Below are 72,089 nucleotides of genomic sequence, written 5' to 3' on the forward strand. Positions count from 1 at the left end.
GTTAAAACTAATATTGATGATGTTGTTAGGGGTTCTCCTGGTCTTGGTGCTTATGGTGGTATTTTTCGTGGGAGTATGAGGGAGTTTATTGGTGGTTTCTCTACTTTCCTTGATATTTAGACTACTTTGGTTGCTAAGTTTTATGGAGTTATACATGCCACTGAAGAAGCTAAAAAGATGGGTTTTACTAGTCCATGGATTGAATGCGATTCTACCTTAGTTTGTGTTGCATTTATTGTTAGGACTAATGTTCCTTGGATTCTTCGTAATAGGTGAAACACTTACCTTGATTATTGTGGGACAATTAGGTTTAGGATTTCTCACATTTTTCGTGAAGGGAATGCATGTGCTGACAAACTTGCTAACTTATGGTTTATTAATAGAGAACAATGTCATTGGTATATTAGGCTTCCATATAGTCTTTTCTCTAGAATTATTTATTAATAGGTATATATTACCTAGGTATCATTTTTCTTAGGTTTTTTATATATGGGTTTTGGTCTAGTCCCCCCATATTTGTTTGTATTTCCTTTCTTTCTTTCTTTTTCATTTTTTAATAATACTTTTTTCATGTGGTGGCAGATGATTGTTGATACTTGAGGTGTCAGCCTAGTTGAGATGTCAAGTTTCATAGTGATGTCTAACATGAGAACTTTTATAAAACAAAATGAATTATGCTTCTTGGAAAACATTATCATAACTATGATTACATTGATAGAGCTCTTAGAAGTTTGTCTAGACAATGGAGACACAAGTATCAACTTTACAAATGCAAAAAAAATAGAAAATTAAACTCTTAAGGAACACACATGAATTCTAAGGTTTACAAAATATAACTTTTCTTCTTCATTATAAGAAAACTCTATACTATGTAGAAAATAAAAAGAGGATTTAGACATGGGGAATGTAGTAAAATAAATATCACAAAGAATGGAGATTATGAGTCAAATTATTTGTTATGACTGTAAGAAAACTAAACGTTTCATATCAGAATGTCCATAATACAATAAAAACAGACAAAAGAAGCATTTTAAAAGTATACAAAAATATATTATGTCAACATGAAAAGAGCTAGATTTGAGCCAAAAAAAATAGTGATGAGGAAGAAGAAATACAACTCTATCTTATGACAAACACAATGTTTGAATCATATTCTGATGTTTGATATGAAGATGCAGACTTCACTAACGTTTACTTTCTTATACAAACATCTACTAAAGCTTATACAATTTCATAAAATAATTTAAAAGTTGTGACAAAAGAACTCAATATTTTGAAAGCCTACTCTAACAATGTAGATGATTTTGTTTCTAAAAACAAAGAGTGGAGAAACAAAAAGGAAAAATTATAAAAAAAGAATAAGAATCTAAAGAAAAGTCTCAAAAGTTTGAGTACAAATTTAGAAAATACAAAAAAAATAAAAATCAATCTTTACTTTCAAAAATGCAAATTTTAGAGAAGAATACGTCCTTAGTAGACCATACTCAATTAGTAGACAGTCTGCTGTTTGAAAATGAGACACTGATAAAGGCCACAACCCTTATAGAAATTGGGAAAAGACCTTATCTTATCAGAATATCAAGAAAACACCATCACAAAATAAGATTAGACTATATTGAAATGAAGCCTCAAACAAAATCATGCTCAGGTCTATCATGCATCGTCTAGAAGAACACCAAAAAGCGAAGCATTTAAACATATAGAATATGACACACAAAAAAAGACTCAAGGTTGTGTACCTTAAGCAAACATAATACCTCTTGCAAATATGCTTTTACCCTCGAAAAAAGATACTTGCCAAGGTACTTGAACAACTTGTCACACATGATAGAAGAAAAATTTATATTCTAAGAATTAAAAAAAAAGAAAAAAGAGGGAACAATGATTTTGGAGGAAAACGACAGATCATAGATATTAGACAAATAGGCATACATAATTTACCATCTATAAATGATGTTCTTTAATTTTTTATATCTCAAACATAACCTACTTGACATAAATAAATTATGTAATGGTAAATACAATATTATTTTTTACCGTGATTAATATATGATTAAAAATTGTGACCAACCTTAACTAAAGGGATTGAATCTAGTATCACCCAAGCAACTTCTATTATTTCTTTGTTGTGCTGATTTTGCAAATTAAATAGAACTAATACCAAGTTTTAATTCTTTTTTCCATTTTAATATTTCTAACTTTGAAATACACTGCTTTTAATTCGTCAAGCATGATCTGAACTGTAACACCCCATAATTTACTTATAACTATTACAATAAAAGTTCTACAAGTTTCTATACAAATTTGGAGTTTTTCAAAACATTCCTAATACATGATTAGGATTTATAGAAATACAAATATTTACATATTCATAGCTCAAAATATAACTCTAAGACCTTTAAGGCTCTCCTGCACCTGTATGGTTATCTGCTCGTGTACATAGTACAGTCATCGCAGTTCAAACACAACATGAAAAGCAATGGTAAGCTAGTGAAAATAGAATTTTATAATATACACACTTAAATCCAAGAGAAAACCAAATTACATGATCAATTTCTCAAATTATTCAATTTTCTTCAAATCTCAACAATAAAACAATCACATAGATCTCACAGGGATCTACACATCCAGAATATTCAACAAACAACGTCTTCCAGAAGACCCGTATTAAGTAAGTCCTACCATAGACTAACACCTGATCCAAAGATTACCAGCGAATCCAACAGAAAGGATCAGGGTAAGTTCAATACAACCCAAGCCGTGCATCTCATATGTCACGGTGTGCATGAACTCCCCCATCAACTTCTCACCACCTGATATCTTAGTCTATGTGACTTAGATCATCAGTGAAGCTCGGAGATCTCTGTTACCACATAGGCATCAATACTTAATACACAACAAACATCAGCCCATACATTATCCCAAATGTATGAATTCAATTCCATACCATTCTGTCATACAATGTCATTCAAAAAGTGATCCACAATATTCAAAAGTCTATTTGACATAAAAAAAAATAACACTTTAATACTAAATCATCAAAATATAATATTTTTAAATTTAAATAATATACAATCAAACAACATCCCTACAAGAGAAATTGAATATTGGGACCACATCCCTTCCGCATTCAAGTCTTCTATCCTAGGGTGCTATTAAAAATTAAATTTAGCTTCCCTTACCTCAATTGCTTGCTTTCCAAGCAACTTTTAGAATTTTATTCCCCACAGTCTGAATAAACATCAAGATTTACGAACCTAATGCAAATTACCCAAACATAACAAAAATTCAGTATATAGTAGAATAAGTTGAGAGGGTTAAACTTCTCAACTAACCCCACCAATATTGATGACTAAATCCTAAGGAAAAACATAGAACAAAGGATATTTAGAGTAAAAATGAAATTACTCTGTTTAAAAATATGATCGGGTAGAAATGTTCCTTAACTTCTCAGCTACAACGTGGTATGATCAGATTATAAAATAGATGAAGATTGGGAGAGAAAATTAAGAGAGAGGGAGATAAGAGAATATGGAGAGAGAGAGAGAGAGAAGAAAATGGCACGAGGGGAGGGGGTCTGTAGCTTTTTTTAAAAAAAGCACTGTTACATTATCTTCAACTACAAAAATTTTCATCCTTGAAAATGAACTTACCAAGAAAGAGATTAGGCTATGATGCTCGTATCTCCTCTTCAATTTCCCAAGTGGAGTCTCCAAATATGAGATCCCATAATACTTTCACCATGGGAATACTTCTTCCACGAAGTTGTGTCACTTGTGAATCTAAAATTCTGATTGGCTTCACTTCAAATGACAGATTTTCTTTAACCTGGATGGAATCAGACTCTAGAATGTGGCTAGGATCAGGTACATACTTTCTTAGTTGGGATACATGGAAAATATTGTGAATGTTAGCTAAAGGAGGAGGCAAAGCAATTTCATAAGCCACAGGGCCTATTCTCCTGAGAATTTGATAAGGTCCTATGAACTTAGGAGTCAATTTTCTTGGATTTGAGTGCTCTTCCTACACCAGTGAACGGTGTAACTCTCAAAAAGACATGCTCACCCGCAGAGAATTCTAAAGGCCTTCTTCTTTGATCTGCATAAGATTTTTGCCTGCTGAGAGATGTTTTCAATCTTTCTTGAATCATTTTGACTTTCTCATTGGTTTGTTGTATTAATTTTGGTCCAATTAACACACTCTCACCATCCTGAAACCAACACAGAGGTGTCCTACACTTTCTTCCATACAATGCCTCGAAAAGAGTCATTCCTATGCTAGCTTGGTAACTGTTATTGTAAGTGAACTCTACCAGTGGTAGAATTTCATCCCAACTAAGTCCTAAGCAAATGCTCTAAGGACTGGATAGTTCTCTCTGATTGTCCATCAGTCTGAGGATGGTATGCTGAACTAAATCTGAGTTTAGTCCCAAAGGCTTCTTGAAGTGTTTGCCAGAATCTTGAGGTAAATCTGGGATCTCTATATGAAACTATGCTCGAGGGTACACCATGTAATATGACTATTTCATCTATGTAAATCTGGGCCAACTTTCGCATAGAGATTCTCAAGTCTATAGGTAGGAAGTGTGCCATCTTTGTCAACTTGTCCACTATGACCCAAACAGAGTCATGCTTCCGCAAAGTACATGGTAAGTGGGTAACAAAATCTATTGAGATACTATCCCACTTCCACACTGGAATGTCTAACTGAGTTAACATGCCTCCAGGTCGTTGATGTTCAATCTTTGATTTCTGACAAGTCAAGCAAGCAGCTACAAACTTAGCTACATCATTCTTCATGCCATGCCACCAATAAGACTTCTTCAGATCTTGATACATCTTGGTCATCCCTGAATGTAAACTGAGTTTGCTTTTATGACCTTCAGATAACACTGTTTGCTTTAGTTCATTATCCTTTGGTATGCATATTCTATTTTTGAATCTCAAAATACCATCCACTCCTAAAGAGAAGTCTTTAGCTTTGTCAGTATTTAATAAGTCCATGAAGTTCTTCAATTTTGAATCTTCCAACTGCTTCTCCTTCACCTTCTCCAGAAATTCATTAGTTATAACAAGTGTATTACAACTAATGCAATTTGAAGACATGGAAACCTCCAAATTCATACTCCTGAAATCTTCAATCAATGTTAGCTCTCTAATCATAAGCGACGACATTTGTATCTTTTTACGACTCAACGCATCTGCAAACATTTGTTTTCCCAGGATGGTATATTAGCTGGAAATCATAGTCCTTTAAAAATTCAATCCACCTCCTCTGCCTCATATTAAGCTCCTTCTGATCAAACAAATACCTCAAGCTTTTATGATCACTGAACACATCAAAACTAACTCCATAAAGAAAATGTCTCCATATTTTTAAAGCAAAGACAACTGCTGCCAATTCTAGATCATGAGTTGGATAATTTCTTTCATGCACCTTTAACTGACGAGAAGCGTAGGCAACAACTTTCTTATTCTGCACCGGAACACAACACAATCCCTGATAGGAAGCATCACAGAAAACTTCAAAAGACTGATTGGTATCAGGGATTGTCAATACAGGAGCATTAGTCAACCTTCTTTTCAACTCTTCAAAGCTTCTCTCACATTGTTCAGTCCATGCAAAAGGATGATCCTTTCTAGTCAACTGGGTCAAAGGAGCCATTATTTTAGAAAAGCCTTCTATAAATCTCCTGTAATATCCTGCTAACCCGACAAAGCTTCTAATTTCTGTAACTGTTTTAGGACGTTCCCATTGAAGTACAACCTCCACTTTAGAAGGATCTACTGATATTCCCTGTGCAGAGATGACATGTCCTAAAAATTGTATTTCTGACATCCAGAAGTCACATTTTGAAAGTTTAGCATATAACTGTTTTTCTCTCAAAATGTTCAGGACAGTTCTAAGAGGTTTTGCATGTTCTTCCCTTGTACGAGAATAGATCAAGATATCATCTATGAACACTACCACAAACTTATCAAGAAAATGTCTGGATATCTGGTTCATATATCTTAGAAAAGACAACTGCCCCATGCAATTGATCCATCAAGTCATCAATTCTAGGAAGAGGATATTTATTCTTTATTGTTAACTTGTTCAATTGTCTATAATCTATGCATAGACGTGACGAACCATCCTTCTTCTTCACTAATAACACTGGAGCTCCCCATAGAGAAACACTAGGTCGAATGAATTGTTTCTTCAATAAGTCTTCTAGTTGTTTCTTCAATTCAGCTAACTTTGCTGGTGCCATTCGATATAGAGAAATTGACATAGGGCCTGCTCCAGGAATCAAGTCTATTGCAAACTCTATCTCTCTTTTAGGTGGAAGTCCAGGAATCTCATCAGGAAATACATCCATAAACTTCTGAACTACAAACATATCTTTTTGTACTTTATCAGTAACTATAGAACAAGTCAAGAACATAAAACATTTTTCACCTTCTTGTATCTCTCTTTCAAGCTGTTAAGCTGAGATAACCTGCATTCCTTCTAATCCAGGGAAAGTTAACTTCTTCCGACCACAATCTATAAGGATATGATTAGCAGACAACCAATCCATTCCCAATATAATCTCCAAATCTTTTAGAGGTATACAAATCATGTTGACTTTGTATCTTCGCCCATCTATAATTATTGGACACTCAGCACACATGGAAGAAGTTACTATAATACCTTATGTTGGTATAGATACCACCAACTCAATTTCTAACTCTCGGACTGGCAACTTAAGTTTCTTAGCACAATTAAAAAATATAAAAGAATGGGTTACCCCAGAATCAAACAATTCCAAGGATAGAACAAATACCTTTAACAAGGCTATCAGACTGTGAAGCTTCAGCTCCACTAATAGCAAAAACTCTGCCAGCAGCTTTGGGTTTTTGATTACTATTTTGTTGTACTTGTTGCACTCCGCTAGAATTTAGAGCTCCCAATTGGACACGACAGTCTTTTGTTGCATGACCATACTTGTGACATCTATCACATGTCACATTTGACACTGAATGAGGACAAAATCTAACAACATGTGGCCCACCGCATCTAAAACATTTGAAACTAGGTGGTGATTGAGAACTGGGTCTTCCGCTGCTATAAGATTGAGGTTTGAAATAAGGTTTCTTTCTATCTTCATATTTAGGAATGCTTTTAGAAGGTCCTCCCACTTGAGGCTTAGCAAGTTTGCTACTATTTTTCAAACATTCCACTACTTTTGCTTTCTCCACTAGAGCAGGGAAATCTCTAATGGACATAGGAATCACCATTTCTTTAAGTTCTTACTTCAACCCAAACTCAAATTTTCTACATCTTCAAGCCTCAGTCATGGTCTGGGTGTAGAATCTAGCTAGGTGTTTGAACCTAGTAGCATATTCAGTGACTGAAAGATTTCCTTGTTCCAGCTGCATGAATTCAATTTCTTTTGCATACCTGACACTATCAGGAAAATACTCCTCCAGGAATCTTACTTTGAAGTTCTCCCAAGTAGCATATTCTCTTTTGTCTTCCATCATTTGCTTCATGCCTATCCACCAAAACTCAGCTTCTTCAATAAGCATATAGATGGCATAAGATAACTTTCTCTCTTCAGGGCATTGAGTAGCTTCAAAGATTCTTTCTATGTCTTTCACCCACTGGTCTGCTCCATCTGGATTTACCTTGCCATTAAATTTGGGTGGATTGTTTCTCAAAAAGTCACCTAGACTAAAGGTATGGGGTTGTTGATGAAGTTGAGATGCTTCTGCTGCTAATCTAGTTGTTTCTAATTGATGAAGGGCAGCCTGATGTTGTTGTGTCATAGTAGCATTCTGTTGTTGTAAGGTTGTTGCCATCATCTCTATTGCCCGAGCTAAGTTGGGCATATCTACTGGTGGAGGAGGAGTAGGTGGTCTACGTGCCATCTTCCAAGCACATAAAGAATTGGGTTAGAAATTACTAAAAATTTCCAACAACATCTTTAAGACGAATTAACTTCAAGGAATTAATCCTACGAAACAGGTAAAAGCCAACCAAAACTTATCTCTAAAATGAATTTTAGCTACTTAGGATTAAGATAGAAAATAATCTTGATCAAGTCATGAGTGTGCACCCTTACCACTCTATCAAAATTCTTTTCATTCTTAATACTTTCATATTTATTCATAACAATTAACTTGACTCGAACACAAACAAGATTTCAAGAAAAGCAACTTTGTCAAACATCTTATTATAAACATTTAACTAAGTCTTGAGGCTAGACTTAAACAAAAATCTACACGCATGAGAAATAGAATAAACCCACTACCCTCAGGTTATCCTAAGGATGAACCGCTCTGATACCATTAAATGTAACACCCCATAATTTACTTATAACTATTACAATAAAAGTTCTACAAGTTTCTATACAAACTTGGAGTTTTTCAAAACATTCCTAATACATTATTAGGATTTATAGAAATACAAATATTTACATATTCATAGCTCAAAATAAAACTCTGAGACCTTTAAGGCTCTCCTGCACCTGTATGGTTATCTGCTCGTGTACATAGTACAGTCATCGCAATTCAAACACAACATGAAAAGCAATGGTAAGCTAGTGAAAATAGAAATTTATAATATACACACTTAAATCCAAGAGAAAACCAAATTACATGATCAATTTCTCAAATTATTCAATTTTCTTCAAATCTCTACAATAAAACAATCACATAGATCTCACAGGGATCTACACATCCAGAATATTCAACAAACAACGTCTTCTGGAAGACCCGTATTAAGTAAGTCCTACCATAGACTAACACCTGATCCAAAGATTACCAACGAATCCAACAGAAAGGATCAGGGTAAGTTCAATACAACCCAAGTTGTGCATCTCATATGTTACGGTGTGCATGAACTCCCCCATCAGCTTCTCACCACCTGATATCTTAGTCTATGTGACTTAGATCATCAGTGAAGCTCGGAGATCTCTGTTACCACATAGGCATCAATACTTAATACACAGCAAACATTAGCCCATACATTATCTCAAATGTATGAATTCAATTCCATACCATTCCGTCATACAATATCATTCAAAAAGTGATCCACAATATTCAAAAGTCTATTTGACATAAAAAAAATAACACTTTAATACTAAATCATCAAAATATAATATTTTTAAATTTAAATAATATACAATCAAACAACATCCCTACAAGAGAAATTGAATATTGGGACCACGTCCCTTCCGCATTCAGATCTTCTATCCTAGGGTGCTATTAAAAATTAAATTTAGTTTCCTTTACCTCAATTGCCTGCTTTCCAAGCAACTTTTAGAAATTTATTCCCCACAGTCTGGATAAACTTCAAGATTTACGGACCTAATGCAAATTATCTAAACAGAACAAAAATTCAGTATATAGTAGAATAAGTTGAGAGGGTCTCAACTGACCCCACCAATATTGATAACTAAATCCTAAGGAAAAACAGAAAACAAAGGATATTTAGAGTAAAAATGAACTTACTCTGTTTAAAAATCTGATCGGATAGAAATGTTCTTTAACTCCTTAGCTAGAGCATGGTGTGATCAGATTATAAAATAGATGAAGATTGGGAGAGAAAATTAAGAGAGAGGGAGAGAAAAGAATATGAAGAGAGAGAAAGGAAAATGGCACGTGGAAGAGGGGAAAGAGGGGAAAGCGCTGTTACATGAACTACTTTTCTTTCATCTATAAAACATTGTCTAAACTGTAAAATTAAAAGTAACACATTTTAAAATTAAAGATACGAATGATAAACAGTTTTTCTTTATAAAAACAAAATTCAACTTTAAAACTTTTAAAGAGATGAAAAATACATTTGATTTTAATTTTATATAAATGGGGAGTCTTGAATAGGCTAGTCCATTTTAATAGGTATAATATAAACACAGAAAAAAAAGTCCATTTTTAGTTTCTAATTCCAAGCAAGTCTGTTTCTTCCTCTACCTCCATAATTTCTTCTCACACCGCAAACCTTTTAAAATATCAAAACATCCTTTATCCTATTGATATTTTTTTTATTTTGGAATGAAGGATCTAAAAATATTTTAGATTATAGAAGCGAAAAATATTTTCGTCCTTTCTAGATTCTATAATCTAAAACGAGTTTGTTTGATGGAATTTAGAAAATATTTTGGGATTATAAGATTCAAAAGTTATTTTAGATTATAAAATTTAAAAAGGATTCCGAATCTGAGAGAATTTTGTAATCTAAAATGTATATTTTTAAATAAAAAATATTTCAAATTATAGAATATAAAATATATTTAAATTCTTTTATACAAATTTGATTTTATTTTATCCTTAATAATATTTTATTTTTTTATTTTAGATATTTTAGTTATTTTTTATTTTTTGAGTATTTACTAAATAACTAATTATTTTTATAATTAATTAAAAACTGTTTTTTTTCAATTTTATTTTTAATACTAATATATTGTGTAAAAAAATTATCAATTTTAAATTTTAAATGTAAAATAGGATATAGTTTGTCAAATGTAAATCAGAATTGTTTATAATACATGGAACAGTTTTTATAACGTGAAACAATTGTTTTTTTCATATTTTTATTTCTCTTAAAAATTATAGTTTTTATTTTTTATTATCATTTATTTTAGTTGTTATATTTTTTTATTATTTGATTTTTTTTATTTCTTTTTTTTAAAAAAAATATAAATGTAATAATAATAAAAATAAAAAATACGAATACAATGTGGCTATGTTCCTGTCGCTATTATAAATAAATAAAATATGTTTTTAAATTGTAAATTTGGAATATATTTTTTTAAGAAGAAAATGATATTTTCTTCTAACATGTTAGAAAGTGTTAGAAGAATCTATAAGATGAGAAGAAACGGCCTCGAAGCAATTGCCCCCACAAAATTCTAATTTTGGCCCATCAGTTTTGAAACAATGGATGGAAATCTGATCATCACTAAACTACATTACACTTTACGCCTTATGACTAAGAAGAACACTAATAAAAAAAATTAACTTTTGTGGGTCATTTCATTTCTGTGTGTGAAATATTATTAATTTTACTAATAATTAATTTTTATGGAGAAATTAAGTATTTATTCATTGTGAATTTATTTTTTAATAATATTTGTTTATTTATAATTTTGGAAGTGAATATATTATTTATGAGAAAGGAAATAGTCCCCAAAATCAAGAAAGAATGATGAAGCTTGTAGTGTCCAGTTAGCAACAGGGGAAAACCACGTGTGGGAAGGCTCCATTCTGATACGTAGTGCAATATGAGGGCATTCTTAAGCAATGTGGACCACCATAATAATAATTCATATAGTGCTGTCAAAATATATAAAGACTTTTCCTATTCTTTACTATGTGCCAATAAATACTATTTAAATTAATATTAATCCTATGTTTATATATTAAAATATTTAATTTCTTATTTTAGATACATATTCTACAATTTTGTCTTTTTAGTCCTTATATTTATATATAAATAATTTATTTTAATCTTTATTATTATGAAATGGACTCTCACAAGCTAGTTTTATAAGGTTGAGTTAGGTTTAAAGTTCACTTTATAATATGATATCAGAGTCATTTCAAACTTATCCTAAGTAGTGTTTGTTGGGCTTATCAGGTCTCTCGTTACTAGGTTGTTATCAAACCCCCCATCATATGTTATCCTACACATGAGTTGTCACTCTCGATGTAAGGGATGTGTTGGAGATTTTATATCAACTAAAGATTTGGGTAATTCATTGTATATAAGTTGGTGCAAAACTCAACTCATAAACCGATTTTATGAGGTTGAGTTAGAGTTAAAGTGCACTTTATAATACTTATACATATCTTTTTTAATTATGTTGTTATGAGTATAGACAAGAAAAAGATTTTGTTTTGGAACACATTAAAATTCCATAGGAGGAAAGGAAAATAATCCTTTCACAATTCCTTTAAAATATACAATTGATAACCTATTTATTATTATAATAATAATATAAGAGAATTGTTAAATGTGAATATAACAAGGAAGATATCAGATTGTTATAAACCTCTAGGTTCCAATATATTATATCTCAATAGAAAAAGTTCATAGATCATTTTGAGATTCTTGGAAATGAAAAAATAAATTACGTCCAAATAATAAAATAAACATGCTCAAAACAAAAATAGATATAAAATTAAATAGTAGGCTGAAATTCGCTTTTTTTCTCTTTATAATATGTACAAATTTAGTTACCATAAAATTTTAACTGTAGATTTAGTTTTTTTTTTTCAAATTAAGCAATTTTAGGTCATCGTTAATATGTTATTTAATTGTTTTAAAAAATATTACATTTCTGTAAATGGTAATAATGTGAATTATGTGTTAAATATTACCACTAAGTTTAACAATTAATTTTAATACACACTATTATAATATAATGTTAACAATTGAATGATTTATCAGTGTTCACAATTGAATAACTTATCAATGGTTAATTAAAATTGTTTAATTTAAAAAATAAAAAACAGATGATATGTAATAACTACAGAGATCGTATGGACATAATTTCAATGAACATTGTTAATGTTGTTGTAGGAAAAACATATCCCACGTAATATAAGCCTAAGACAAATAATTGTTAAGTATACAAACTAACAGATAAATCATGTAAAATTATAAAGATGAATGAGTAATTAAACCTATTACATAATATGATATAATATTTTTTTGGGATTTTTTTCATAAATGTACAGAAAAAAACATTTTAAAAGGAAAATTTTAATTTTTAGAAGTACATCAAATAAAATTCTACTAAAGTCATATCCTACATATATGACTTGTTTAATTCTAGAATAATTTTCTTTTCTATTTGAAGAAATAGCAATTGGAATTATAGCATTTAGGGGGGAAAAAGTGTTTTTTTTTAGTCTTAAAAGAAAGAGGGAATTAGTGTTGACTAGTACACATTTTGCATTGGGATTGGTTGATAAAGTGTTGGTGGTGGCTGCTTTAGAAATTGAGTTACCTCAAGGTAGTTGTTTTAGAAGTTTTGTTGTATTATGATGAGACCACCTTTGCTTTTTTGCTTGCTTATGGTGTGATTGCTAAATCTCAATTATAAAAAGTTGAGTAGCCCACATGACCAAGTCCTTTCAAACTAGTGCTTCACAACTGTGCCTCTGTGGTTAATGAGTTATTTTCAGTAAAGAACACAACAATTATGGACAATGGTTCACAAATATGCAACCCTAAGAGTATGTTAATTTCACCATTTTTTATAATTATTGTTATTGTTGTTTAATATGTTAAAGGGAATTGTGAAAGGATTTAAAATATATTTAAAGCATTTTCACATGTTAATTTGAAAAAAGGAGAAACATATTTAAATAACTTTTCCATGACAAATGTTACTTTTTTTTATCTCACCAAACAAATAACTCCCTTTTTTATTTTCTTTTTTATGATTTTTAGGTAAATAATTAAAAAAAAATACTTTTTCTTTTCTTTTCTTTTTACTCATCTTTTTCACACATATGAACTAAGGCATTCATTTATCATTTCAAATAATCATTTTATATTGATAGATAACATCGATCAAGAAGATTTAGTTCTCTTCGTTTCTGTTAAAATTAAGAAAGTGAGAAAAGAAAAAAGAGAAAAAAAAGAGAGGAAGAAGACTTTTTTCACTTAGAAAAAAAAATATGGAAAATTTGATTAAAACATCTATATCTATTATAGTTTATTTTACAATAATAATAAATAATTACTTCTACCTCATTTTGTATTGTATTCAATTAAATTATCTTTATTGCTATTTTTTCACTAATTTTTTCAATCAAAATAATCTATATTTTCATTCATTTATCATATTTCTATTTATTTTTTCTCTTCCGCTCCTTTTATTTCTTTTCTTTCTATTAAATAGAGACATGGTGTATGTTTTGAGTGAATTTAATAGAAATAATTTTAAAATTATCATGATTTTATAAAATCAATTTATGGTTAGATGATAAATAAATAAATAAATAAATAGGTAATATTTAGTTATCCCAATAAAAAAAAGTTATGAAAAAGCAAAAGAGAATAGTGTGTGAGGGTCTTGAATTTCGTTTCTGCTTATTAAAAAATTTGAAAGGGGAAAAATAGAGAGAGTGGTATTCCGCTATATTCAGAAAAAAAATCAATTTCTAAAAATGTCTTAACGTTTTTTATTTTGAAATATATAAATTATAAAAAATTATTAAATAACAATTAATTTTTAAAAAAATATTAGTAATTAAATAATTAAATTAGATACTATTTTATAAAATAAAAGTAAAAATTTATAAATTAGTATGTAACATATACTACAAAGATTTTAGTTAATAAATTAATCTCAATAATAATTAATTTAAAATTTAAAATAATTAGTACAGTCAATATTAAATCAATTTAAAAACTAATGTATAAAGTTTTATTAATAATAAAAATTATTTTAGATATTAATATTTTTTTAGTTTATAAAATAATTTCTAATTTAATTTAATTATTTTTTATTTTTAAAATTAATTTTTTAATAGTTTTCTTGTAATAATAATATATACACACATTTTTTATGTAATTTTTTTTTCACTTTTCCATCTTATTTTAATATAAAAGGGAAATATTTTTTTTCACATCAAATAATAATATAAACATATTTTGTATCACGATTATGGAGATGCCATTTTTTTAAAGAGAACAAATTACGAAAAATATATTAAATAATAGTAGAAGAAAAAAGAGAAAGAAATGTAAAAAAGAATGTAAAAAATTGAAAACTTAACTACAAAATTAAAATCTCTTATTAAAAGCAAGCTGTTCATTGATAGTGTTTGAATTTGGGAGATATAAATTTGAAAGAACTTCAATTATTGTATCTCTGCTTTAGAGGTGACATGTCTATTGCTCAGTCCTCATTCACAACTTATCATAATTAAATATAATACTAACCACCACAATAATCTAAAGTCAAAAGTCATTAATCCCTCCAAAACAATTTGAAAGTGTTCTTTGCTATTTATAGAAAACAACTATTTAATTTTTTCATACTTTTGTAAGCATGAATATGTCTATGTAATTAATTATTCATAATTTTAATTAATGCTTTTGTCACATTCGGGATATTATTATTATTATTATTACTTTATTACCATCATTATCAAATGTGTGGATCTAGCTTGTAGTTGCCACTTTCTCTTCCAAGTTTTATGGAGTTCATTGTTTTCATGTGATACAATCACATGTTGAGCTTAAAGTAAGCTGCAAAATGTTCACCTTCAAATTCTTTTTATAATTATATCTTTTTTAATTAAATTAAAGTCGAATAATGGATTATTGGGGAGTATAATTAAATTAATAAAGAAGACAAAAGGGATATGATATTTTTACATGAAAAATTATTTGTCTTTTTTTTTCATTTCAAATTAAACAACCTTATAATTTTTTTCATGTTATTTCCATTCACCAAAAATATCTTCTCTGTTTCTATTCTATTTTTCAGTTTTTTTTTCTCTAATTTATCTACTTTATCTTTCTTTTTATTTTTGTGTCAAACAAACGTTACTACCATTACCATAAATGGCCCCAGAAAACAAACTTCAACTCGCCCATTTTCGCCTTCAATATTTCATGAGAATGCTTCATTATATAAAAGTTTCAAATTAAAATCAGTGTATTACATAAGTTAACAAATGAATATTCCTTCCTGTTAGGTTTTAGGTTGTTGAAGATGAACAAGAAGATGACTTCTACTATAATATAAAATTGAGTTACACTCAATTAGCAAATATTAAGGAATGCACCAAATAGAAGAAAAAAAACATAAAACATTACAACTTTTTTAATGGGAGAAACACTTAATATGAAGGAAATATTAATCTTTAATAAAATCTTTCACTAATAATAGAAAAATTTATTAACCTTTAATCTTAATTAAAGACAGATAATAACAAAGTATAAAATATAATTCATCTCTGAGATGAAAGTGTTTGTTCAATAACACAGAAATATAAAAGATGTTTTGTCTTCAAACGATACAACATTGTATAGTTTTTTTATTCATATGATAAGTATAATGTTTAAACAATATAGTCTTTCTATCTTTCTATAGATCTGATAAGTATAGTATAATGTTTACTCATATGATACTTTTATAGTTTTAAATTAAGATAGTATTTCATTAATATTAAAAACTTTCAATTAGTTTTTTTACACTTATTTTTTTTATTGTAAATAAAATTTTATTTTATTATATTTTTTTAAAAAAATTCTTAAAATATATGTATTTATAAATAGTTATTTATTCAAAATTTTACTTCTCTATATTAATATATTCTATACACTTATTTTTTTAAAATACATATAATTTTTACAACTCAATCATTTTAATTATATCAAACCCCTATTTCTCTCTCTCTTTTTGTCCATAAAATTTCCCAATTTACATTTTTTGTCATTTAAATTTGCTTTAGATATATGCATTTTTTAAATAATTATTTCTTCAAAATTTTACTTCTCTAAATTATTATATTCCATGCAATTATTTTTTAAATAAATATATTCTTTACAAATCAATAATTCTAATTATATCAAACACTTTCCATTATTTTTTTCTTAAATTCTTTCTTTTCAATTTTTATTCTTTAGATATTTTTTAATTTATATTTCCTTAAAATATATGTTTTTATAAACATTTATTTATAAAAATATGTATTTTTTTTATTTTTTGAAATTTATATTTATTTATCTATACACTTGTCTTTAAAAAATAAATATATGTTTTACAAAAAATTTCAAAACAATTTCTTTTCAAAAAGAAATTCAACAACAAAATCACCCTACTATTAAATTTAAACGAAAAGCGAAACCAACTTAGCAGTTTTGACTGGTATTCTGGCCAACACTTACCCAATTATAGTTAAGAATTTGACTCATTGAGGATTGAATTCTGAGCTTGCAGAGTAGAGTGTGTTATATGTGTAAATATTTTTGTACAATATGTTATTGGGGGGAGAAAATCCCCATGTGTGCTACCTAGATCAAGAAGTCATATAAAGAAAAACATATAAGATGAAGAGTAGAAACACACTACTTGCATTTGTTTAGTCATAGAACTTGTGTCTATTAGGATAAACAAGACACTTGCGTTTGAGATGTTCATAAAAAATGTTTTACTCTTTGTTGTTTAAACACAAAATCAAACAAATATGTTGGACTTTGATCTAACAAGGTTGTTGATATTCAGAAAGTTGACTTTTCATAATGGTTGTTGACTTGGAATAACTTTAGTGCAACATTCAAAGATTTTTTTTTTAAAACAAATTACAAAAGAAACATTCTCCATAAATATAAAATAAACATTTAGTGCATTTAAATTGTACTGTAAAAATGCTTTAAAACTTATATATCTTTATTGTCTTTTATCAAACATTTTTTTTTGCATGAATCAACAAACAAACACAAACACTTGTATCTATCATAATTTGTTGTTAAAGATAAAATTTGTTTCATGTATCACACTTCATTATAAAAATATTTAATCAAATTAACTTGAAGTATGGTAAACTTTTTATCAACAATTATAAACAAAAATCTAATTAAAAATTATATATTATTATAATTTACTTAAGTAAAATAATATATAGGGAGTTATTGTTCAATTATCGTTCACTACAAGAAAATAATGAAATAGAAACTAATTTTTAGTGACAAAAAATAATTAGTTGCTATAGTAACTAAATTAGAGACCGTTTTAGAGACTAAAAAATTTTTGGTTTCTAAATTAGTTTTATTATTGTTAAATGGTTTCTAGATTGGTATCTAATTAGCAACCAATATTTTTTCTACCAAATTTAGAAACTAAATAATTGATAGTTAAAATATTTGTTATTAATTAGATATCAATTTAGAAACCATTTAACAATAATAGAAACTAATTTAGAAACTAATTAATTTTTTAGTTTATAAAATGGTCTCTAATTTAGTTATTATAACAACTAATTTTTCTGTCCCTAAAATTGGTTTCTATTTCATATTTTTCTTATAGTGATTTTTATTAAAATTTGCAGGTAGTATTCATTATATACACTTTTTTTGAATAAACAGTCATCTACTTTACCTAAAATGTCATTTATTTTACCTAAAATGTTAATTATTCACAGTTAGAGAATTTCAAATCGTATTTGAACTCAAAAATAAAGATGACAGAAGGTTTTAATACGAGTGTCTGATAATTTTTAAATTACACGAATAACATTTTTAACTGGAATCGAAGAATTATAATATGTTTATTAATTTATTTTTCATTAAAAATGATATTTAACAAAACAAAATATAAAAAAAAAACAACCAAAGTGCTATTAGTTTTAGGTGTTATAAATGACTATTGGTGCACAAAATTAGTTAATATTTTATAAAAGAAGTTTCATACACTAAGAAACTTTTTCTTTTAAACAGAAGTTAAAAATTATAAAACGTTGAGTTTTAACCATTGCTATATCGAGTAGTTGCATTTTTTTTATTTCTTGTTAATTCCATGACCTAGCTATAAATATATGTATAGTAATTTTTAGTGTGAAACTTAACATAGACTCTAAATATTCTACTATCACCACGAATGTATGTAGTAACTACTGTCACTATAATTATATTAATTCAAAATTTATAATCTAAAAATTTGGATTATTAAATAAAATTAAAGATAAATTATTAACTTTCTTAATACTTGGCTTTGAAAACTCTTGTTAAAGATTATATAATATCTTAAACCACATAAAGATATACCTTGGAAGGAAAACTTTATCAGAACCCAAGTTAATTACATGTCTAATATAATAACTGTATGGTACTCAATCTTAAGAATATTATAAGAGATTCTGATAAAAGTTTTGAAAAAAAATTCTTTTAACGACAACATAAGGGCCCCCATAAAAAGTTTTAAGGAACTAGGGACTTAGATAATGTGACATTCATTTTTTAGTGTAATAATTTGAATTCTCTTTCTCTCTCTCCCACCAGAGCAACTTTGAACTGTGACAGCTCTTCTCTGTCCCAAAGTGTTGGCCTTCTTCCAACTCCTCCTTCAGTGACACTCTCCAAACCTTTTCTACTTTTTATAACTCAAGAGAGAGAGAGTGTGTGCAAGAAAGCAACTTGTTAGAGAAAACCAGAAACACAAGCTTTGTGTTTTTTTTCTCTCTCTTTCATTCTGCATTTGGTGCAAGAAACAGACTTCAATCATAATTTATAGCTACAGATATGTCAAGTCACTGGGGTATTCTTGTTTCAGATCCATGGCTTCAGAACCAGTTCACCCAGGTGGAGCTTCGCAGCTTGAAATCACAAGTAAGTTCATCATGGTTCGTTTGGTTAGCAAGGAGGTTCATCATGGTTCTTAAGGAACTTTCTTTAGTATTTAATGCTGCTTTCCTTGAATACTGGAATTTGATGTTGTTAGTGCAATTGGGGTGGTGGGTTGTGTTTTTTTTAATGGTTGGTGCAGTTCGTGAGCATGAGGAGGGAGAGTGGAAGGCTTACGGTTGGGGACTTGGCTTCCAAGATGTCAAGGTTGAAGATTGTGGGAGAGAATCTTAATGAAGAAGAGAGAGCTTCTTATATTCGGGATTTGTATCAGAACACAGGTGAAGAGGTTGATTTTGAATTGTTTCTCAAGGTGAGCTTTATCATCAGGTTCTTTCAAGCATAAGCTTTTTAAGGATACTGGATCCTTGTACTTTTTTATATATCACCCTTTTTTTTCCTTCCTAGTAGTTATTTATTTTCTGATCTATTCTAATCTTCACATCTGTTCAATTTCAATATCTATGAAATGTGAAGAGGAGAAATGAAATTAGTGTTAACTGGTATTTTTCTTTAGAACTAAAAAGGGTAACATGATATCAGCTGAGCTGGTTGATTGAATGAGACTTTTCTTTGTATTTAATTCAAGAGGAAACAAAGAAAAGAAAGAGAAATAAGGGGATGAGAAAATAAATTCTCCATTTTCCCTATTGTTTGAACCCTTGATCCAAAAGATCTATACAAAGTTTTGGTACAGAAAGAAAAAGAGTTGTAATTAGAAAACAACATTTAATCTGCATTTCCCAGAAACTTGGAGAATTTTTTTCATGTTGCCTTTGCATATTTTGGGAGAATTTCAATTGCTTTAGTAACTAAACATCATACGGGGGATTAAATTTGGAACTGGTTCACCTTTTACAAAAGTGAAACAGTTCAGTAGTTGTGTCCAAATCAAAGTTAATTTGAGTGATTTTAATAGTGGTGCTATAATGATGTACAGGTTTACTTGAAACTGCAAACTTTTGCAAGTTCTAGGACGGGGAGTAATGCAAAAAACTCATCAGCGTTCCTCAAGGCTGCAACTACCACATTGCTTCACACAATAAGTGAATCTGAGAAGGCATCATATGTTGCACACATAAATAACTATCTTGCAGGAGATGAATTCCTCAAGAAATGCCTTCCTATTGATTCTTCAACCAATGACCTTTTTGAAATAGCAAAAGATGGTGTTCTTCTTTGGTACTATACATTTATTGTTTAATTTCTTATGTTGCTCTTTATAACTCAGTTTCTTCACCCTTTATAAGAATTACATTTGTTGCAGTAAGCTTATAAATGTGGCTGTTCCACGGACCATTGATGAAAGGGCAATCAATACAAAGAGATTACTTAATCCATGGGAAAGGAACGAAAACCACACGCTTTGCCTGAACTCTGCCAAGGCAATTGGATGTACAGTAGTCAACATTGGAACTCAAGACTTCATTGAAGGAAGGGTATGTTTGAGTGCTTTTCTAATTTTTGCACATGAAAGGGGCTTTTCATTGACATTGACATGTATTATATTTTCAAAACAATGCTATACGGTCTTACTATTTCTTGCGAAGGTTCATATAAAGAAACTTGTCCAAATCACCAGTACTAAGGTGGATTATAATTTTTTTATTAGAGTTAGATCTTTTTAATGATTTCTCTTAACATTGTTATAGGACTTGCTAGCCCATTTTTTTATCAGTTTATCTTTCTTTTAATTCAGTTTTCTCATTTAAGCCTGTATTGATCATGTTGCATCTTTCTGATATTGAGATTTTATTTTATTTTCTTTTTTCAATTTGTGGGTTGGTATCTTATTTGTTTTGTTTTAATTTCAGCGTCATCTGGTGCTTGGATTGATTTCACAGATTATTAAGGTAAATGGTAATTAATTTGAAGTCCAGATTTTGCTTAGATTGCTAACATTTATTACAACACATATGAATAAATCTTCATTTTTTTTATGTAATTATGCATTCTTGTATCAATGAAATCAGTAGAAACTGCTTGCTGCATATTAAATTTTACAAGGAAAAACTTTTGACATTCCTGATGGTGGTTGCTAAATTAGATACAACTGTTGGCGGACCTGAACCTGAAGAAAACTCCACAGCTTGTGGAGTTGGTCAGTGATAGTGAGGTAAATGCTTGTTTTCATCATCTTTTCATACTTTTCATCATTGTTGTATTTGTTACCTTCAAATTTCTGAAATAACAGGATATGGAAGAGTTGATGAGTCTGGCACCAGAAAAGATTCTGTTAAGGTGGATGAATTTCCATTTGAAGAAATCAGATTACAAGAAGATAGTCACGAACTTCTCCTCTGATGTTAGGGTAATTGAGTATTTCTGAAACATAAATGTATTTATGATGTTAACGTGTGTTTTATTCATAGGAGCAGCCTCTGGAATAGTAATTTGTTGATTAGGTTACTGTTGGAAGTTGGAACATTTAGTATTAGTATTAATGAGCTGCAGGGGTTTGAAATCTTTTTCAAATGATGGTAAATAGGAGAAAACTAACTTTAATCTTGAGGATTAATAAAGTGACTTATACATTCTTGCAAGATGTTTTGTACACTTTTTCTACTTTTCATGCTGGGAAATACAGGAAACCATTAGTCAGTATTATGAACTGTTAATTATAGCAAAACCTTTTTGAGAAATGTTCATGCAAAATAGCCTTTTTTTTTTAACATATATGGTTCTGACACTGCAGGATGCAGAGGCTTATGCTCACCTTCTAAATGTTCTTGCACCTGAATACACTAATCCATCCACATTGGCTGTAAAAAATCCTTACGAACGAGCCAAATTAGTCCTTGAACATGCTGATAAGATGGGTTGCAAGAGATACATAACGGCAAGAGATATAGTGGAAGGTTCCCCAAATCTTAACCTTGCTTTTGTTGCACATATTTTCCAACACAGGTGATAATAATCTTTCTATTGAGCACATATTATTTGTTTAATGTGTTTCATTTTTTAGTTGTTGGTGATAGATAAGACATGAAATGTAGTTTTATTTCAGGATTTGATTAAGGATTGTTTTATTGAAGTGGTTTATTTATATATCTGAGGTACTTTCTCATTTGACTTTTGTGAGACCCTAACTGATAGACTTCAGAAACAGCTTTCAGCCTTGAATAAAAGGAACAACCTTTTTTATTCTCTGTGACCGAGTATGTTCTCAATGAATCATTCCCTGTTGAATCTCATCACTGTCACCATATTTCTGGGGGCTACACACTTTTGTTTTCTTCTGTTGTTATCATTTTATTTGATGCTCTTCCTGCAAGAAATTGCCAGATTGTTTATTCTCTAATGTATGATGATTTGTGCCTGAATAAACAACGGTCATTTGAACATTCAGTTAATACTCTAAATGTTAATATGTCTATTTTAATTATGTATCACCCCATTAGCCACAATTTGAAATTTAATTACACGTGTTTAGTGAAGATTCCCTTATTCAAGTTATTTGAATAGTGTACAATTTTTTAAAAGGAAGTAGATGTACAATTTTAAACACCTAAATCTTCATCTGGCTGTTTTGTTTCCTATATTGGCTTTAAATATGAGTTGATTAACCTATATATGATTCCATTATATCACCATTAAAAAGTTGAGATATGCAAATTTATGTTTTGGGGTTTGAGAAATATATGCAAGCAAACTCAATTTCCTTCTTACAGGAATGGACTATCAACCCAAGCAAAACAGAGTTCCCTCCTTGAAAACTTGTTAGATGACACACAAGACTCTAGAGAAGAAAGAGCATTTCGCCTCTGGATTAATAGCCTTGGAAATTCAACATATATCAACAATGTCTTTGAGGATGTCAGAAACGGGTGGAGTATCTTATTTTCACTATATCTCTTACAGATGTGGAATATGAACTGGTCTTGTTAATCTTGTCTATGTAATTGAAAACTGTGAGATTGGTTCAATAATTTTATTTATTTTTCAAAATTCTAACCAGATAAGCATGTTATAATCATTCAAATAATAGCAATGTATGTTTAAATAATTCTGACAATTAGGAATTGTGTGATGATTTGACGATAGTTTACATTGTTTTCATATGAGATTTACATTTTCTAAATGTGTTGTACTTCTTTACAGGTGGGTACTCTTGGAGACTCTAGACAAAGTGTCACCAGGGATTGTTGATTGGAAGATTGCTAATAAGCCACCTATTAAGTTACCATTTAAAAAAGTAGAGAATTGCAATCAAGTTGTGAAAATAGGGAAACAACTTAAATTTTCCCTGGTAAATATTGCTGGGAATGACATTGTGCAGGGTTATAAAAAATTAATACTAGGTATGTTGTTGGCCTCAAAATTATGTTCTGTTGCTTGGTTTGAGTCAATTGATCTACTGAAAATATGCCAACCATCAATTCATTGTTCTTGTATCCCTTCTACAAAACTTTTTATCAGATGTTAGAGGATGCTAACACTATCTAACCAAATATTGTTGGTTTTATCTTCAGCATATTTGTGGCAGTTGATGCGATGCAACATCCTACAACTTCTAAAAAACTTGAGATTTCACTCTCATGGGAAGGAAATAACTGATGCTGATATTCTGCGATGGGCAAACAGCAAAGCCAGCAGTTCAGGAAGTCAATGCCAAATCAATAGTTTCAAGGTATTTTGTATATACATATATACATATATATATATATATGTATGTATGATTCATTCTGCTACAAATGACTGACTAATATCGTGTTCACTGGTGTGCTTTGCCCTATTCTTGTTTATTACTAGTTACTATTTATTAGTAATTGTGATATTTGATAGTTTTTATTGGTTTCCCCTAGTGCTTGCCGAATAAAGAGACACTGTACTTTTGCATGACAAACAGTTCATTTTGTACCCTTCTGATGTACATGTACATTATACTCCTGCCCAAGAAAGATCCCAATTTCACTATATTTTTCTGGGATATATCAATAATCAAAAAATAGATTGGCTATGCAATTATGCTTGCTTCTAAGGTGGATTCTTGTTATATGGAACATAAAAAAGTAGAAAAAATTTCCTTAGCTAATTTATCTCTTTTCTTGATACATCTTTTAGGTGTTTAAGTTAGTGTTGCATGCTGCTTTTTGGACCAATAATTTGTCTAATTTATTCAGAGAATAAACAATTAGCGAATAAGGTTCGTTAATTATTATAATTATTCAAATTGCAGGACAAGAGTGTATCAGATGGAATTTTTTTCCTTGAGCTTCTTAGTTCTGTGCAACCTAGAGCTGTAAATCGGGGTCTTGTAACAAAAGGAATAACCGGTATGTTTTCTTTCTACTCTTCAATGTTTGGCTTGCATGCATGTTTTCCGAATATCCTTCTGTGAGTCACATGAAGATGTGGACTAAAATAATTGTGTTCCATCTAGAGTTTGGGATTCGTCATGGTCATCAATGCCTTTGCTTGAAAAACTGTAACATTACTCATTTCATTGGGTTTTTCTATTCTAATTACATCATTAAAGCAAACATAGCTTTTCATTATTCCTGTAATCCTGTACTACTTTGGTTGTAGTATGCAAAAAAATAATGTATTGGGCCATTTATAATCATTAACATCTGACAACTAACAGATTCAATAATCCATTTTTATTTCGATTGTTGTGTTGATTATGTCTTTATATATTTTATATGATTTAAATTCCAAAAACTATCATGAAATTCTCTCAAGCTGAAGCTATCTTATTCCTGCTACATGAAGTGAACTACAAAAATTATGTTCTTCACTTACATAATGGTGTTGCATGAAATGGACATAAATTTGGAAACATATGTTCTGGCCGACAAGGAGAAGATTTGTGTTAAGAAAGGCTTAATGTCTGGTTTATAAATCGTGCAGATCAGGAGAAAATGATGAATGCCACTTACATTATCAGTATTGCAAGAAAACTTGGATGTTCAATATTCTTGCTTCCTGAAGACATCACTGAGGTAGTTGGAATCAATACGATATAGCATTGCTCCCATCTCATCTCTTTTCAACCTTCATATCGAGGTTTATTGTCATTGACTTCAAAACATTTAGCAAACATTCACTATTTACTCCATTGCTGAAACATCAGTTTTAGTGCATGTTTAGAAAAATATTTATTTAAGGTAAATAATCCTCAAAAGTTTTAAATTTGCAAGATTTTGACGCAATCATGGACAAATGTGTCTGCAATTGTATTTGGTGTTTTTTAAAACAACTTTTGAATGCTATTTCACATATTGGCAGGTGAATCAAAAGATGATCCTTACACTAACAGCTAGCATAATGTATTGGTTCTTGAAACACCCTCTGGAAGAAAGAACAGTAGGGAGTTCAGACAGTGAGAGTGGGAGCCAATTGGAGACTACATCAAATTCAACCCTGGATGATTCTGCTTCTGATTCATCAGCAGAAGAGAATGGAAGCATGTAAATATGAGTTGTGAAAGTTTTTGTTATGATCGATATATAAATAATTGAACCCACTCTCTATAGTTGATCAAAAAATGGCACGAGGTAAATTAATGGTTTTAATGGCAAAATTTGGCCAATTTTAAAAAACGCCGTCTGTGGGAATCGAACCCACGACCACATGGTTAAAAGCCATACGCTCTACCAGCTGAGCTAAGACGGCTAGATGTTAATTATAATACTGTATGTTTAAAATACAATATACATAATAAAGGAAAGATAAGTATTTTAAATTTATGTAAAGAATAAATTTTGAAAATTCACCGAATTCATTTGATAAGTGACTGAAAGAAGTGTTATACAAAAATATTTGTTAAATATGATATTTGAAGGAGAAAAAATTCTCAACGTAATAGGATTTTTTTTTAAAACAATTAATAACTTTAAAGCTTTTGTATATGAGAGCCGTAATGATCCTTAAAATTTTGAATCCGTTCTCGAATTAAATGGATTTATCTGCGGGTTGAGAGCCCAAATGAACCTGTTTTACAATCTAATACTAATAAATAAGATGTGTAAGCTAAATAAAAATAAGACTTTAAAAAATAGTATGAAACTTAGGTACTTTTATGGTTAAATAGTTGTTGAATGATGATATAATACTTTTATCTAGTATAAAATTATAGATTAAGTAAAAATTATATAAAAAATATTATTAGGTGGTTTAAAATACAAATTATGTTACCGTTTGGAGAAATAAGTTTTTTATTTCACAGATTTTTAAAAAAGGTGAAATTTTAGAGTTTAAAATGATATTTATAGGTTTTGATTTTATTTTATTTTAAAATGCGGATCAACATGTTAAACCTATAGAATGTTTAAGATTTGTGTGCCTCTTCAAAATTAATTCATTTTGATAATGAGTTTTGTGAGACGAGTTTTACAAGTTGCGGATTACGAACTTTATGGATGGACTTACCAATATAGATAAAATATTTATACTATTTCACCCTTAAATTTTAAGTGATATTTTATCTCCATTAGGATTTTCCATAAAAAAGAATATTATTCTTTTTCTTTCATATTATCACTCACATCAAAAAAATTCTAAAATGTTTTAATGACAACTAAGAGAGCCAAAACGTGGATAATATATATATAGATAGTGAACATTTTTTTTATACCGGTTCACCTTTAATTTAGGTAATGTCCAGTTCTCCAATCCAAACATCAAAGGGTAGCACTAATAGAACTATAAAAACTTTCATTCGGACTTTTTGCTAAAGGAGGTCGTCTAATGGTTTTACTAATAAGTCAAAAATTTCTAAAACGTTTTAATGAAAACCAATAGAGGCAAAGTGTGGATAGTATAAATAGATAGTGAACATTTTTTTATTTTATACTGATCCACCCTTAACTTAGGTAATAGTTCTCCAATGCAAACATCAAAGGGTAACACTAAACAAACAAATGTTTACAAGTATTCACCACTATGCTTCGAGCTTACAAGATTACACGGTTAGAAAATGACTTAATTAAATCAAGAGGAGGTGAATTGGTTTTAATAATTTTGTCTGGAAAACTTACTTTTTGAAAATCTTTTCAGACTTAAAAATAAAATGCACTTATATAAGTGAAATCAAAATTGATTCAAGAATTGAGTGCATTAAAACTAAAACAAGATAAGCAAGAAAAGAAAGCAAAAAGAGATTTTTATTAGTTTAGATCCTACATTCAGTTTCAACAATTCAACCTTAAAATTGTTGGTTCACTAACTTTCTCAAAGTTATACAAAGAATCAACTCCTTGACAATTTCAAGAGGATATATCACAATCCATGATACCAAAAGCATATTAGCCCTTATCAACATATAGTTTATCAACTCTTGATCACCAAGTACAACTATAGCACTCAAACAATCCAGTTTTTTTTATCAGCAAATAATTAATTAAATTAAAAAAGGGAACACTTTAAGGGGTGTCCCAATCTTTTACAAAAACCTGCATCTTTCACCTCCTACATTAACTAGCACTATACCATTTACATTCAACACTTGTGTAACCTTGCATACACAAAAACAAAGAAGTGGCTTCAAGAGACTGTTTGAAAACAACATCTAAAGCATTTAATCAATTATATTAAGTGTTTGTTGATTATTCTTTGTAAATCTCTTGAAAACAATTTCAATTTTAATCAATTTAAAAATGTGTCAACCGACTAAATCAGATTAATAATTAATATTGGAAGGTTATTTAATCAATTATGAAAAGATGTAATATATTTTCATTAAGAACTTTGAAAACATTAAAATGGTTCTCTTGTTTAATTGATTATTAATTAGATAATTGATTATCATGTTTTGATCCTCATCAAGCAAATTTTAATAGATTAAATAAGAATGTAACGGATTATTTTGTGCTAAAAACCTTTTAAAAGATTTTTTTTCTTTCAAAATACATTTTAACTCATTTTAATATCATTATGTATTGATCTTATGAGTACCTTTCTCACAAAGACTCATATAACAATTACACATGCACTACAAAAAAAATAACAATTTAGTCACTGAATTTAGCGACCAAAAAAGAGTGGTCGCAATTTGAGACCAAAATAGTCATTGGATACCTTCATTGTCAAATCTGCAATCAAAATAGCGATAAAATGAATCATTAATGATGTTAGTTAGTTTTGCGACCAAATCAATGACTGAACATAAAAGTAACAAAATCGTTGGTCACTAAAGAGTGTTTGTATTGAATAAATTGGAAAAAATATATTAGACCGAATATGTTTATTTTTTAGTTACTGATTTTTGTTCGGTCGCTAAATGAAATTGCTTATTTTTTCTGTCACCGAATTAGCCTCTGTATATGTTTATTTTTTAGCCACCGATTTTCTTTTGGTTGTTAAATGTAATTGCTTATTTTTGCCACCAAATATGTTTATTTTGTAACCAACGATTTTTCTTTGGTCGCTAAATGTAATTGTTTATTTTCTACCACTGAATTAGCCACTGAACGAAGATTTATATTTTTATTTAATTCTTCATATATTAAAATAAAATATAAAAAATTAAAAAAGAAGATAAAAATAATATTAGTATTAATATCAATAATAATATTTCATATTAATTAATAAACATATTTAAAAAACATTGTTATTATAAATAATAATTATATTTATTATTATTATTATTAACAATCATATTACTGCACAGTTAAAGTTAATCAAATTGCAGGAAGATAAGGAAAGATATATACTTAGTTCTTTTTTATGAAATAGCCATAACATTTTCGAATCTTGAACCCTAAACATAGTTGAAGATGAGGAAAGATACTTACTTTTCTTTTATGAATGCCATAACATTTTCGAATCCTGAAAAACCCTAAACCTTGCAAACACTTTAATCTTGGAGTTGAACCTTTCGAGATGTTCATCAGTGGAGAATTATTAAGTTGTTTGAGCTCTACGATTTGTTCGGGCATTGCGATTTTGTCTTGATTTTCAGGTTAGTGGTGCCTTTGGTTAATTATTGCGATCTTTGAAATGCTCACTCAAATTCCCAAGTTAATTGCGACTTGGAATGCATTAAAACTATGAGACAATATTTATCCTTGAGTTCTTTATTAGAAACCACCAACAAGTTTAATTTTTCTTTGTGTGTACCCTAAACTAAAAAATTACGAACACTTTTCATAGATTTTAATCCTTATAATTTAAAAATACAAAAAACATATAAAATCCAAACCTAATTCCAAATTTGAAATTGAATATTTCAGTAAATGATAATATTCCTTATGAATATGATAAATGTCAATTAATAATATTACATAATTATATGATTTTGTTTGATTCGCCATGCGACTAAAGTGATTCATGAAAATGACTTTATTGTTGGGAACCATTCGATATTAATACGATTTTTCAATTTTATATAGAAAGATTATAGTTCTTATATAAATTGTAAATATTGTATAAATTATTCTTGCATTTTCTTGTGTATATTTATTAAAAAAACTATTAGTTTGTGTTTTTCTTTGAGTTTGTTGTTTCATTTCATGTAGCATGTGTTTTAGAGTGTTTTACATTGTTTTCACTTAGTGTAAATCTTTAGGATTGTGTTTATCAATTCTATATAACTATTTATTTTTCTACATATCATGACTAATTCAATCAACAACTTTTGGAGTTAGCTTCCTTTATCTCAATGAAGATTTTGTTTACCCTTCTACATGTGAACAACACCTTACCAGAAGTTTCACTTGAGATTGTACAGTTGTTGGTTTCAAAATTGACCTTGTAACCCTTGTCACACAATTGGCTAATGCTTAGAAGACTATGCTTTAGTCCCTCCACATATAGGACATTTTCAATTGTGGTTGAATCTGCAGTACCAACATTTCCTCTTCCAAGAATTCTTCCTCTATTATTATCTCCATATGTGACATGTCCCTCAGCTTTAAGTTTCAGACTTGTGAATTGAGCCATATCACCAGTCATGTGCTTTGAACACCCACTATCCAAGTACCACTGATTTTTCCTGTTGTTTTTCTGCAAAACAAAACAGATTTAACACATATGGTACCCCTTTCTAGTCTAGGGTCCAACATGATTAATACCTTTCCTTAGGAAGCCATTTGGCCAATCCTTTGGGAACAAGGTACCTTCTAGCTTTACATGTTCTAGAGATATGTCCATTTTTCATACAGTAAAAGCAAGATGCAATATGCATAGTATTTGAAATGTTAAAAGAAGAAAAACCTGTTTTGGAAGGAACAAAAAAATTGGACAACTTTTTAACATTGTTCTTCATTCCAGGATTGTATCCTAGACCATTCTTATTAAAAAAAACATTTGTGAACCCAACAGTGTTTCAAGATTTTCTCTTCCTTTGGTGAAACTTGATAATATTTTTAGCAGATATTCAACCTGTTTTTCCAGTTTCTTACAATTTTCACAAGTTTTTATTAATGTATGCAAACATGTTAATTCAAGGCTAACCAAATCAGTTTTAGATTTGTGTAATTCTTCCTCAAGAGCCTTAACTTTAGGTTCCAGTACCCTATTTACCTTGTTCAGTTTGTTACATATAACAACCAATCTATTTGCTTCATCATGTGTTTCCTTAAAGGCAATTAATAGCTGATCATAATTTTCAGAATCAGTTGAATAGTCACTTACTGAATCAGATGCTAATCCTTCATCATTCACCATGAAGCACATATTTGCTTCTTCACTTCCAGTTGAAGAGTCACTTGTTGAGGATACATCATTCTCTTCCCAAGAGATATAAGCTTTTTTTCCTTTGCCTTTTTCACTCTTCTTGCTTGTTGATTTTTCTTTGTTTTGATTGTTTGGGCAATCAACCTTTATATGACCTGGCTTGCCACAACCAAAGCAAGTATAACTAGAAGAATTTGAGTCATTGGATTTAGAGTACCTTTTTCTTTGTTGAGTTCTGTCTCAGTTCTTCCTTTTAAGGAACCTACTGAATTTTCTGGTGAGCAGACTCAAGGTCTCATCATGTTCAGAATTCTTCTTTTCCTCACTTGTATAATGTTCCATGGTAGTCTTTAAGGCAATTCCTTTGGCTCTTTTCTCCACTGTTTCTTGTTCTTTCAATCTTTTGAGTTCTAGCTCATGCTCCATCAATTTTCCAAACAATGCAATAGTGGACATTTTAGATAAATCTCTGGATTCTGAGATTGCTGTTACCTTAGGCTGCCAGCTCCTATCAAAGCATTTCAATACCTTTATATTGAGCTCTTCCTTATCAAAGACCTTACCAAGACCAGTGAGATGATTTACAATATGTGTAAACCGTTTCTGCACATCTGCAATGCTTTCTTCTGATTGCGTCCTAAACAACTCATATTCTTGAATGAGTGAATGCTTCCTCGAACGTTTCACATCATATGTGCCCTCATGGGTTACTTCCAGTACTTCCCACATCTCTTTAGCTGAGTTGCATTGGGACACTCTAAAGAATTCATCCATATTCAATGCAGAGGTGATGATGTTCTTGGCTAAGGAGTCATATTGAGCCTTCTTCCTTTCAGTTTCACTCCATTCAGACCAAGGCTTCTTCACAGTTTCTTCTTTGACAACCTACATAGGTACAAAAGGTCCATTTGCCACTACATCCCAAATACCCATGTCAATAGATTCCATGAAGATCTTCATTCTAATTTTCCAGAAAGCATAATTCACACCACCAAACATAGGAGGTCTATTAATAGACACACCTTCAACAAAAGGCATTTTAAACTCAGACATAATGCATACACTTGAGTAAAATACAAGCCCTATCTCTTGATACCAATTGTTGGGTCTATTAGTGTCTAAGTTCAAGAGGGGAGGGGTGAATTGAACATATAAAATTTTCGCAAACTCAAACTGTTTTCAGTATATCAGAGGAAAAAGAACAGATTGTTTTTAAAAGAAACAAATTGATTCTTCAAAACAGTCTAACACAATTTGAACTTATTCAGATTGGAATTGCAATCAAATAGAGAGGTATAACATAATCTGATTGGTTAACTTTTACCAGCTTGAAGAATACAGATTATACCAAGAAATCAATCAAGTTCATTCAACACAAGGTTTCAAAGAGAATGAATCTTTGTCAGGATTTAATGAATAAAACTATTTGTCCTTAAACCAATTAAAACCTCATATACAAATACTTTGTTAGTGATTAGAGAACTTTAACAAATTAAGAAGAACAATTTTTATTAAACCCAGAATTAACAGATTTGATTTCAAATGAACAAATTTTGTTCTTGACAGAATTAAGCAAAAAACCAGAAACGAGTGCAGGGATGAGAAGAAAAGGACAAGCAAGCTTTTATATTGGTTCATTCATAAAGAGCTACATCCAGTTTCACCTTACTCCAAGGTGGAATCCACTAAAACCAGTTTCAATCAATTACAAACACAACGGTTCTTGAACACTACAAGAACAATACAACCAATGCTGAAAAACCCTATTTCAGCACACCTTGCACTCCAAGAAACCCTATCAAGGAGTGACTAACACTTACACCTTTTACAAGAAGGAATAAAGGAAAGATAACACCTGAAAGAAGATGCAAGAACTCAAAACCAATAGTTCAATTGTTGCAGAACTGCACCAGCACCTTCACCAAGATCAAGGTTCTCCTAGAACAAGCACACTTGAAGATCACTTTGGAAAACCTTTTAAAAACTCAATTCAATCCTTCTTCTCACACATAAAGTGTTTAATCTCTGTCAAAATCGTGATTGCTCAACAACCTTTCATGTGAGAGAAGCTTTTCTTTATATAGAAAACAGTTTCTAACTACTTTTAAAAAAACAGTTGAAAAGCTGTTATGAAAACAACAGATTCAGTTTAAAAACAAACAGATTTATTTTAGGAGAACTGCCAACTCAGCTAACTGAAATAACTGACTGAGTTGTACCTTTGGTGCCCTAACCAACTTTCGAAAAGCCTTTCAGCAAACCAAAAATAAACATATTCTTTTACAACGAAACAAATTTATTTTTGTGCATTATCCTAATTTTTTAGAAAACTCTAAAAAGCTTTTGTTGAAAAACTTTTAACCACTTCAAATGCTTGATCTAACCTTGGCTAGGCATCTAGGACAGGTCATGTAGAAAAAGACAACCTTACACATACACAAGCCTAAATACAAGATCATCTAAACTCATTACAACTTCAAAGCAAACTAGCTATTTTGAAGTGAAGTCTATCACAAGGTAGAAAATGATTTGCAACGACTATTTTCTTAACTTTATACTTAAAGAAATTTTTCAAGTTGAACACAAGAATAACTAGTGATAAGAATACTATTTTTCTATTTTTAGAATATTTATAAAACAATTTTATTTTTTAAATATTTATATTTATTAATTTTCTAATTTTATCCTTCTTTTTTTATTTAAATTTTACGTAGATTTATCCTTTGATTTTCTTTGTAGTCAAAAGGAACATTAGGTAATATTTGTAGTTATTAGTCTTGAAGATGATTAAGAAGTTTAATTTTTGAATGATTGGATGAGTTATTATTATTATTATCACTAGCAAAAATACAAACGTTATCACATATCTTAAACAAGTGTATCCATATTTTAAAATGTTATAATAAATTTATACTATAATACTTTAACATATGTAAAAACCAAAATGCATGTAAAAAGATGAAAAAATAAAAATAAAAATAATAATTTAAATTTAGTAAAAGAATAATTTTTGCAAAAATTAATTAATCAAAACATAGAAAGAGAAAAAAAAATAATACGAGAGTGTGTATTTGTAGAAAAGAGAAAAAAAAAAAAAGTGAGAATGAGAGTATGTATCTAAAGAAAATAAAATAAAATTTGTAACTTAGAATAATAGTTAAAAGATGTTGTAACTCATAATTTTAAGTATAAAAGAATTTATTAAACTGATACAAGACAATTTATTAAATTGATATCTGTTTTTTTAAGATAAAATTAGAAAAAAATTACTAAACTGATATATTAAAGTAATTGTTATTTCTTTAGGATAAAATTGAAAAAAAATTGTAAAAATATCCTCATTATATATTGTTATATATATATATATATTCATGAATATAAAAAGGATTGGATTGGATGATAAAAACTAATTATTTTTAACTTTAGAACATAAAAATACAATTTATTTATTTATAAATTTTTAAGTTTAGAACATTGGATTGTTCTCATATTTAAAATAATATAAATTTATTTATAATTTTAGTTTCTAGTGTTTTTTCTCTCAATGTTTTGATTGATCATTTCCCTCCATTTTACCATTCCAAAGTACAGACCAGTTTGTTGTATTACATTAATGTCATTAAATCTATCTGCTAACATGTTCTCCACTTCTCCCTTTTGTAATGTTTCTTTTATTCTATTAAATTTTATTTTATTTTATAGTTTTACCTGTATCCCGATATTTGTGCTATGGATAAGTATTATAATCATATTGTTACCACACTGTATTTGAATTGGGAGGTGTACTTTTGTTTTTACATAGGTGATGTAGCATATTCATTTATTCCAAATTTCAGTTTAGTTTAACTTTATTTTATACTTTAACATTTTTTTATTAAAACACATGTTTCAAATTAAATATATAATTTAGGTAAATATAACCATATTTTTTAAATATATTAATTTTTTAACATTTAACTGGAGTGCTTAATCAAATCTATTTTTTGTTCCGTCAATAGTCTAAGACTAAGAGATTATACATTTTTTTATGTAAAAATATAAAGTAATTAAAATAGTTGTCATTTAAAATGAAAGGAGGCACTTTTATAATTTTTTTTTAGATGTTTATATAAATTAATTTGAATATATAAATACTATTTTAGAAATTTTAAGGGAGAAATTACAATACCTATTTTATTTTGTAAGATTTCAATTTTAAACTTTTAATATCAAATACACTTCCTTTTCGTCAGTATGTTGTATTTGACATCAAAATGGCGCGTGGAGTTTGCGCGTGTTGGATTCAGACATATGTAGTTGGAAAAGACCGTTAGCCTCATAATGGCGTCGCTTCGTAAATTAAACTCACAACTAGGGGTAATTCCAGGTTCTCCTTTATCCAAAAACCAAATCCTTCCTTTTCTTAAATAAAAATTGGTAAAGTAATGTGCTCAACTCTCATGTTTTCTCAAATTCCCATTTTGACCTCGAACGTTTCGGCTTCCCACCTCTATATAAACACTGCCCCACCACAACTTCTTCCTTCACGCTCATACCATTTTCTTCTGCCATTACTCTTCTTTCTCTTTCCTAGGGTTAGGGTTATTCTCTCTTCACCTCCATTCCTTCTCTGTTTCCCATGGCTCAGCAAGATGCTCAGAACGGCGTGTCGGAAAATGCCACTGCTGCGGTGTCTTTTCTTGCCGTGAAGCCGCAACTCCTGGTGGAAGCTCCCAAAGCGAATGACGCCGTTTCCTTCTACAAGTCTGCGTTTGGCGCAGAGGAAGTTGCCCGTGCGCTCAACCCTAAGCGCAAAGCAGACCACGAGCTTCCTCTCATTCTCTCCGCTGAACTCAAAATCGCTGGCTCCACCATTCTCGTCGCTGACCTCGTTGATGACTCCGCTTCACCGTTAGTTTTCCCTCTGTTCATGTTCTACGCCAACATTTCATAGATCTGTGATTATTGAGCATGTTTATCTATATTTTGCGTTTTTACTTTTGTGAAGTTCTAGTTGTTATACTGTTTTTTGATAGTAGAACTTTTGTTTGTGTTTTTGAGTTTAATGTCTGTATCTTGTGTGTTTTTGCACTGTTTCATAATTTTAAACTATTTTTCACTGTTTGTACACTCGATCTGTAGGTAATAGGAATTATTTTTTTTCGAGAGTCGTGATTTCCTTTTTGTCTGATATGTTCTTCCATCGTTCACGTTTTGGACTCTAGTGTCTTATCTATTGTTATCATATCCCTAACTCCACGCTTTCGGTGTCTGTTTTATTTTAACTTTCGTTGTTTTGTAAACGTGTTCTTCAGTCATTAGTTTATAATATCTCTCGATGACTGAATGGAGTTTCATTTCATTTCGTTGTCAGAGTGAAAGCGGGTGGAAACGGTGTCGTTTTGTGCTTGGAGACCGAGGACGTGCAAGGGGCCGTAGCGAAGGCGGTGAGTGCTGGTGCTGTTGTGGAAGATGAAGTGGCTGAAGGTGAAGGCGCGTGTTGCGGTGGGCGCGTTGGGAAGGTTAAGGACCCATACGGTTTTGTCTGGCTCTTCTGCTCACCCGGGAAGAAAAGTGTTGACGTGGAAGCTTAATGGGCATTTATATTAGTTAATGTTTTTCTGACTGTTGGGATTTTCAGTTTGTTTTAGTTGTAGCAGTGCTTAGGGGAATGACCCACTTGTCTTTAGGATATGAGTGAGTTGCTATTCTAATGGTTGTGACTCTGTTTTGAGTATTTTGAAACTTTGGTGCTCCTTGATATTGGTATTGTCCTTGATCCAAGCTGACCCATAAAGTTCTTTGTCTTTTAATCTTCAATTATGTTTATATTCTCATTTTCTTTTCTTATTTATAGCCGTGTTTCACATTTTCTTTTTAATTTCTATTGGTTTTAGACTTTTTTTTGTTAATTTCTATAGGTTTTGAGACTTGAGATGCATCTTATCTGAAATAGCTGTTTCCTCTTTTAATAGTTGTTTAAATCCATTAGTAGTAATAAATGTTTTAATCAACGACGTGTTTGTTCATAAATGAAGTATTAGGTTTGAAATGCTGTTTGATTGAATCTGCTTTATGGGTATTAATAATAAATTTGTATGTTGGTTTAGTAATGTATTTATTAACATTTATTTTCATTATAAATTTTATTTCTAAATTTTATTCCAGGCTGTGTTTATGTTTAATATCAATTTCGCTTTAAGTTGTCTATTTGAGTATTGTAGAATAATTTGTTTTTAAATAATTATTTTTACAATTTAAAATTTCAAAATTATTTCGCTTTCGAAGTTTTAAGTTTGTGTATTCGTTTTTGATATTTTTCTAAATATTACTTCGTGTATTAAAAATTAATAAAATTGTACTTCGGGTATAATACTAACGTATATAACTAATTATTTTCATTAAATATTAACATCTGTTATTCCTAATGTATTAACTCTTCCTTACTAATTCATTAATACCTTTATTCTTTCTCTAGATTAACAGTCTACTAAATGTACAAAGTAATTTCAATAACAATACTATATATAATAAAAAATATATTTGTTTTTAAATAATTATTTTTACAATTTAAAATTTCAAAATTATTTCGCTTTTAAAGTTTGTTTTTATGAAGTTACTTTTAACTGTCTTTCTATTTGTCTTTTATCAAATACTCTGTATTCTTATTTATTTTAGGTAATATAAAATAGGTCTAAAATGAAATAATGAATTGTTTATTTGCATAAATATTGTGAGAAAAAATAGGTGAAAAATGAAATAATAAATTCTGTGAGAAAAGAAATATTGATAACGTATTTTATTTATTATTATTATATAATGATGTTGATTTCTATCTAAAACTAGTTTTTTCCCTCTCCTTTTCTCTTATATATGTAGAAAAATCCTTAAAAGAAGTGTAGTTGAGGTCCACTCTTTGCCAGTTCACTTTTTTGAGGTTGGGACGGTTCCATTTTGTGAAAATACTAAAAGGCAAAATAGAATCCTCGTTTGTACTTTGTGGTTTTTTTGTTTCCAATTTAGAAAAATTAAGTTATCCAAAATTTATTATCTAAATAAAATATCGAGAATTTTATAAATAAAATTAAAACTAAGAGTAGAAACTCATTAATACAGATTTATTTTTATATAATAAAATTTTATACAATACATGAATATTTTATAGTAGACTCAATGAAAAGATATTTTATTTAAATGATATATGTTACTATTTATTTGATGTCGAATTTCAAATTCACAACATAAATTGGATTTAATATGTATTTATCTACTAGAAATTAGGGGCGATAGAATAGGTGCCCGTGGCTTAACCCGTCAAAAAAAAGTGGGGGATGGAATAATTGTAACAAGTGGATTGAAAATTTTGATCGGGTTCTTCAACTCTGTTTTTTAAATATGGTTTTAATGTTATATTTTAAAATTTTGTTATATATATTTATATTAAAAGTATATTTAATTATATAATTTTTAAAATTCTTTTAATTAATTAATTAATGTCTTTAGTTAAATAAATTAAAATAATTAATTTCCACATCTTAAATTATTTGATTATAATTGATAATTTGAATTTAATTTGTAAGAGTTGATGATTTAAGTCATAATACTAGAAAAAATTAATTTTTATTTTTATCAGTCCATCTCGCTAGTTATCGGGTTAAGTAAGGCAAATGAAAAATATGAGATTGTTTCTACTTGCACATTTATATGTTCCTCTGACATCCCATATAAATGTGAAATATGGTTTTGTCCTTCAAGTAACAAGGAAATTTTTAAAATCCTAGACAACTTTTTACCTTCTTAATTTTTTATTTATTTTTCTGAGCGCTTCAGCCTCAAGCACCCCAACACCCATTTGAGCAAGTTGTAAATTTTTGGATGGTTCTTTACACATTTTATGAGGAATACACAATTCGTTTGTGGTTATGAGGATTAGACTAGTTTTCGAGTTATATTTTACTGTTCTTGTCCATTAGTTTATCAGTTTATCAGTGTGTCTTTCTCCATTTCCTTTTTCATATTTTGTAAACATTTCAGATTAAGTATATGTCAGAAGTTATGTTGTAATTCAAAATTGTCCACCAAATTTAAACAATCTGGGAGTAATTTTTTTTTTAATTACATAAACTACTGGAAGCTAATTTTTATTGGGTATCAACTTCTGGTTTATGTAATCTAATCTGTAATATTTTTTTGAAAAATTACTTCTACTTTTGATATTAGTTTCTAATTTATATAATCCAAATATTTTGTTGAAAAATTACTTCTAAATATATCATGTAATTTGAAATATATATTTATCTTATAAATTACTTAATTCATAATATTTTTACGAATCGAGTTATGAATTTGAGATTGTTCAATTAAAAAACTATTCCATCTTTTTAATTAATAAGAAATTATATAATCTGACAAGAAATACACAATCTAAAATACACCACCAAAACATCTCCATAACCATAACTTCAAATATTTAACTTACATGAGGTATTTCTAGAAATACCAAAAACATCTCCATAACCATAACTTCAAATATTTAACTTATTTACATGAGGTATTTCTAGAAATATAAAAGTTATGGGTGTGCCACAACCACAAAAATATATGCAACCTGAAGATGATTGGCGAGTTGAAATACCAACTCTACCCACGAACCATGGCCCAATTTGCTAACCATCGCCCAAATTTACTACCTTTACTTGAAATCGATTGTCGGGTTTAGAGTTTTGATTTTTATAAAATAATTTCTTACCCTTTTAATATTTAAAAGAATGTTTAAATTATTTTCATTTTATTATTATTAAATATAGATAATAAGTGAGAGTATAAAATTTATTTATTAAATACATTTAATTATACTATTTATATATATATATATAATAAATTTCATTGTTTTAAATTATTATTATTATTTATTCATTTTGTATTTTCATTTTAATTTATTTTTTTATTAAAAAACTATGACTATTATATTTTTATAATAATTAAGTTTGTTTTGCGAAATATATATTAACTTGTTACTACAATGTTATTATTATTATTATAAATATCTAAGTGGTATGAAGCTAATATTATATGTTCCTGTCGGTTGACTTGATTATCGTTGTGCGTCTATGTCGATCACACGCCCAGTTATCCCTACTTTCGTTCGTGCCTTTTTTTGATCAAACACCTGAAAATTCAGAGACAAAGGGCGTCCTAGAGGCCGTTTGCACTCTGACGCTCAAGTTAGTGTAGGGTTAGGAAACACCAAAGGTAAGTTGTAGAAAGCTCTTTGTGTATCTCTGTGTGTGTAGCATAAAGCTGCGTAAGAATTTGTGTGTGAATAGCGTACCTTATTAAGTTTAATACTACCCCTTATATACTTTAGGGTTTCCACGATTTCCGCTAACCTTAATTAGGGTTAATGGGAACGTACCTTAGCGCCGCTATCACCCACTCTTAGGACAATCTAGCGCGTAAGACTCCCTTACTGGAGTGCAACCTCTGACGGGATGACCACCTGGGTACCAACTTGTGCACTTGATCTCTGGGGCCATCCGTCCTGGGAGTGCCCTAGCTGTTCACGTGCCATGCATGCAGCTCACCCCTGGAACGTGACCCTTACGGGTTGTATCTAGTGCTGTGTTACGCCTGAACGCATCATCCACACCACACGCAAGGACCCCTCGTGATCTAGGCTTCTCCCTAACTGGTAACTAGTGCTGTCTGGTGGCACAACTCTGTTGTTTGACTTACCGATGTCCGAGGACATGTTAGCACATCCTGATGACTGATGCTTGACCACTCCCCGATCCTCTGGGCGTACTGTCTACAAGGCACTCTGGGCATACCGCTTGTGGGACCCTCCTTACCTGACTGAGGCTTAACCAATCCTTAACGCCTTAGGCGAGCTGCGTGTAAGGTGCTGGCCCTGCCGTCCGTGGGACCCAACTTTCATGGCCCCACGTCCACTAGCAGTCAACTACACCCGATGACTGGTCGATACACAAGCCCCCCAGTCTCGAGCTATTAACTTAGGGATCCAAGAATCCATAAACATCTTGATTCTCGTCATTAATAAAAAATTCAGAAATTTACCTACAAGTGATTAGTTAAAACATAATCATTAATAATTTAACATTAAGTAAATTGAAATATAGGTGAAAGGTACTCACATCATAAAAAAATTAAATGATGGTTATATTGAGCTCCTGGTTTCGAGTTGCAAATTATAATACATTTGACATGTATATGACAAGGGGATGTCAGTGCTTCTTCCAAGAAAAGTATTATTCCACGGAACCTTTGGGTTTGTACCAATAGCCTTAGCAGCTAATAATAAAGAAGCTATAAAATCGTCAATGGTAACTGAAAGCTTCTTTTGCGGACTCGGTTTCCAACGAGGTTTCTACAAAATAAAAAACAATTGTATTAAATTAGATATAATACAAAAATATAAATTAATATAATAAAATTAAATTATTATCAAGGTTTCTGGAATAACTCGAATGAGGTGTCTGGGCCAGGCTATTGCCTCGACCACAATAGTTACCTAATCTGTCGATAGAGGAACACGAGCATCACCAACTCGTACTTTATCCATCGTCACCTTCATCACATCAAGGGGAGACACACGTTGTGTAAGGTAGTGGCCACTTCAAAGACTTTTCCAGTGGCCACCACCAGAGGAATGATGGCGTCCTCTATAAGTAACTCACACTGGCTTATCTGGCCAATGACATCCCTTGATGTTGTAGCAGCTGCACAACTTCCCTTTGTGCTCCTGAGAGTGGGAGCCACAAACGGCTCAACATGTAGCTGTTGCGATAGAAAATCCTGTCACAATAGTCGATTCTTCTCCTCAAACTCTAGTCGCATTTGCTCACTCTCTGATTGCATCTTTTGACTTAAATTTGTTAGAATGGATGGCTTTAAACTAGAGGGGGGGGGGGGGTGAATGGTTTAAAGAGGGATTTCGAGAACTTTTAAGTCAAGAATGAAATTACTTTAAGAAACAAAAGATAAGGAATTCAGTTTGCCAAAACAACAAGCAAAAACAACAGCACCAGAAAAACAATCGGTTGTTTATACCAGTTTGCAAATATCAAAACTGAATTTAAAGAGATTAAGGATAGAGAGAATGCACACAGATGTTTATACTGATTCACTCTAAACCCAGAGCTACATCCAGTCTTCTCAGAAACCACTGAGGAATTTAAACCTAGATCACTTACAACACAACCAAGAAAGTGACCTTGATCCCCTCAAGACACACTTCTCTTGGCCAACACACCAACACTAAGAATGCTGATCTTGATCCCCTCAAGAACACACAACACTTCTCAGCAAACACAAAAAAGAGTCTTGTTCAATAGATACAAGGATTACACTTGTTACAGAAGCAAATCTGAAATCAATACAAGCAGAAATCCTATCTCACACTCTTTGATCAATCTCTAAGCAATCTCAACTCTTTGAAAATCAGAATCTTGTTTTTTAAAACTTCAAATCTATTTTACTGTTTTATATCAAAGATTGTTGTTTGTTATCAAATCTTAACAAACTAATAATTGCCTTTAAAGATTGGTCAAAACATTAAAAACTGGAGCGTAATCAGTTAGAAAAACATTTAATGCTCAGTCAAAGCACAAACCAATTTTTTGTTATGGTACCAAAACAAACAATCGATTGTTTCTTCGAATCAATCGGTTGTTTTGATTTTAACAGCTCAACCATTTGAAAAATAGTTTTCAACCTTTTCTCAAAACACCTAAGTATAAAACAATCGGTTGTTTCGACAAAACAATCGGTTGTTTTTCACTTAGTTTGAAAAACACTTTTCTTTTAAAAAGATTGAGAATGCCTATGCTTTGGATTCAATCAAGAGTGGATTACATAAACAATCTACCCTAGATCCTATCTAAGACAACTCAACAATAGCAAGCACAACCTAGCCTTCAACATCCTTCAAAGGGTTTGGATTCTTCAAAGCTTGAACACCACTTGGTTCAACAATCTCCCCCTATTTGATGACGACAAATCCCTGATGCTTGTGTTGTACTTGATTGAATCTGAAGTAGGTCTTGCAAAGCACAGTTTTAAGCAAAGCATAGAACTTCTGATATTTGGTTAGCACAGAAACAAGTATAGAAATTCAGAGCATAATATCAGAGTAAGCAAGAGTAAGCAACAAACAAATCTAGGAGCAAAAACCTATAAGGAAGGTTTCACTCATTCAAACTATTTTGCAGAAAATAAAAACTGAAATCAATTACAACATATATCTCCCCCTATTTGTCTTCACAAATAGACAAAGAGAAGAGATAAACAAGATAATTGTTTTGAATACATAAGAATTAAACAACAAAAGCAGCAGAAAAAAAAAAAGAAAAACTGATATAACCACTAAAAACAATCAGTTGTTTCGATACATCAACCAGTTGTTTTTCTTCATTCATCATCATCAGCATATTGAAGATCAAAGATTTGGTTCTGTACAGCCTCGATTTGTTCATCTAGAGTCATGAAGCGTGCATCCATGCTGTCAAACCTGTTATCAATCCTCTGGAAATTGCTGACACAGAGATCATGGAGATTCCTTTGATTCTCCTCAAAGTTATCAAGCCTATTAGCCATGAGTCTCTCAAAAGGAGACATGGTTTGCATGCTTTCTTCTTAATTCCCAGCACCAACACTAGGTCCAGCATCTTGATGTGCTTCAGGTAGATCTTCATGTTGAAAATCCATATCAGCAGGTTCATCTTGTTCATGATCAGCAACAGCACTAGATGAGGCTCCAAAGTCACCATCTTTGCTAATCCATTTGCCACCTACTTTGGTGAAACCCATTTTGCTGAGAGATCCATTGTTCAACTCTTGAGTTGACTTGACCAACTCAGATGTTTCATCCTCTAGGTTCACTTCAAAATAGAGTAGAAATTTAGAAACCAAAACAACATATGGATAGTGATAGTCACTTAACCTCATTGCCTTTTGCATGTGCTCTTTGATGATGTGGATCCAATTAATTCTGATCTTTTTCATAATGCAGAAGATGTACACCAGATCCTCCTTAGTAAGAACAAAATGATTGCTCACCCTTGGAGTTAGAATCCAAGTCACAATGAGGGCTAGCAACCTTTCATCAAGCTTTAAGCCTCCAACCGAGCAAGTCCTAACTTGTGCATGTTGGTTCTTCAAGCAACTCTTGTAGTATTGGATTTTGTTGAAATCCTCCATTACTCCAAGGTTTCCCTTGTTAATCCTGAGGCCTGAGTACTTTAGACCAGCAACAGCAGCCCACACCTCATGTGTAATCTCCATATCTACACCTTTTACATGAGAACCTAGGTTGTTTCCCTCAAACTTGAGATTTGTGTAGAAAACCCTTATTAAATCTGGGTAGATGTTTCACTTCATCTCCAGGAACTTTCTGAGAGATTGATCTTTGAGCAGCCTCCTTACATTATCCAGCTTTTGGCTTTTCAGCCAATCAAAGCACACAACCTTGAGGTTGTTTATCACTTTGGTGCTTGTTTCAAACCTATATCTCTCAATTAGATCATTGTCTCCAGAAAACCATCCTTCTAGCCTTCCTCCAGACCTTACAGCTCTGGTTTTGACTCTCTGATTTTCAGAGAGAGAGGACTTGACCCTGCCCTGCACAAAAAATGTCAGAAAAAGCTGAAAATCACATGGTCTTCACATGTGATCTTTGACTAGTCATTAAGGCTCTTGAATTTCCAAGATTTTGGAATATATTCCTTTATGACTGTTGTAACTTCTCTCTGAACGTGATCAACTTTCAACACAGGTTCATTAACCAAGGATTCTCTCTTTAAATTGATCTGCAACAGATAGAAATTCAAAATAGGCTCAAAACAATCGGTTGTTTTTCTGCAGCAGTGATATGAGCTGGATAGACACTTAACAAGAAACAACACTTTAAGGAAGCTTAAGGACAAATCAATGGAGGACAATGCCATCCAAATGAAGAGCCAAACTCATATACATCATGAGTGCCATGTCCTTATCACAAACACTTGGCAGAATTGAAAGGAAAGCAAGAACAAAACAAGACCACAAATAGAAGCACAATTGAAATGTGTAAACTAAAAAACTGGATAGAATTGAATCAAGAAATGAATCTACCGATTGAATTCATCAAAGGAACAAGATAAACCGAATAGAAACTTAAAACAACACCTAGAACAAGAATAAACTGTAGAAATTGAAGAACAAGCTAAACTACCGATTGGAAATGAAAATGGAGATGAAAGAAGATGAAACTTAAGTGATTGAAGACCGCTGGAATGGAATTTGGAGTTGCTCACGCCACTTGGTGATGGAGTTCCAAGATGAGTGAAGGAAGCCGCCACTTGAAGCTCTCCAAAAGCTCACAAGATGAGACTAAGCTAAGAGATCAAAATCTCACACAATTCTCTCTCCAAATGAGTAGAGTTTCTCTATATCAATTATCCAATTCTGAATTTTACAAGAGCCCACACCTCTATTTATAGTGTGAGGGTGCTGAAAAATAGGTTGGAAAATTCAAATGAAACTCATTCGAAATTCCCACAAAAAATAAGTCACATGGGAGGTGTGACCTTTTTCTACTATGACACCTCCTAAAAACTACACCTACACCTACTCTGCTAAGTCACATGGACAATGTGACTTTATTTTACATATTCACACTCCTTTATTTAATATCCACACCTCCTACAACTATACAAGAGTAATTCAAATGATGTTCTTTTATTTAATGCTTGGTCTTGGGCTTCTTGGGCTTTGGCCTTCTTGGGCTTGGGCTTTGGGCTTGGGCCTCATCCTTTGAAAAGACTAATAAGAAGAACTTTAAATGATTTGGCCCTTGTCCATTCTTCCTATTAACAACATCTTTTTGATTCTCATCAAGCAATTAAAACTGATTTTAAATTTTAACCATGAGCAGAAAGAGTTCAAAGCAGATGAAGTTAAGCATTTTAAAGAAGATATTTAAACATGAGAAAGAACTTTAAAACAGAAATTAAGAACAGAGAAAGGAAGGTCTTATCCTTTATATTGTTCTTTCAATGAGCCATGTGCTTTATGATCAAGAAGCCTCTTTTAACTGTTGAGGGCCTTTGGACAGATGCAGAGCATTGATTCAGCTTCAATGTTGGTCTTTTTCTTCCAAAAACTTGATCATATGACTTAGTCCTTCACACTTCTTTAGAATTCCTGCACAAGCATGAGTTCAAGCAACAAGATTTGGTCCCTTCACAAATGTGGGTCCAATTGATTTCTTTTTCTCATTTGGAACCTCACATCCTTTAGGAACAGAGAACTTTCTTATTTTGCAGAATCTAACCGAATGGCCCTTTTTCATGCAATAAAAGCATGTAACAACCGGTTGTTTCGATTTAACAATCGGTTGTTTTACTGGCTTTCTTAATTTTTTTTAAAACTTATCTTGTTGGTTCTGTGGATTGAAACCTAAACCAGCCTTTCCAAAAATACAACTTTGAGATGCCAAGACATTCTCAAAGTTAGATTTCCCTTTTGAAATCTTATCCACAGTACTTATAAGATAGTGCACTTTCTTTTCAAGATTTTCACAATTTTCACAAATGAGAGTGTCACACTTGCAAGAAGAGTTTTTGAAATGTGTTTCTAATTTTTCAAAATCACTTTTAGCTTTTTCCAGATCTTCTTCAAGTGATTTAACTCTCTTTTCAAGTCAACTGTTAAGATCTTTCAATCGGTTGTTTGAAAGAACCAATCTATTAGCTTCATCATGTGTTTCTTGAAAAGCTTCAAGCAATTCACTATAATTTTGTTCATTTAAAGAAGCACATGAACTTATCTCACTTGAGCTACTTGACTCATCACCTCCTTCAACAATTAAGCATAAGTTTGCCTTTTCTTCCTTACTTGATGATGAACTTTTATCATTATAAGCTCTTCTTGATTTACCTTTCTTCTCATGCCTCTTGAAGTTTCTCTTCCTTCTGTTCGGACATTTAGTTTTAACATTACCCTTCTTTTTGGATTCTGAAGAGAAAGATTCAGCAAAAGATTCTTCTTTTTCCATCAATGCACTCCTTGGATTCTTGTGATACTCTTCAAGGGTCTTCCACATTTCTTTGGCAGACCTACATTCTGAAACCTTGAGCAGTTCATTAGAATCAAGTGCAAATACAATGATGTTCATAGCTATACAATCAAGATGTTCAGTTTCAGAAGAATCATTTTCAGATATAGGCATGAGATAGTTCTTTGTAATGACATTCCAGATTTTCCTATCTAAAGATTCAATAAAGAATTTCATTCTTACGCACCACAAATCATATTTCATACCACAGAACAAAGGTGGTTTGTTTAAACATGCACCTTCCCCAAAAGAAAACTTTTCAACCATTAAAAAACAGTTTTAGGATCAACTTGAATAAGTTTCAAGAACCAAGCTCTTGATGCCAATTGTTAGAATGGATGGCTTTAAACTAGAGGGGGGGGGGGGGTGAATGGTTTAAAGAGGGATTTCGAAAAATTTTAACTCAAGAATGAAATTATCTCAAGAAACAATTGACAAGGAATCCAATTTGCCAAAACAATAGCACCAGAAAAACAATCGGTTGTTTCGCAGAAACAATCGGTTGTTTATACCAATTTGCAAATATCAAACCTGAATTTAAAGAGATTAAGGAAGAGAGAATGCACACAGATGTTTATACTGATTCACTCTAAACCCAGAGCTACATCCAGTCTTCTCAGAAACCACTGAGGAATTCCACTAAGCAATCAAACCTAGATCACTTACAACACAACCAAGAAAGTGACCTTGATCGCCTCAAGACACACACTTCTCTTGGCCAACACACCAAAACGAAGAATGCTGATCTTGATCCCCTCAAGAACACACAACACTTCTCAGCAAAACACACAAAAGAAACTTGTTCAACAGAATACAAGGATTACACTTGTTACAGAAACAAATATGAAATCAATACAAGCATAAATAGAATATCACACACTTTGATCAATCTCAATCTCTAAGCAATCCCAACTCTTTGAAAAACTCAAAAACTTGTGTTAAAAAACTTATTACTCAAATCTGTTTTTCTAAATATATTCAAAGATATTGTTTGTTATCAAATCTTAACAAACTTATTCATTGCATTTAAAAGATTGGTCAAAGCATTAAAGACTGGAGCGTAAACAGTTAAAACATTTAAAGCTCAGTCAAAGCTAAAACAGTTTTTATGTTATGGTACCAAAACAAACAATCGGTTGTTTCCTCGAATCAATTGGTTGTTTTGGTTTTAACAACTCAACCATTTGAAAAACAATTTTCAATCTTTTCTAAAAACACCTAAGTATAAAACAATCGGTTGTTTTTCACTTAGTTTGAAAAACACTTTTCTTTTAAAAAGATCGAGAATGCCTATGCTTTGGATTCAATCTAGAGTGGATTATAAAACTCAAACTACCCCAGATCCTAACTAAGACAGCTCAACAACAACAAGCACAACCAAACCTTCAACATCCTTCAAAGGGTTTGGATTCTTCAAAGCTTGAACACCACTTGGTTCAACAAAAACTGATTTTGAATTTTAACCATGAGCAGAAAGAGTTCAAAGAAGATGAAGTTAAGCACTTTAAAGAAGATATTTAAACATGAAAAATAACTTTAAAACAGAAATTAAGAACAGGGAAAAGGAAGGTCTTATCCTTTATGTTGTTCTTTCAATGAGCCATGTGCTTTGTGATCAAGAAGCCTCTGTTAACTATTGAGGGCCTTTGGACAGATGCAAAACATTGATTCAGCTTCAATGTTGGTGTTTTTCTTCCAAGAACTTGATCAGATGACTCAGTCCTTCACACTTCTTTAGAATTCCTGCACAAGCATGAGTTCAAGCAATAAGATTTGGCCCCTTCACAAATGTGGGTCCAATTGATTTCTTTTTCTCTTTTGGAACCTCACATCCTTTAGGAATCCATTTCATGAAGCCCCTGGGAACATAAAACTTTCTTATTTTGCAGAATCTAACCGAATGGCCCTTTTTCATGCAATAAAAGCATGTAACAACCGGTTGTTTCGACTTAACAATCGGTTGTTTCACTGGCTTTCTTAAAAATTTCTTTGAAAAATTATCTTGTTTATTTTGTGGATTAAAGCCTAAACCTGCCTTTCCAAAAACACAACTTTGAGATGCCAAGATATTCTCAAAGTTAGATTTTCCTTTTGAAAGCTTATCCACAATATCAACAAGATAATGCACCTTTTTCTCATGATTAATGATGTGCGTGAATCTTTTTTGCACCTCAGCAATTGTTTCACCCTTGAGCATTCTGAACATCTCATACTCTTGGATTAAAGTATGCTTCCTAACTCTCTTTACCTCATTCGTACCTTCATGAGTTACCTCCAAGGTGTCCCACATTTCTTTTCATGATTTGCATTGAGAGACCCTGAAAAACTCATCAGAATTTAAAGCAGAGGTTATTATATTTTTGGCAATGCAATCGAATTTGGCCTTCTTGCTTTCTGAATCAGTCCATTGAGACCAAGGCTTTTCAATGAAAGATCTATCTTTTTCAAACTTTGGGACAAAAGGACCATTTTCAATTGCATCCCAAATTCCTTTGTCAAGTGATTCCATAAAGATTTTCATTCTCACTTTCCAAAATTGGTAGTTCAAACCACAAAATAGAGGTGGTCTGTTGATTGAAGCACTTTCCCCAAAAGGTAGCCTATCAGCCATCAAAAACAGTTTTAGGATCACACTTGAATAAATTTCAAGAACCAAACTCTTGATGCCAATTGTTAGAATGGATGACTTTAAACTAGAGGGGGGGGTGAATGGTTTAAAGAGGGATTTCGAAAACTTCTAAGTCAAGAATGAAATTAATTTAAGAAACAGAAGATAAGGAATTCAGTTTGCCAAAACAACAAGCAAAAACAACAGCACCAGAAAAACAATCGGTTGTTTCGCAGAAACAATCGGTTGTTTATACCAGTTTGCAAATATCAAAACTGAATTTAAAGAGATTAAGGATAGAGAGAATGCACACAAATGTTTATACTGGTTCACTATAAACCCAGAGCTACATCCAGTCTTCTCAGAAACCACTGAGGAATTCCACTAAGCAATCAAACCTAGATCACTTACAACACAACCAAGAAAGTGACCTTGATCCCCTCAAGACACACACTTCTCTTGGCCAACACACCAACACTAAGAATGCTGATCTTGATCCCCTCAAGAACACACAACACTTCTTAGCAAACACACAAAAGAGTCTTGTTCAACAGATACAAGGATTACACTTGTTACAGAAGCAAATCTGAAATCAATACAAGCAGAAATCCTATCTCACACTCTTTGATCAATCTCAATCTCTAAGCAATCTCAACTCTTTGAAAATCAGAATCTTGTTTCTTAAAACTTCAAATTTGTTTTACTATTTTATATCAAAGATTGTTGTTTGTTATCAAATCTTAACAAACTATTAATTGCCTTTAAAGATTGGTCAAAGCATTAAAAACTGGAGCGTAATCAGTTAGAAAAACATTTAATGCTCAGTCAAAGCACAAACCATTTTTCTGTTATGGTACCAAAACAAACAATCGGTTGTTTCTTCGAATCAATCGATTGTTTTGGTTTTAACAGCTCAACCATTTTAAAAACAATTTTCAACCACCTAAGTATAAAACAATCAGTTGTTTCGACAAAACAATCGGTTGTTTTTCACTTAGTTTGAGAAACACTTTTCTTTTAAAAAGATTGAGAATGCCTATGCTATTCAATCAAGAGTGGATTACATAAACAATCTACCCCAGATCCTATCTAAGACAACTCAGCAACAACAAGCACAACCTAGCCTTCAACATCCTTCATAGGGTTTGGATTCTTCAAAGCTTGAACACCACTTGGTTCAACAAAATTCTCCATTAATTGTTGCCTATTTTAGTCACCAATTCCTCGTTGGTTTTTGCAACGTAGGAGGAGGATGAATTTCGTGGTGTAAGTACAAAATATCGTTGAATTTCAACCCCTTTTCCAGTTGCAGATACACGACCAGGGTGCTCAGGTCGTTCAATAACTTCATGCAATATATCTTGACCACCACGAGGTACAAAATTACCTTGGGAGCTTTGCTTAACCAAAAAATCATGCAAGAGTCCAAAATTATGTAAGTTTTTAACATAATTAATGCTTTAAAATAGATGCAAAAGTAGATGAAAGTAACTTACAATTTTTTTCTAAGACTATTCATGATTGCTCAGAATTATATGCACCCGATTTTTTCATTCGAACCATCTTCCATTTTTGGTGGCGGGTAGGTGGACATGGAGGTTCGCTGACCCCTGTATAAATTTCAGAAGTAGTTGCCTGTCTCGATTGCTCCTTCTCATTTACCAAAGATTCTTCAAGCTTTACGTTACCCCGCACGAGACATTAGGTGCGGGGTCGCATTCTTAGATGCTATGTCTTGAGCTTTCTTCCTACGACCCTGCGATAAATGAAATAAAAAAATGAATAAAATAATATTAAATAACTAGTGTTACGATCAATAAATAAAATAGTTAAGAAATTTCACTTACCATCCACTACTCAGATTCACGACTTTCAACAAAAAGACACAATGTCTCCTCCTCAATATTGGAGTACTTTGAAAAAGGATTTTGGCCTTTATAAGGTCCATAAACATATTTTGACGTTAGTTGTGACTTAAACTGATGTAATTTAATGGCCACCGAAGATAAAACCTTTGATCTTAGACTCTCCACATTAGGGATATCAAAATGCACCTGCAAAAAAATATAATAAAATTAAAATTGATCAATTAATATTAAAAAAAATATACGATAACAATAATAATGTATACATTACCAGGATATCTTTATTCATTATGATTGGTGTGAATGAACAGGGGTCACCATTTTCAATATTAGAGAAGTCATTATCAATAGGCTCCCCTTATTTTTTCCCGTGTAAAACAACATACTGATGTTCTGACGTAAAAAACCTGAGATGCTTGTTGAACCATTATAAATGGCTCACTCTGATAACTTATCTTTCGAAAGTCCACTAATGTGAATCCTGATTCATCAATTTTTAACCCACTCTTATTGTCAACCTATTTACACTTGAAAACTAGAACAAAAAACTTAGTATAGTCAACCTCCCATATCTCTTCTAGAATACCATAGTATGCCATTGATCAAACTACATGATTTGTATCTTTGAAGTGGAAAACTGCATTGAATCAACTTCAAGAGTAATACCACAATTTTGAATGTACTCTTTTCATCCTCAGACTTCGTGTAAAATATACAATTGTTCATTTTGTGACCTGTACAAGAAATGATATCAAAGTTCAATCCAGAAGCCAATTAGGTCAACATGTTTGATGCCATTGAATCCTTGAATACCTCGTCTTTAAACCAAGGCATGCAAGTTCTATTATGTTCCATCAAGACCCATTTCTCTAGTTGTCTTGGGTTATTTGCCTTCACAATGGCTTTATGAGCACATATGTTAGGTATAACCTCATCAATGTTATTCAATATATACAAATGTTCTTGCAAGAATTCTAATCGAGATTTGCTTACCACATGTACACCACATAAACATTTACTTATAGAACGCCTGTGGTGCCATGAGTTGTGTTGGGTTATTTACCTATTGGATTTGCTTTTGACATGTACCATGAACAAAATTCAATACTTTCTTCAGCTATGTAGCTTTCAATCATTGAAGTTTCTAGATGATATTGATTTTTGACATACCCTTTCAAAATTTTCATATACCGTTCAATAGGATACATCCATCTGGTCCACACAATCTAACCTCTCTTACAAGATGCACAACAAGATGAACCATAATGTCAAAAAAGGATGAATGAAAAAATCTCCAATTCACACAAGATAACGATGTTAGAATTGTAGGCCTTAAACAAGAGAGGGGGATGGGTGGGGTGGGGGGGAGGGGTGGAGTGAATTGTTTATAGAAAATTTCCACAAATTTTGAAGGTACAATGAAGGCCAAAGAGAATCACTTAATTAGAAATTTGTTAAGCTGAATTTAAAACCAGTTTTCACATAAACAACAGAAAATCAACCGGTTGTTTTTGCGAAACAATCAGATGTTTATAACAACAATTATAAACTTCAAGAAAAAACAGATTTAAAGAGATGAGGGATATAAAGATTCACACAGTAAATTTATACTGGTTCACTCTTAGCCAAGAGATACATCCAATCCCTAGAAAACCTCTGAGTATTCCACTATGCAATCAACATACCTTGATTACAACACACACCAAAGTGGTGATCTTGAACCCTTCAAAACCATACACCACCTTTGGCAATCACAACACAAAATTTAGAAGACCCTTTGAATTTGCACACCAACAGTTATTACAGAATTACAATTGTTAAGAGAAAAAGGAATGATCACACCTGATACAATCACTGATTGAAAAGAAGAAAATACAGTGCAATCCTATTCCATTCTTAGAAAGATTCCAAAGCCTTATGCAATCTTGGAAAAACTTGATTTGAAAGAAATCTTGTGAATCAATAACAACGAGGAGCGTAAAACAGATTATATATACTCCAATCAGTTGTTAAAAACATTTAATGCAAGAGTCAAATCAGTTTTAAATCAATTAAAATAGATTGAACTAACTTAACAGAATTTTGTCAAGAGAATTAAAAAAACAATCGGTTGATTTTTCGAAACAACCGATTGAATTGGTTTGACAACAAGGTCAACCAAAGTCAAACAACTTCAAATCCTTTTAAAAAACCCCTAAGAGTAAAACAACTGGTTGAAATGACAAATCAACAGGTTGGTTTTCCACTTCTCTTTGAAAACACATTTTTTTCACAAAGAATTAAAATCAAACATCTTTGGATCAAATCTATGAGTGGATTAAAAATTCAAACTCCCCAAAACCCATACACACAAGAAGTAACAAAGCCTTCAACCAATCTTCATGGATTTGGAGCAAGAAAACCAACAAAATCAGTGTGAAAACCAGTGATATAGATGCAGAATAAGAGCAAAGCAACAACAAATATGCACTGGATTTAAATCAGATAAAAAACTAGATAAATTGCAGCAGTTCAACACATAAAACCAGATAAATCTCCCCCTATTTGTCTTTTCAAGTAGAGTGAGACAAATTGCTAAGAACAAAATTAAGTAAGAATATGAGAATCAAGAATACCCAACTCATTTATTATGAAGAAAAACCTGTCCTTGGGCAGTGGCTTGGTGAAGATATTTGCAAGTTGCCTTTTATTTTCAATAAATTGAATTTCACAATCCCCATTGCTCACATGATCTCTTATAAAATGATGGCAAATCTCAATGTGCTTTGTCCTTGAATGCTGAATCTGATTTTGGTGAGATTAATAGCACTTGTGTTATCACAAAGCAAAGGCACCTTGTTAACCTTCAATCCAAAGTCCTCTAGTTGCTGTTTGATCCAGAGAATTTGAGCACAACAGCTACCAACAACTATATATTCAGCTTCTGCAATGGAAAATGCCACACTAGCTTGCTTCTTGCTATGCCAAGATATGAGACTTGAACCAAGAAGATGACAAGTCCCACTTGTTTTTTCTCTATCTAGATTACACAATACAAAATCAGAATCAGAATAGCCAACCAAATGAATAGAAGAGTGAGAGGGATACCATAAACCAACAGTGGATGTGCCCTTGAGATATTTCAGAATTTGTTTTGCAGCTTTGAAGAGAGAATCTTTTGGATTGGAATGAAATCTAGCACAAAGACAAACTACAAACATGATGTCTGGCTTGCTAGTAGTGAGATAAAGCAAATAACCAATCAATCCTCTGAATTTGGTTTGATCTACTACTGTTCCAACCAAGTTAGCATCCATATAACAACTTGTAGACATTAGTGTGGATGCTTCTTTGCAGTTTTCCATTTCAAACTTCATGATAATCTCTTTGCAATACTTGGTTTGGCTAAGGAAGATGCCATCCTTTTATTGCTTAACCTACAACTTTAAGAAGAAGGATAATTCTCCCATCATAGACATTTCAAACTCCCCCTGCATTACTGACATAAATTGTTCACATAAACTATCATTAGTAGCACCAAATATGATATCATCAACATAAATTTGAACTAAAATGATAACAGATTTGGACTTTTTAATGAAAAGAGTCTTATCAAATTTTTCGTTCTCATAGCTATGAGACAAGAGGAAATTGCTAAGCCTCTCATACCACTGTCTTGGAGCTTGTTTGAGCCCATACAAAGCCTTCTTCAACTTGTAAACATGATTGAGATGTTGATGATCCTTAAAACCGGGTGGTTGTGAGACATAAACCTCCTCATTGATAAACCCATTTAAAAAGGCACTCTTCACATCCATTTGGAACAGTTTGAAACTACTCATGTAGGCAAAGGCAAGCAGCAATCTCACAACTTTCAATCTGACCACAAATGCAAAGGTTTCATCATAGTCTATGCCTTCCTCTTGATTGTAACCTTTGGCAACCAATCTAGCTTTGTTTCTTGTAATCACTCTAGCTTCATCTAGTTTGTTTCTGAATACCCACTTGGTTCCAATTACATTCACGCTGTCAGATTGAGGAACCAGAGTCCACACTTCATTTCTGGTGAATTGATTGAGCTATTCTTGCATAGCAGCAATCCAACTCTCATCCTTGAGTGCTTCGCCTACATATTTAGGTTCAATGTGAGACACAAATGCCATATGTTTGCAGTAATTAGACACATAGGTTCTAGTAGAAACTCCTTTATTAATCTGCCCAATAATATTTTCTACAGAAAGATCTTTAGGAATCCTCCATTCTTTGGGAAAATCAATCTGTTGCAGAATTTCAACCGGTTGTTAATTAATAACCAAGAAAGATACCATCATCCGCGTTTTCATCAAACTTGCTAAGGTTTTCTTTTCCATTGTTTAAAATGTAACACTTGCAGCCAAATACTTTTAAATGACCAAAGTTGGGTTTTCTCCCATTAAACAATTCATAAGGAGTTTTCTTCAGAATTGGTCTAATCAGGACCCTATTCATCACATAACAAGTTGTGCTAACAACATCAACCCAAAAATATTTTGGCAAAGAGGACTCAATTAAAATGGTTCTAGCAAGTTCCTCAAGAGACCTATTCTTCATTTCGACCACCTCATTTTGTTGGGGAGTTCTAGGACCAGAGAAGTTATGAAAGATTCCAATTTTTTCACAAAAAGCACTGAATTTTTCATTTTGAAATTCACCTCCATGATCACTTTGAATGGCATAAATGTTACTGTTTTCACATTTTCTAATCTCTTGGCAAGCTTTTTGAATGTAGAATATGCATCACTTTTGGATTCCAAGAACAATGTCCATGTGAACCTAGAGAAATCATCAATAATGACAAGAGGAGCATAGTAGTTTCCACCAAGACTCATAGTTCTTAAAGGACCAAATAAATCCATGTGCAGTAGATCAAGGGGTTTTGAAGTAGAAACTACATTTTTCAGTTTGAAAGAATGTTTGATTTTCTTCCCCTTTTGACATGCTTCACATACATGGTTTTTCTCAAACTTGAGTTTGGGTAAACCTACCTCAAGATCTTCAGAGATTAACTTATTTAGATGATGCATGTGAATATGTGCTATCCTTCTATGCCATAACCATGATTCCTCATGTTTGGTGAGAAGGCAGGCAATAGATGCCGGATTTAAGATATCAAGAAGATAAACATTGTTGATTCTTTTACCAATCAACAGTACTTCCTGTGATTTGGGTAGCCGTATCTCACACATGTTGGGTTTGAAGGTTACTTGATAAGCTTTGTCACACAGCTGGCTTGTGCTAAGGAGATTGTGCTCTAGTCCTTCCATAAACAACACATCATGAATCAAGAAGGAGTTCTTATCACCAATGGTTCCTCTTCCAAGAATTTTCCCTTTGTTGTTGTCACCATAAGTCACATAACCTTCATGCTTGAGGAGAAGATTGAAAAATTTGGTTTTATCCCTTGTCATATGCTTAGAACAACCATTGTCCAGGTACCACATGTGCTGATTTTCCATCAAGGGGCCCTACAAGAGACAAGATCAAGTATCAAGATTTGGTCCCCTTACAAATTTGGGTCCATTGGCATTAATTGGATAACTAGAATCCTTAGAATTCTTAGGAACCCATTTTAGAATACCTTTGGGAAAAGAAAATTTCCTAACTCTACAGAATCTGATAGAGTGGCCTTTTTTCATACAATAGAAGCATGAAACAATCGATTGTTTGGACTTTTCAATTAGTTGTTTTTCAAAGAAGGTTGAAAAAGGCTTTAAAACACCACTTTTCTTGCTCTATGGATTAAAACCCAAACCAACTTTGATGGAAGAGGCCCAAACACCAACCCCACTGAAAGCCCACCAACATGTCAAATTGGGTCAATCACTAGAGCCATGGCTAGAAAACTTCAAGATGATTGGAATACTGCTACTGATGGCTGAGAAACCTATCTGTACATGCTCAAGACGCCATAGATTCTAGTGTAGAGTAGCATTTAAATTCTTGTCAAAATTAACATAGGATTTTTCTTTTGTAATTTTGATTAAAATGAAGATTGGTACCTAAAATACCAACCTAAGTTTAATTAGAGTTTTCTAAACTTTAATTAAACTTAGGTCAATCCAAGCTAGCCCAAATGGAGCGCAAGTTCTAGAACCAATTGCACATTCTAGATTCTAGAACATGCCTCCCATGTGCTCAATTCTAGGTGCCAATATTCAATTAAAATAGGTTTGAATTTCCCTCTCTTTTTACCTTGGTGTAAACCGACCTCCATTGCTATTTAAGGAGTGCCTTGGCTCATGATTTTACAAGATTAATATACATAGTGAATTGCTGCCAAATTTGAGCCAATTTCACTTCTTGCCCAAAACCTCTTAGGTTAGGCTATTGATCTTCAATTCTCACCTTACCAAAGAGAAATGGCCTCACCACTCTCATTCCCTACCTAGCATGCACCTCCAAGGTCACCACACCTCTTACGAGGACCTTGTTCACTTACAATTCATTGAGCTTTTGCCGATCATCAACAAATTCTACAAATCATGAAGGCACTTCTCCATCAAGCTTTACCAAAGCCACATTTTTTAGAAGAAAGAACAATTTCAAAGTTATATTTGCCTTTAGAAAGCTTGTCCACAATTTTCCAAGATAGTGAACCTTCTTTTTAAGAGATTCACAATTTTCACAAACACTTGACTCACATTTGCAAGAAGAGTTTTTGTAAATCAATTCCAGATTTTCAAAATCATTTTTCAAGTTATCCAACTCTTCTTCCAATGCTTTGACTCTATTTTCCAGCCAATTATTCAAGCCTTTCAACTGGTTATTTGAAAGGGCCAGCCTATTAGCTTCTCCATGAGTTTCTTTAAAAACATCAAGAAGTTGGTTGTAGTTTTCAAAATTAATTGAAGTGCTGGAACTTATACTGCTTACATCAATTTCTTCTTTTGCCATCAAGCAAAGATTTGCTTCTTCATCTCTTGAAGATGAGTTAGAGAAAGAAACTTCCTTATCTTGCCAAGCAGTGTAGGCATTCTTGGCTTTGCCTTTCCTTTTTGCTCCTCTTTCTTCATTCTCATTGTTAGGGAAATCAACTTTAATATGTCCCAGTTCACCACATCCAAAGCAGGTATATTTGTTAGAATTAAAATCATCAAGTTTCTTGCTATTATACCTATTGGAAGATTGATTCTTATTGCTATTTTTCTTCAGGAATTTATTGAATTTCCTGGTAAGCAAGTTGAGGGTCTCTCCTTTACTGTCATCACTTTAGTCTTGACAATTTTTGAGTCCAACAATCTTCAGGGCAATGTTTGATGTGATTCCACTAGCCATATAGAGAATGATTCTTGACATTCTTAGGAATCACCTTGAGCTGGACATTATAGAGGCACTTTTCTTAGAGTTGGATCATTGTTCTAAGACAAGAACTCACCAAAAACTAGTACCAAATCCCAAACTCATTTGGATGAACCAATTTTAGTCAAATTGAACCGAACAAAAGAGCAAGAAAAGCAAAGGAACAAGATGAATGGACAGAATTATAAAACTGCCGAACCAAAAACTCATAAAAACAGCAAGAACATCTAACCAAAACTCAAGAACACAAGCTAACACAAACAATAGAAAGAGGAGAAAGGAAGGAGAAAAGAAATGCTCATGAAGATGGAAGGAGGATGGATGATCTCGCCACTAGAAGTGTGGAATGCTCCTAGATGAGAGTGATGCCGCCACTTGAGGACTCCATTGATCCATCAAGATAAGACTAGAGAAGAAGGCTCAAAGCTCTCCAAAGTTCACTCAAAATTTGAGTAGAGTTTTCTTAGATTAATTCCAATCTGAAAAATACAAAGAGAGCACCTCTATTTATAGCCTAAGGTGCTGAAATATAAGCTACACAAATTCAAAAACTCCCTCCCAAAAAAGCTTCTAGAATTTGCGCCTAAAACAAAGCATGAGGAAGGTGTGACCTCTTCCTTCACTTTGGCACCTCCTTTTCTACTCCTACACCTATCTACTAACACACCCCCCTAAGACTCCTAACTAAAGACTAAAAGATGCTAAAACAAAAGAGGTTTCTAATGTTTCCCTCTAAGCACCTTCAACTAAAGAAATTACAAAAAGAGAAAATAAATGTCCTCTAGCTCCCAAAGCTTTGAACATGCTTCTTGTAATCCTTTGAGGTGGACTTTGACCTCCATGGGCGTCTTCTATTTGTGCCTCCACCTCCTCTTGATCTTGTTGATTGGCCTCCATGTCCTCTTGGGCTTGATCTCCATCATACTCCCCGAGTTGGAGAGAATTCGACCACGAATTCTGGAGACCTACAGAAAAAGGAGTTAGATCGCTGACATTAAAAGTATGACTACCTAAGAATGTATCAGGCATATCTAACTCATAAGCATTGTCATTAATCCTCTTGAGGACTTGGAAAGGTCCATCCCCTCGAGGCATTAGTTTGGACTTCCTTTGAGTAGGAAAACGATCCTTCCTCAAGTGAAGCCAAACCCAATCGCCCTCATCAAACAACAATGCTTTTCTCCTTTTATTGGCAAGTTCAGCATACTTGCCAACCTTCTTCTCAATTCTCTTCTTGATGTCTTTATGCAAAGTTTTCACAAAAGAAGCTTTTTCATCTCCATCTTTGCACAAGACATCTCCAAGAAGGGGAATAGGAAGAAGATCAAGAGGTGTTAGGGGATTAAACCCATAGACCACCTCAAAAGGAGAATGGGAGGTGGTAGAATTTACTACACGATTATATGCAAACTCAACATGGGGTAGTAAATTCTCCCACACTCTAGGATTCCCCGAAATAAAACATCTCAATAGTTGTCCTAAAGTTCTATTCACCACCTCGGTTTGACCATCAGTTTGTGGGTGGCAAGTGGTAGAAAATAAAAGCTTAGTCCCAAGCTTGCCCCACAAGGTCTTCCAAAAGTGACTCAAGAATTTAGGATCTCTATCGGACACTATAGACCTAGGAATCCCATGTAAACGAACCACTTCTTGGAAGAAGAGGTTTGCAATGTGGCATGCATCATCCACTTTGTGGCAAGGAATAAAGTGAGCCATCTTTGAAAAACGATCCACTACCACAAAAATGGAGTCCTTTCCCTTTGATGTCTTGGGTAAGCCTAAGATGAAATTCATAGATATATCTACCCAAGGCATTGAAGGGATAGGAAGATGAGTATATAGACCATGGGGATGCATCTTAGACTTAGCTTTGCGGCAAGCTATGCATTTATCACACAAACTATGAACATGTTTATGCATATGAGGCCAAAAGAAATGTTCATGCAACACATCCAAAGTTTTAGCAACCCCAAAATGTCCCATTAAACCCCCCTCATGAGCTTCTCTAACAAGAGATAATCTAATAGAGCATTGGGGAACACAAAGACGTTTTCCCTTAAAAAGAAAGCCATCTTGAATAAAAAAGTCTTTGTGTCCTCCCTTAAGACACTCTTGATAAAGGAGAGAAAAATCAAGGTCATCATGATAAAGTTCCTTAATGTGATCAAAACCAAGATATTGAGAGGTTAAAAGATTTAGCAAGGTGTATCTTCTAGAAAGAGCATCCGCCACAATATTTATTTTGCCTTGCTTGTGTTTGATCACATAAGGAAATTGCTCAATGAATTCCACCCACTTAGCATGCCTCTTGTTAAGTTTGTTTTGGCTTTTCAAATATTTAAGAGATTCATGATCACTATGTATCACAAACTCTTTGGGAAAAAGATAGTGTTGCCAAGTAAACAAAGCCCTAACAAGTGCATATAATTCCTTATCATAGGTGGAATAGTTGAGATGACTTCCCTTCAATTTCTCACTAAAATAGGCTATGGGGTGGCCCTCTTGAAGGAGAACAGCCCCAATACCTATGCTTGAAGCATCACACTCAATCTCAAATGTCTTAGTGAAATTAGGAAGGGCCAAGATGGGAGCATTAGTCAATTTTTCTTTCAAAGTGTCAAAAGCATTTTGTTGTGCTTCTCCCCAATGAAAGACCACATCCTTTTTCACTATGTCATTGAGTGGTGCGGCAATGGTACCAAAGTTTGGGACAAATCTTCTATAGAAAGAAGCAAGTCCATGAAAACTTCGGACCTCATTCAAAGATTTCGGTGTAGGCCAATTTTGAATGGCCACTACCTTTGTTTTGTCCACATGGACCCCTTTACAACTCACCACAAACCCTAGGAATTCTATATGATCAAGAGCAAACATACATTTAGCAAGGTTAGCATACAAATGTTCCTTCCTAAGGGTTTCTAAAACTTGCCTAACATGCAACCTATGGTCATTCAAAGATAAGCTATAAATGAGAATGTCATCAAAGTAAACCACAACAAACTTACCAATGAAAGGTCTAAGAACATGATGCATGAGGCGCATGAAGGTACTTGGTGCATTAGTTAAACCAAAAGGCATAACTAACCACTCATATAAACCAAAGTTGGTCTTAAAAGCCGTCTTCCATTCATCACCCGGTTTGATACGGACTTGATTGTAGCCGCTTTTAAGATCAATCTTTGAAAAAATTTTAGAACCATGTAATTCATCCAACAAATCATCTAGTCTAGGTATGGGATGCCTATACTTAATGGTTATGTTATTTATGGCCCTACAATCCGAACACATTCGCCATGTGCCATCCTTTTTTGGCACTAAGATGATAGGCATAGCACAAGGACTCATGCTATCTTGCACCCACCCTTTCTCAATCAAAGCCTCAACTTGTTGGCGAATTTCCTTGGTTTCACTTGGATTGGTCCTATATGCTGGACGGTTTGGTAAAGAAGAGCCCGGTATCAAATCAATTTGGTGCTCAATCTCTCTCAAAGGTGGAAGTCCATTTGGAGGATCTTGAAACACATCTTGGAACTCTTCTACCAAATTTTCCAAGCAATGAGGACTATCAACAAGTGATTCTACTTTAAGAGTTCTAGGGATGGCTAAGAAAAGAGGATGATGAGCCACTATTTCCCTTTCAATGTCACGCCTAGACACAAGGAGTGAAGGCTTAGAACTCTTATCTTTTTTATCTTTTTCACTCTCCCTCTTTTTCTTCATAATAACTTGGTCCTCATGAACTTCTCTTGGAGAGAGAGATTTTAAAGTAACCTTGTGACCATGGAATTCAAAAGATAGTTTGTTGGTAAATCCATCATGTAAAACTTTTCTATCAAATTGCCAAGGCCTTCCCAAAAGAACATGAGTGGCTTCCATGGGCACAACATCACATAATACCTCATCTTTGTATTTTCCAATGGAGAAATGGATGAGGACTTGTTTATTAACAATTATTTCTCCTACTTCACTAAGCCATTGTAATTTATAGGGCTTTGTATGAGAGATAGTAGGCAATCCAAGCTTATCTACTACTCTTGTACTAGCCACATTTGCACAACTACCCCCATCCACTATCAAGGAACAAATGTTGTTTTGAATAAGACATCTTGTATGGAAAATATTTTCCCTTTGACTTTCATCAAAAGGTTGTGAAACTTGTCCAAGAAGTCTTCTCACAACTAACAAGTCCCCTTCAAGTGGACATTCGCTCTCTTCCTCACTAGATGCATGAGAATGCAATGAATGCTTAGGAGAATCCGAATCATGCTCACTAACTACAATGCCCTCATGCATGTACATACTTCGTTTGGAAGGACAATTTGCAGCAATATGACCATAACCCATACATTTAAAGCATTTAGTATTAGACGTTCTAGTGGGAGATTTAGGCCTAGAAGTAGATGGCTTAGATTCCTTGGGTTTGAAAGAAGAATCTTTGGAAGGATGTTTAGAAAAAGAAGTTTTGTTTCTCCAAGACTTGGAGTAGTATCCATCATTGGAAGCATTTTTAAAAGAGTTTTTCTTAGCAAGTTGGGCTTCCACCTTCATTGCAAGATGAACTAAAGAGCCCAATGATGTATACTCTTGTAACTCAACAATGTCTTGAATATCCTTCCTAAGACCACTTACAAACCTAGCAACCATGGCTTCTTCACTTTCTTCTAATTCAATTTTAAGCACAAGCGTCTCAAGCTCCTTATAATATTCATCCACATTTAGCGTGCCTTGTTGAAACCGTTGGAGTCTCAACATGAGGTCTTTCCTAAAATGTGGGGGCACAAACCTAGCGCGCATATGATCCTTTAAAGAGTTCCAAGAGTCCACGGGAGGACCCTTGTGATAGATAATGTCCTTTACAATTCCATGCCACCATTTCATGGCATAATCACTAAACTCTAGGGTGGCTAGCTTGAGCTTATGCTCATCTTGGATCTCATGGATCTCAAAAATTTGTTCACACTTAGCCTCCCAATCTAAATATACATTTGGATCACTAGAACCATTAAAACAAGGTAGCTTGACCGAAGGAAGCTTGGACTTTGCATCATGATAGAAGCCATTGCCGTAGTGAATTCTTTCCCCTTGGTGATGATGTCTTTGTCCATGGACTTGGGGTGGAGGTCTCCTTCTCCTATGCTCATCTTCACGGCCAACATCATTTGAAGAAGCTCTTGAAGATGGTCTATGAGAATGATGTCCATCATGGATAGAAGGAGATGGTCTAGCTTGTTGGACCTCCATCTTTTGCATTTTCTCCTCCAACCGTCTAATTGTTCTTTGAGCTTCATGTAATTCACCAAGAATTGAAGCTTTGGAAGGAGAATTCTGCTTGTAGGATGCATCACTTGAAAATCCAGCCATTTGGAATTAAAAACAGCAAACACACAAAACAGCAAACAAGTTAAAAAATTAGCAAAAACAGTGAGCTTGGCAATTGAAACTGCCGAAGTGAAATGAGGTAGAAAAAGAGGTCACTCTCAAAGAAATAATGTTCTTGCACCAATCTGATCTTGAGGCCTTGGAATCCTCAAATGAAAGATGTCAAAGCAAGCACACCAATCTCAAAAGCAACCACCACAAAACCAATGAAACAATAAAGACAAACAAGAAAAGGTATAAGCAAGGAAAGGTAATTGCAAAAGGAATACTATATGTAAGACAAACTCAAAGAGTAAGAATGAAAGACAATCAAGAAAATAAAGAACTCAATGAGAAAAGTAGGCACACAAAAGAATACTTAAGGAAAAGCTCTAGAGTAGATGAAGAAAACAAAAAATTAGCTACTGGAAATTTTTTTTTTTAAAAAGCAAACTGTGCTTGATATTCACTGATTTAACTGGAATGATGTAGAGCGAACTGGATTATGAAAATTAAACCACAGAAACTTCAAGATGTTAACTCAATAATGGCACTGGAATCAATTAAAAACAGTAAGCCAATTAATTGAGATAAAGTTTTTAAAATCGCTGCCAGATTACCGTATTCTTTTCGGCAGAATTGTACACTTTTTTTATTTTATTTATCATTTTTTGTGTACTTTGAATTTTTGAATGATTCTTTTTTCTATTCTTTTCTAACACTTTGAATATCTCAAATCCAGAATATCAGAATTTTACAGTAAGTAAATCAATTGCAATAAGGAAAAACAGTAAGCACTTTTTTTCAGAAACAGAGGAATCCTAATAGGAATAAAAAACAGGATTATGAACTAGCAAAGACATAATAGAAAATGATGTATTGGAACTTGTATAGGTCTAGAATACAAGTATGAACTAAATTCTAAAAAGAAAAATGCACAAAGGATCAATATCAATTCAGAAAATAATAGACACTAAAGCAAGAAACAATCAAAACAAGAAAAGTACTACTAGAAGTAATGACAATTATGGAATAACATGACTAAGACAAAACTTGACATGATTACAAAATTAAAAGACACATCACAAATTTTAACAACAAGTGAAAGGAAGCTTAAGGTAAACTCTAGGAAGGATAATGCCATTCCAAAAGAGCAACCATACTCATAAGAAGAATGAGTGCCATAAACCTTTTCACAAGCACTTGGTGTAAAAGAAAAACAACAAGAATACTCAAGTAAAATTCTAAAACAGAAACTTAAATTGCAAGAAATTAAAGAGCTCTTGAAATAAAGTGCACACAACTCAACAATTAAACAAGAATGAACCTAAGACTCATGATACCACATGATGTGATTCCACTAGCCATATAGAGAATGATTCTTGACATTCTTAGGAATCACCTTGAGCTGGACATTATAGAGGCACTTTTCTTAGAGTTGGATCATTGTTCTAAGACAAGAACTCACCAAAAACTAGTACCAAATCCCAAACTCATTTGGATGAACCAATTTTAGTCAAATTGAACCGAACAAAAGAGCAAGAAAAGCAAAGGAACAAGATGAATGGACAGAATTATAAAACTACCGAACCAAAAACTCATAAAAACAGCAAGAACATCTAACCAAAACTCAAGAACACAAGCTAACACAAACAATAGAAAGAGGAGAAAGGAAGGAGAGAAGAAATGCTCATGAAGATGGAAGGAGGATGGATGATCTCGCCACTAGAAGTGTGGAATGCTCCTAGATGAGAGTGATGCCGCCACTTGAGGACTCCATTGATCCATCAAGATAAGACTAGAGAAGAAGGCTCAAAGCTCTCCAAAGTTCACTCAAAATTTGAGTAGAGTTTTCTTAGATTAATTCCAATCTGAAAAATACAAAGAGAGCACCTCTATTTATAGCCTAAGGTGCTGAAATATAAGCTACACAAATTCAAAAACTCCCTCCCAAAAAAGCTTCTAGAATTTGCGCCTAAAACAAAGCATGAGGAAGGTGTGACCTCTTCCTTCACTTTGGCACCTCCTTTTCTACTCCTACACCTATCTACTAACACACCCCCCCTAAGACTCCTAACTAAAGACTAAAAGATGCTAAAACAAAAGAGGTTTCTAATGTTTCCCTCTAAGCACCTTCAACTAAAGAAATTACAAAAAGAGAAAATAAATGTCCTCTAGCTCCCAAAGCTTTGAACATGCTTCTTGTAATCCTTTGAGGTGGACTTTGACCTCCATGGGCGTCTTCTATTTGTGCCTCCACCTCCTCTTGATCTTGTTAATTGGCCTCCATGTTCCTTGCTCTCTTCACGTCATTTGTTCCTTCATGAGTGACTTCTAGAGTATCCCACATTTCCTTTGCGGATTCACATTGTGATACCCTGAAAAACTCATCAAAACTTAATGCAGATGTAATAATATTCTTTGCAATACAATCATACTGTGCCTTTTTGATTTCATGCTCAGTCCATTGGGACCAAGGGTTTTCATAAAATACTTTATCATTTTCAAGCATAGGAACAAAAGGACCATTTTTAATTGCATCCCAAATTCCTTTATCAATTGATTCTACAAAGATCTTCATCCTTACCTTCCAAAACTAGTAATTCACACCACAGAACAGAGGTGATATGTTAATAGATGCACCCTCGCCAAAGGGTAGTTTATCAACCATGAAAAAAAGATTTTAGGATCAAAACTTGAATGACTTTTAAGAACCTAGCTCTAATACCAATTGTTAGAATTGTAGGCGTTAAACAAGAGGGAGGGGGGGGGTGAACTGTTTATATAAAGTTTTCGCAAGTTTTGAAGGTATAATGAAGGCCAAAGAGAATCACTTAATCAGAAATTTGTTCTGCTGAATTTAAAACCAGTTTTCACAAAAACAGCAAAAAATCAACCGGTTGTTTTTGTGAAACAATCGGCTGTTTATAGCAGCAATTATAAACTTCAAGCAAAAACAGATTTAAAGAGATGAGGGATAGAAATATTCACACAGTAAATTTCTGCTGGTTCACTCTTTGCCAAGAGCTACATCCAGTCCCCAGAAAACCTTTGAGTATTCCACTATGCAATCAACACACCTTGATTACAACACACACACACCAAAGTGGTGATCTTGAACCCTTTAAGAACAGACACCATCTTTGGCAATCACAACACATAATTCAGAACACCCTATGACTCTGCATACCAACAGTTATTGCAAAATTACAATTGTTAAGAGAAAAGGATTGATCACACCTGATTCAATCACAAATTGAAAAGAAAAGAAAATGCAGTGCAATCCCTTTCCACTCTTAGAAAGAATCCAAAGCCTTAAGCAATCTTGGAAAAACTTGATTTGAAAGCAATCTTGTAAATCAATAACAACCAGGACCATAAAACAGATTATATATACTCCAATTAGTTGTTAAAAACATTTAATGCAAGAGTCAAATCAATTTTAAATCAATTAAAACAAATTGAACTAACATAAAATAATTCTGTTAAGAGAATTAAAAAAATATAGGTTGATTTTTCAAAACAAACAAATTAATTGGTTTGACAGCAAGGTCAACCAAAGTCAAACAGTTTCAAATCCTTTTAAGAAACCCCTAAGTGTGAAACAACCGGTTGAAATGATAATTCAACAGGTTGATTTTCCACTTCTCTTTCAAAATACATTTTTTTTTAAAAGGATCAAATTCAAACATCTTTGGATCAAATCTATGAGTGGATTACATATTCAAACTACCCAAAACCCACACACACAAGCAACAACAAAGCCTTCAACCAATCTTCATGGATTTGGAGCCATCAAAGTCTATCTTCAACAAACAACAATGTCATCTTCAAGTTCATCTAACTTTCCTGAATCAATGACTTTACTAAAGAGGGAAGATAGGAATGAGCACAAACTGGTCATGGTATGTCTAAATTGTTTTGATAAGATCCCGCAAATAGCTACCGACAACAATTGTTGTATCAAGATGTGACAATCATGAGACTTCAACCCAATTAGATTTAAATCTATTCTTGATACTAGGCTCTTCACATTTGAGGAATTTACTTGTGGCCTCCAACCGTTTCGACATTGATAAAAACATATTTTTTTTCATCTTTTGACATGGTGTAACAAGCTAGGGGTAAATATTGTTGAACCAAGTGGTGTTCAAGCTTTGAAGAATCCAAACCCTTTGAAGGATGTTGAAGGCTAGGCGGTGCTTGCTGTTGTTGAGCTGTCTTAGATAGGATCTGGGGTAGATTGAGTATTGTAATCCACTCTTGATTGAATCCAAAACATAGGCATTATCAATCTTTTTAAAAGAAAAGTGTTTTTCAAACTAAGTGAAAAACAACCGATTGTTTTGTCGAAACAACCGATTGTTTTGTCGAAACAACCGATTGTTTTGTCGAAACAACCGATTGTTTTATAGTTAGGTGTTTTTAGAAAAGGTTGAAAACTGTTTTTCAAACGGTTTAGCTGTCAAAACCAAAACAACCGATTGATTCGTGGAAACAATCGATTGTTTATTTTGGTACCATAACAGAAAAACTGTTTTGTGCTTTGACTGAGCATTAAATGATTTTCTAACTATTTACGCTCCAGTTTTTAATGCTTTGACCAATCTTTAATTGCAATGAATAGTTTGTTAAGATTTGATAACAAACAACATCTTTTAAATAAAACAGTAAAACAAATTTTGGTTTTACAAGAACACAAGTTTTAGAGATTTTGAAAGAGTTGAAATTGCTTAGAGATTGAGTTTGATCAAAGTGTGTGAGATAGGATTTTCTCTTGTATTGATTTCATATTTGATTCTGTAACAAGTGTAATCCTTGTATCTGTTGAAAGAAACTTTGTGTGTTTGCTGAGAAGTGTTGTGTGTTCTTGATGGGATCAAGATCAACATTCTTAGTGTTGGTGTGTTGACCAAGAGAAGTATATGTCTTGAGGGGATCAAGGTCACTTCTTTGGTTGTGGTGTAAGTGATCTAGGTTTGATTGCTTAGTGGAATTCCGCAGTGGTTTCTGAGAAGACTGGATGTAGCTCTAGGTTTAGAGTGAACTAGTATAAACATTTGTGTGCATTCTCTCTCTCCTTAATCTCTTTAAATTCAGTTTTAATATTTGCAAACTGGTATAAAAAACCGATTGTTTCTGCGAAACAACCGATTGTTTTTTTGGTGCTGTTGTTTTTGCTTTGTGTTTTGGCAAACTGAATTTCTTATCTTTTGTTTCTTGAAGAAATTTCATTCTTGGTTTAAAAGTTTGCGAAAACTCTCTTTAAACAATTCACCCCCCTCTAGTTTAAAGCCATACATTCTAACAATTGGCATCAAGAGCTTGGTTCTTGAAGATTATTCAAGTTGATCCAAAAATCTTTTTTCTATGGCTGGAAAACAATCTTTTGAGGAAGGTGCTTCAATCTACAAATCACCTTTATTCTGTGGATTCAGTTACAAGTATTGGGAGGCCAGAATGAAAATCTTTGTGGAATCTATTGATCAAGGAATTTGGGATTCAATTGAGAATGGTCCGTACATTCCAAAGTTTAAAAAGAATGGTTCTTTCATTGCAAAACCTTGGTCTCAATGGACCAATGATGAATGTAAAATGGCCAAGCTTGATTGTACTGCTCAAAACATAATAGCTTCTGCACTAGATACTAATGAGTTTTTCAGGGTATCAAAATGCAAAACTGCTAAAGAGATGTTGGACACACTCAAGGCTGCTCATGGAAACAATGAACCAAAGGAGGCAAGGTCAAAGAGTCAAGCAAGAAGGAAAAGAAGGCAAAACAAGAAAAGCCTCAACCTCTGCTTCATGGCCAGAAAGGAAGATGACTCAAGTAGTGTAAGTTCATCTAACTCATCAAACTCTGAAAATTATGGTCAATTGCTTCAAGCCTTTCAAGAAATGCATGAAGAAGCCAACCGATTGGCCCTATTGAACAATTGGTTAAAGGAAAAGAATAGCTGGCTTGAAAACAGAGTCAAATCACTGGAAGAGGAATTAGAAAATTCAAAAATAGTTTTTGAAAACCTTGAAATTGTTTACAAAAACTCCTCTTGCAAGTGTGATACTCTTGTTTGTGAAAATTGCGAAAATCTTGAAAAGAAGGTCCACTATCTTGTTAAAATTGTGGATAAGCTTTCTAAAGGTCAATCCAACTTTGAGAATGTCTTGGCATCTCAAAACTGTGTTTTTGGAAAAGCTGGATTGGGTTTTAACCCACAAAACAAACAAGATAGATTTTCAAAATCATTTTTGAAAATGCTAGAAAAACAACCGATTGGACCATCGAAATAACCGATTGTTACATGCTTCTATTGCATGAAAATAGGTCATTCTGTGAGGTTCTGTAAAATCAGAAAATATGTTGTTCCTATGAAGTGGATTCCTAAGTCCAATAAAGATTCAATTGATGAATGTAAAATAAATGGACCCACATTCATAAGGGGACCAAATCTTTGTACTTGAAAATCTTCTTTGTAGGAAATCTTGGAGGAGAGCAAGCAAAAATGGTACTTGGACAGTGGATGTTCCAAGCACATGACAGGGGATAAATCAAAGTTCCTGAGTATCTCCTTTAGGCAAGAAGGGTATGTCACCTATGGGGACAACAAGGGAAGGATTCTTGGGAGAGGATCCATAGGAGACAAAGATTCTTGGTCATCCATGATGTGCTCTATGTAGAAGGTATAAAGCACAATCTGCTGAGCATTAGCCAACTATGTGACAAGGGATATCAAGTGATGTTCACGTCAAACACATGTGAAATCTGTCTATCCAACACCAAAGAGGTAATGTTGGTAGGTAAGAGAGTCAATAATGTGTATCTTCTAGATATCTCTTCACCTTGTTCAATTGGTTGTCTTCTATCCAAGCAAGATGAATCTTGGCTTTGGCATAGAAGAATTACTCATATTCACATGAATCACTTGAACAAGTTAATTTCAAGGGATCTTGTGATTGGGCTACCAAAGCTCAAGTTTGAGAAGGACCATATTTGTGAAGCTTGCCAAAAAGGGAAACAAGTGAAAAGTTCTTTTAAAATAAAAAATGTTGTTTCCTCTTTAAAACCCCTTGATCTTCTTCACATGGATCTTTTTGGACCCTCAAGAACTATGAGCCTTGGTGGAAATTATTATGCTCTTGTTATTGTTGATGACTTTTCTAGGTTCACTTGGACTCTTTTCTTGGAATCAAAGAGTGATGCCTTTTCTGCATTCAAGAAGCTAGCAAGAAGGTCGCAAAATACAAAGAACAGTAACATAGGCTCTATTAGAAGTGATCATGGAGGAGAATTCCAAAATGAGAAGTTTAGCAAGTTCTGTGAAAAGATGGGGATTCTGCACAATTTCTCTGCACCAAGAACTCCACAACAGAATGGTGTGGTAGAGAGGAAGAACATGTCTCTTGAAGAGCTAGCAAGGACAATGCTTAGTGAATCATCTCTTCCTAAGTACTTTTGGGCGGATGCAGTGAGCACTTATTGTTATGTGATGAATAGAGTGCTTATTAGGCCTATTCTGAAGAAGACTCCATATGAACTCTTCAATGGAAGGAAGCCCAACATCAATCATCTCAGAGTCTTTGGCTGCAGTTGTTTCATTCTCAACAATGGAAAGGAAAGCTTGGGGAAGTTTGATGAGAAAGCTGATCTTGGCATCTTCATAGGGTATTCTCTCACACGTCATGCATACAAAATCTACAACAAGAGGTTGATGACTGTAGAAGAGTCAGTTCACGTTGTCTTTGATGAGGTAGATCGCAGAAACATCCAAATCCTGAAGACCAGTGCTGAAGAAGATGAACAGAGCATCAGTTTGGAGAAGCTGTAAATCTGTGCAAAAAAACAACCGGTTGATTCGCAGAAACAACCGATTGAAATTCTGCAACAGAGTGAGCT

At 32.5% G+C, this 72,089-nt stretch overlaps 4 protein-coding genes and 1 non-coding gene across 5 annotated transcripts; 2 read left to right on the forward strand and 3 right to left on the reverse strand.

Moving 5' to 3' along the window:
* The first annotated feature begins 18,914 nt into the window (after positions 1-18,914).
* LOC137826110 (fimbrin-2) lies at positions 18,915-25,853 on the forward strand. The gene is made up of 14 exons (XM_068631969.1): positions 18,915-19,320; positions 19,478-19,648; positions 20,276-20,517; positions 20,603-20,774; positions 21,150-21,188; positions 21,383-21,451; positions 21,530-21,646; positions 22,031-22,242; positions 23,007-23,162; positions 23,437-23,636; positions 23,808-23,965; positions 24,515-24,611; positions 25,189-25,280; positions 25,567-25,853. Exons 1-14 carry the CDS (start codon positions 19,234-19,236, stop codon positions 25,750-25,752), a joined length of 1,998 nt encoding a protein of 665 aa, XP_068488070.1. The 5' UTR covers positions 18,915-19,233; the 3' UTR covers positions 25,753-25,853.
* A 27-nt stretch (positions 25,854-25,880) lies between these two features.
* TRNAK-UUU (transfer RNA lysine (anticodon UUU)) lies at positions 25,881-25,953 on the reverse strand. Its single transcript has one exon. It is a non-coding gene; the product is annotated as a tRNA-Lys (tRNA).
* A 2,349-nt stretch (positions 25,954-28,302) lies between these two features.
* LOC137824867 (uncharacterized) lies at positions 28,303-32,007 on the reverse strand. Its single transcript, XM_068630547.1, has 5 exons — positions 31,942-32,007; positions 31,221-31,839; positions 30,733-31,109; positions 29,982-30,282; positions 28,303-28,370 (listed from the first exon to the last, which is right to left on the reverse strand). Exons 1-5 carry the CDS (start codon positions 32,005-32,007, stop codon positions 28,303-28,305), a joined length of 1,431 nt encoding a protein of 476 aa, XP_068486648.1.
* A 3,373-nt stretch (positions 32,008-35,380) lies between these two features.
* Positions 35,381-36,753, forward strand: LOC137824105 (uncharacterized protein At5g48480). Its single transcript, XM_068629562.1, has 2 exons — positions 35,381-35,844; positions 36,308-36,753. The coding sequence occupies exons 1-2, from the start codon at positions 35,573-35,575 to the stop codon at positions 36,525-36,527; spliced, it is 492 nt and encodes a 163-aa protein (XP_068485663.1). The 5' UTR covers positions 35,381-35,572; the 3' UTR covers positions 36,528-36,753.
* A 17,502-nt stretch (positions 36,754-54,255) lies between these two features.
* Positions 54,256-54,876, reverse strand: LOC137824868 (secreted RxLR effector protein 161-like). The gene has a single exon (XM_068630548.1). The coding sequence runs from the start codon at positions 54,874-54,876 to the stop codon at positions 54,256-54,258; it is 621 nt and encodes a 206-aa protein (XP_068486649.1).
* Between the last annotated feature and the right edge of the window lie 17,213 nt (positions 54,877-72,089).

This window comes from Phaseolus vulgaris, chromosome 8 (genome assembly GCF_000499845.2).
Source record: "Phaseolus vulgaris cultivar G19833 chromosome 8, P. vulgaris v2.0, whole genome shotgun sequence".
NCBI lineage: Eukaryota > Viridiplantae > Streptophyta > Magnoliopsida > Fabales > Fabaceae > Phaseolus > Phaseolus vulgaris.

Excerpts from the sequence above, each read along its gene's own strand:
- LOC137826110 (XM_068631969.1), top strand. The coding sequence starts at position 19,234 with ATGTCAAGTCACTGGGGTATTCTTGTTTCAGATCCATGGCTTCAGAAC. Across the intron at positions 21,647-22,030 it reads ACTTCTCCTCTGATGTTAGG|GATGCAGAGGCTTATGCTCA; the intron begins GTAATTGAGTAT and ends CTGACACTGCAG. Across the intron at positions 23,637-23,807 it reads TTATAAAAAATTAATACTAG|CATATTTGTGGCAGTTGATG; the intron begins GTATGTTGTTGG and ends TTTTATCTTCAG.
- LOC137824867 (XM_068630547.1), bottom strand. The coding sequence starts at position 32,007 with ATGTCTGAGTTTAAAATGCCTTTTGTTGAAGGTGTGTCTATTAATAGA. Across the intron at positions 31,840-31,941 it reads GACCTCCTATGTTTGGTGGT|GTTGTCAAAGAAGAAACTGT; the intron begins GTGAATTATGCT and ends GTACCTATGTAG. Across the intron at positions 28,371-29,981 it reads AATCTCAAGTGAAACTTCTG|ATTTGACAATGAAGGTATCC; the intron begins GTAAGGTGTTGT and ends TTTTGATTGCAG.
- LOC137824105 (XM_068629562.1), top strand. The coding sequence starts at position 35,573 with ATGGCTCAGCAAGATGCTCAGAACGGCGTGTCGGAAAATGCCACTGCT. Across the intron at positions 35,845-36,307 it reads GTTGATGACTCCGCTTCACC|AGTGAAAGCGGGTGGAAACG; the intron begins GTTAGTTTTCCC and ends TTTCGTTGTCAG.
- LOC137824868 (XM_068630548.1), bottom strand. The coding sequence starts at position 54,876 with ATGAAGTTTGAAATGGAAAACTGCAAAGAAGCATCCACACTAATGTCT.